At 34.4% G+C, this 72,089-nt stretch overlaps 2 protein-coding genes across 4 annotated transcripts; both read right to left on the bottom strand.

Moving 5' to 3' along the window:
- Positions 1 to 24,469: 24,469 nt before the first annotated feature.
- LOC131595118 (adagio protein 1-like) lies at positions 24,470 to 33,336 on the bottom strand. Of its 3 annotated transcripts, XR_009281713.1 has the most exons (4): positions 32,781 to 33,336; positions 28,756 to 28,812; positions 25,114 to 26,801; positions 24,470 to 24,655 (listed from the first exon to the last, which is right to left on the bottom strand). XR_009281713.1 is itself a non-coding variant. In XM_058867390.1 (3 exons), exons 1-3 carry the CDS (start codon positions 33,008 to 33,010, stop codon positions 25,193 to 25,195), a joined length of 1,896 nt encoding a protein of 631 aa, XP_058723373.1. In that variant the 5' UTR covers positions 33,011 to 33,336; the 3' UTR covers positions 24,470 to 25,192. The 3 variants fall into 3 exon arrangements, 2 of the variants coding, with proteins under 2 accessions (XP_058723373.1, XP_058723374.1); XM_058867390.1 differs by having other exon boundaries at positions 24,470 to 26,801; XM_058867391.1 differs by lacking the exon at positions 28,756 to 28,812 and having other exon boundaries at positions 24,470 to 26,801; positions 32,781 to 33,334.
- Positions 33,337 to 50,858: 17,522 nt separating this feature from the next.
- On the bottom strand, positions 50,859 to 53,597 carry LOC131595117 (pentatricopeptide repeat-containing protein At2g18940, chloroplastic). Its single transcript, XM_058867389.1, has one exon. It carries the CDS (start codon positions 53,585 to 53,587, stop codon positions 50,981 to 50,983), a length of 2,607 nt encoding a protein of 868 aa, XP_058723372.1. The 5' UTR covers positions 53,588 to 53,597; the 3' UTR covers positions 50,859 to 50,980.
- Between the last annotated feature and the right edge of the window lie 18,492 nt (positions 53,598 to 72,089).

The raw sequence follows: 72,089 nt of genomic DNA, 5'->3' as shown, positions 1-72,089 counted from the left end.
TTGAATTTTGTTATGCACAAATTACTTATAAAAGAATCTTACATCTCTTCTTAAAATCCGCAACAAAATAATGTAGCATGTGTAACTGTAGCATTTTTAACAATTGTCGCAATTAATTAGAAGATGTCAAAAAACCTACAATAATTTAAAAAATATTTCTTAAATATCAAATTTTAGGGATATAATATATTTAAAGTAATTTACTTTATATATTATATTTATAATAAGTATAATGAAATTTTTTATTTTATTTTATATAAAAAAAAGAGTGTTTAAAGACGGATCGCCTTAACCTTGTCTAAGGCCGGTCTCGGATAATATAATTTGATTTAGACTTTAAATAGAATAAAAATTTATTTTGTTCTCTTAAAATTTTTAAATAATAGAATAAAATTTGATTCATTCTAAGATACATAAAGTCTAAGAGAGAGAGAGAGAGTGTTTCTTTATGGACCCTCCAACCTTCTTGGAAACCTGCGGCGAAATTTCAAAAGTGCCCCTATATTTTGGAAGTGCATCTCCGAAGACCTAAAAATGGGTTATTTCGGAGATGCATTTTCAAAATACATTTTTTTTTTAAAAATGTGTTTTCGGAGATGCATCTCCGAAATGTTGATTTTCGAAATGCATTTCCGAAATAATCTGAGTTTAGTGTTTCCAACTTCCAACTTGCTCTACAACATCAAAGGCAACAAAAGCAACTCAAAGACTCATTCAAAGGAACCTAAAAACTTGAAAAAATTGTAAGTGTTGAAACACAAAACTCTATATTTGATAGTTTATTTAGTGTAGTTAGAAATTAGTAAAATGCAGTAAGTTGCAGTTACTGTAGGTCAATGGAAGAGTTTGATTGTTAAAAAATGAAACTTGAATGAGTTTAGGGCAAGAAGATGGGTTCTACAAAAATGGTCGAAACGCATGGGATTTCGTAAGTGCATTTCCGAAAACACCTCCATGACCAATTTCGAAAATGCACTTCCGAAATGAACTCAGAATTGTTTTGTTTTATTTTCTTGATTGTTTCTCCTTCTTACGGATTTCAATTTTTTCAGGAAAATGTCAGAAAACCCCGCACGACTTAGACAGGGTAGGGAGACCTAGACCGCATCGGCTCGACGCGAGCGTGCCTCAAAGTTGGCATCGACACGGGGACGGGGTCTAGTACCCGTCCAACTGGATGAGGCGCCTGTTGGCTCCTCATCTAGATCTAAGAGTCGGCTGGCTCGAACGTCTTCCTCTCGTGAGGTGGTACGTGAGGAGGAGGAGATCGAGGAGGAGGTGAGACACGAGGAGGAGGAGATACCTGATGTTAACCCTCCGCACGGGGAGGAGGAGGAGGAAGAGGACCTACGGACACTTCCGTGCTGATTTACTACCACGGCCACGTCGCTCAACGTGTATGGGAGGGAGAGGTATTTTTTTTAATTACACTTTATAATTTAACCATTTTTTATTTAAGTTTTTATTCCACTTTCTCCTAACGGTCTAACTAACAATCTTTTTTGTATTTGTTTTTATTGTAACAGGAAAGGCCGACGATAAAATCCGTGAACCACGCGCAGAAAATTTTTGATCTGTTTAAACCAAAGGACCAGTGGTTTAATAATGTTGTAGCTGGTTTCGAGCTTGGCGGGTTGTGCATGACCGGATATACCACAATCAGCGACGGCATGCAGGATGCTTTCATGGAGCGGTGGCACAAGAAAACGTCTTCTTTTCACTTTCCTGTTGGGGAGTTGACGATCACCTTGCACGATGTTCAATATCTTCTCCACCTTCCGATCAGAGGGAGGCTGCTGCACCATTCCCGGATACAGAGGGTCGAGGCAATTAAGTGGATGGTATACCTATATTAGAAGCAGGCTGAGCATGACCATGTCACTGATCTTGGAGAACCAGCAGGCCGAGGATGACCATGACACTGATCTTGGAGATCTTGGAGAACCAGCAGGCCGAGGATGATCATGTCACTGATCTCCTGCCGATATGCCAGTGGATAGAGATGCTTGGGCGGGACGCATTAGACCGAGGTATCGTTGAGCATGGCGGTCCAGTGGTAGTTGACATCGTGGAAAGGATGGTCGAGGACGCGGCCGGTGCGGAGGCATATACGAGGCAGAGGAGGTCCCAGGGAGTTTGGGTTAGGCATACTCAGTAGCAGTTGCCTATTTATTTTTTATTCTTGACTTTTTTGTATTCGGGTTGTATTATTTTGACATTTACATTCACTGTTTTTTGTATATATAATATTAGTATTTTATTCCAATTTGCGTGTTATATTTAGTTTATATTAAGCATTGTCGTATAATTTAAAATACAGGACTAACCATTGTTTAGAAAACAAGAAAATAACTTCCTGCATATTTCGGAGATGCATCTCCGAAAACACCCAAAAATGTGAAAATGGGTGTTTTCGGAGATGCATCTCCGAATTCTGAAAAAATCTGAAGAAAAAAAAGACTTCAGAGATGCATCTCCGAAGTTAGGGGTATTTTGAGATTTTCAGCAGGGGTTCTCCCCCAGTAGGGTCTATAAAGAAATTGTTCCTAAGAGAAATTTATCTATCCGACTAAAGTTGGGGCCTTAATTTTGGACCAAGCAAAAGAATGAGGTGTTGAAAGAACAATATGTGAGAAAAAATGTGTCTCTCCTAAAACTTAGAATGAATTTGAACATCATATCATATCATATTATGCCTACTTTGCTTATCCAACTCCAATTACAACAACACTTAAGCAGCGTACATCAACAATCTGCTCCATTCCACCATACAAATTTTCATTCTTAACTAATATCAATCAAAAATATGAAAAATCAAGTTTTTAAAAAATATGTAAAATCGAGTTTTTTGAAAAAACGAAAAAAATTGAGTTTTTTCAGAAAAATGATAAAAAAATCGAGTTTTCGGAAAAACAAAAAAAACAAATTTTATTCAAAAATATTAAAAATTGAGTTTTTCGGAAAAACAAAAAAATTCAAGTATTTCAGAAAATCCAAAAAAAAAAGTTTTTTGGAAAAACCAAATAAATCGATTTTAAAAAAAATACAAAAAAATCGAGTTTTTTTTCCCAAAATACAAAAAATCAATTTTTTTCGAAAAAAAAATGAAAAATCGAGTTTATTTTTTATACAAATAACATTTTTTCGAAGATACAAAAAATCTATTTTTTCCAAAAATAAGGAAAATTGAGTTTTTTTTCAAAAATACAAATTGTCATACTCCAAAATTTGCCCTCCATACTTCAAGGCTCAAGCTCAACTGATTTCCAAAAGCTCAAGACATCTCAAGGATTGGCTATGCATATCTCCTCCTAATCGAGGAGCCTCAAACTAGGGTTTTGGTTTTTTTAATAAGGATGGATGTATCAAGGTCTCAAATGGATTTAATATGGTCTCTTATGTTTCAAAGTACCTCCATGCCAAGTTTCAAGTCCTAGTTCACAAGTTTGTTCAGCCAAATGTCCAAATGGTCAACAGTCGACTAGTTTGACCTAAAAGTCAATTGTGGTCGACATACAGTCAAGAATCAAGATTTTTTGTCAATATCAAGTATATGAGGTCACATTCATCATTTGATCAAGGATTGATCATGATTCATCAAGGAAAGTTCAGAAATCAACAAAACTCAAAGTTTCTAAATTAGAGTTTTAAGACTAAAAGTCAACTAAATTTTGACCAGCCATAAATTTCACATGCTTTATAAAATATTTCCCAACCAAAGTTTATTTTGAAGGAAATTCAATTCTCTACAACTTTGTGTCACTAAAGATTTGGCCAAAATTGCATCATTTGGAAGATATGAGCTAAAACATTACAGGTCCTTTTGAAAATCTACAAAAAAACTATATTTTTTCAAGGCCAATATCATCAAGATAAAATCTTCAATTGCGAAAAAAGTTCCATAGTAAGTTGAAGAAGACATATTGGGCTTTCCAGAAAGTCCTAGAACACCTTCGTGTGATAAATATTGGAAAAGATGTGGATTGCTAAAGATGGGCAATTTTGGAGAAATGCACAAAAGCCAATATGAGTAAAATGGACTTTTTGAACCAATGGGCTTAGGGTATGGATTTCCAACGTGTCCATGGGTCATATGAAGACTATTAAACCAATTATTTTATTTTTATAACATTTATTTTATTTATTTGGATTTTTATTCATTTAAATATTAATAAATTAGATAAAATATAAAATAATTTGTTTTAAATCAAAGATTGGGTTTCAAATCAACTTTAATCATCCAATATATCAAATATTTGGTTCAATTTCGTGGCAAGAAAGATTGGAGAGAGATGAGTAAGATTTGAGCCAAATTTAGAAATATTCATTCAAAGATTCAATCAAATATCAATCTTTCAATCTATCAAGATTCAATCCAAATTTGATGACCTAAATCATTCCATTACATATACATAATGATCCCAGTTCTAGAGGAGACGGATTGCTGCTCCAGAAACCCTATTCCAAGCTTCAAAAATCCAAGCATAAGTCAAGAATCGGTTTCCAATTTGCAGGCCAATTCAAGGTGCTGGAAGAATCGAACTAGCTTCCCTTGTATTCTCTGAAGCTATTTGGATCATCTCCAAGGCCTCACGCTCCCAGAATCAGTACCTATACATCACGTTTTGCATACCTTTTATCAAGAATCGAATCCTATAATTTACGCAGCATTAACATGATTTGATTGCATATTTCTGTTTGTGTTGATGTTTCGATGCTTTCTGGATCGTTTAATTGGAGTTTGAGTGCAGGTATGGTGTTTCACCATAGTTAGGGTTCGTGACATTCAAATTGGGGAACCTTAGTTATGGGAAAAATTAGAGTAAATTGAGGCTACCATTGTGTTCAGAGGATGATTTGCGATCGAACCATATGGGTACAATTTATTGTTGGTATTTTATGATTTTGAATGTTACAGGCTTGTAGTGATGCGCAAAGACCGTCACTAAAACCTTTGGCTACGGGTGCGACCGTCGGTATAGAATCTTTGCAATTTCGGTGAAAAAGATGACCTCGTGGTGATCTCCCATTGGTCCGATTCAAATACGTTGTGTGCGTTCTCTCCCCAGATTTTGTACGTGGCGTTCATGTGCTTACGATGTGCCCTCAGTCCTCTAGTCGTCTGATCGTCCCCTCGCTTGATCCAAAGTTTCTGTAAGCGCAGGCGCACCATGGACTCTCCAGACCTTACCACACCTGATTATACGCTAAGTATTTTTTTCAATTTTTTCAATTTTTTTATATTTTCCTTTTAGTTGTTTATGTTTGTTTTCATCTTTTCTTTAAATTTTTTTTAATTGAAACTAAAATTAATATTTTCAACAAAACATAGTTTTTTATATAAAATTAACCTTTTTATTTGTTTTATAAAATATTAACAAATGTTTTTTTAATTGATAAATTAGGTTTTTGATTAATTAATTTAGGATTTAGGTTTAATATTTGATTTTTATTTTTTATTAAATACTTGATTTAATTTAATAATTAGTTTAATTTAGGCCTAATTTTCTTAATTAATTTAATAATTAGTTAGCAATTAGGCCAAAAATAGTTTTTAAATTCTGATTTTATTTCTAACCTTGATTTTATATTCTCTTCCTCTTATCTCCACTTCTCGACTTCCCGATTTTTTTTCTATTTAATTATTATTATGTATCTGCTTCTGGTTTGTAATAGTAATTAGGATTTTAATTTCCGTACCTTTATTTTTCCGCAATTTTTCCATATTATGTATCTGCTCTTGGGGTGTAATAGTAATTAGGACCTTTATTTTCTGCTTTTACTTTGCGCATTCCCCGTTTTTGGATATGTAACCCCCCATCCTGAAGTCTTGTAATAGCGTAGGATTTATTTTATGTTCTTTACTTTCTGCACCCTATAAACTGCTTAGATGAATGTTTAATAGGATTGTATGGCAAAATAACAACTGAACATAGCCACTAACTTCAAGACTAAAATAACTGAAAATAACACTCTTTTTACTTGATCACACACTCACCTTTAGGGTAACTCTCTCTTCATTGTCTTTCGATATAATGGTCAAGTCCCTCGAACGTAGGGATGTCTTAGCAAGGATGCCTCCAATTAATATCATCATAGTCCCTTCGAGTTTCCTACGATAAAATGATGATCGTCCCTTCGAATGCTAAGATGTCCTTTCAATGTTGCCTTCTATGACCATACGATGACCCTCGATGTCCCTTTACATCCAATGAAAGGACTTCCCACTAACTAATGGTATGGATAGTCTCTTTCCCTAAACGAAAGACTTTAAGAACAAGATAGACCTTACAAACTTAGGGTAGGTAGATCCTAATTGCTTGCTCACAACAAAACTTCAAATTACTTTTCACACCTCATATTTCAAAACTTTTTCAAAGACTACACTTTGTATACATTCACACGAGAATCATTACAAAGTTAAAGATCTTTTACAAAAAAATGTTTTTCTAAACACACACGACACTCTTCAAACAATTCAAACAAAAACAAGTGAGCTAAGCAATTAAGAGCCCATGGATAACCATGGAAGCAAAGGGTCCTTACACCTTCCCTTTGCAAAACCTACCCCCTGAACTCAATCTCTTTCAAAAAGGTCTTTCCTGTTCTTTTTACCTTTCCTAATTGGATAAAATAAAAGTCGATGGCGACTCTAGCTATTCGCACATTTAAAAAAGTCAGTTCTCCCATCGTATTACACAAATTATCGATTTTATTTCTGAAAACATAAAACAATTATATTTAAAACATTATTTAAAAAAATTAATACAGTTAAATTAATTTTTTTTATGGATAGATATCCATCCATTAAGATGACATTCATGGATGGATTTTATTCTTAATAGATGGATTGGATTGAATATTTTTAAAGAAAGTTTAGTGGATTGCTAATGGACTAATGGATTATTTTGATTCATCCATTAAAAATTCAATCCATATCCATCCAATCCATCCATTTTTCCACTAATAGGTTATAATTCCTTTGAGAACGTCGCCGACTAGGTGAAAATGTTGCATTCAAATATCCAAATTCTTCAAGATTTAATGAACTCTGAAAAGGCGTAATACCCTAATTTTCTAATGACCATAATAATTATCTTTATAATGGATTAGTTTCTTGTAAATGTAAAGGCATAATTAGAAAATTCATTATAAACGCCAAGGCAATTTGGTGACTCTGCTGCCACCTTTTATAAGGCCCAAATGTGAGAAAAGTATCATTTTTCTCATCTTTATTGTCTCACTTCAAGAATAAAAAATATGGAGAGAGAGAGAGAGAGTATTGAAGAAGAGGGAGAGGAAAACTTCTGATCAAGCTCCATTCTTCTTGCATATTGAACTCTTGAAATTATCTTGAAAAAGAAAACATCAAAGTAGCTTTTGATCATCATTTCTAAACGTTATTACCACCATTTTTCCATCCTTCAAGCTTCAAGTCAGAATATCCAAGTTGAGGTGGGTTCTAGTAGGCTTTAATTTAGGAAAATAGAACCACACTAGGAAATGCATGAGGGGTAGGGTTTGATTTTTGTGATGAACATCTTATTCTTGCATGGTGTGTGTGGTTTATGTTGCTTATGTCATTTGAATGAAACACTTGCTATAAATGTATTTGAATTCAATATTGACTATTATACTTGCATCATTGCATGTTGTGATTTTCTTATTTCATAAGAAATCAAGTTGAAATGCATGATCTTCATGTGATTGTTGATATGATTTCATGAAATTCTTGATATGGAATGATACTTGTTTTGCGTGTTCTATATTAATGGAGTTTTGATCCTCTTAAAATTGTAGAATATGATAGAACATGTTAGATTGTGTTTTGGTTGTTGGAAAACACAGTTAGAACATGACTTTTTGAAGAAAGTTGCAAGTGTAACCAATTCCACTTTTGGTGTAATCAGTTACCACTCCTAAAAAACGAAAAAATGCATGATAGAGGGTATTTAACCGATTACTTTTTTACTGTAACCGATTACACTCACTGTAACTTTGATATTTTCACTTGTTTGATTGTCCTGTGTGATGTAAGTGATGATACTTATAATTGTGACATCATATCATGATAATATGCTAAGGAACGTGATTGGTTATGATCAAATGTGTGGTTTAAGTGATGATACTTACAAATATGTGATTAGTATATGATACTCTAGTTGGTTTAATTAGTATAGTATCCCTATGGAAGAGTATGAGTGATCAAGTGAGGTCATCAAACCAGAAACTTTTGATACTCATATTCGTTAAGTAATAAGGATCACTATGAAGTTTTGTATATCATCTGATTGACGATGGAAATAGGGAAAGCCTATAGGTTAAGTCATTAAGGATAAAAATGTGAACCCCGAATGATGTGTGTGTGTGTATGCTTACCTAAATGAAAATATCTAGTTAGTGAGGAAACCCTAGGATCGATAAAGAATCTTATGGTGAGAAGTTTCAGAAGTATCATAACACTTCGTCCTTTGGTAGAAACCGATATAATGATTCTGAGAAAATGTGAACCAAATAATTGAATGCCTTGATTCCTATGGCTTATTATTAAGTGTAGTTCGAAACATAGAAGGGTAAGTCCCTGGTAGAAGGAAGGCGGGTAAATCCCATAAGCCTTGCCTTACTATTTAGTGGATTAATCGTTCGTCAAGGACGTTTGAAACACTAGTTGGGCTAGAAGTTAATCTAGGCTTCGACATGAAAATACGAGCTCCTATTGTTCTATAAGACTTGCGAAATTAGGACATCATATTTTACATAGCGTATCAAGTGGAAAGTGGATTGTTCTTCGTCGAATGACGTTCAAAATGCTACTGAGGGTAATTATTCGTCTAAAATGTTTAAAATGCAATCGGAGCTTCGATGTTCCTTAGTTATATAAAAAAGCATATGAGTGTGGTGCTTATAGAACGAGATTAATGATAGTAAACCCTGTAGAGCCGATGGGACTCAAGGTGTAGTATATAACTCACTGAGGTTAAGTATCTCACCCAATTCATGTTGTATATTTTTGTTAGCTCAAAGCAGGAAAAAGGTAAAGGCAAGATGGCTTAAAGACCGAAGATGTTGATGTTTCATATCTTGAATTTCGCTATGTTGTTCTTTTATGGTATTTTGTATCGACATCTGATGTACATCATCTACCTCCTTTTGTATATTGTGTATTGTACATGATTTCAAGATGTCATATAGATACTTATGGATGCATTAAGTACCATTTAATTCTTTATAAAATACTATTTTAGACATGTGTTAATGCCTTGATTTATGTGATTGGAATTTATGTTTGGCTAAAACATAGTAGCAGCAATATGTAATAGGATCTATAGAACTTGCAAATATAAACAAATACAAAACAGGTACAACAGCAAGAGGTTCTATGGAATCTTAAGACATGTTTTGTAACATCATGTCTTATGTGATATTGGGCCTGCTGAAGCTGGAATGTGAAGATTCAATATGTAATTAACAGATGCAGAATATTCTATGGAATATTATGCAATCCTATGTGGCGCAGATTTAAAGGTCAAAAGAATCAAGTCATAATATTGAAGATTATATAGTTTCTAATTATGGAGACAATTTAGGAAACTTGTGATTAAAGACGTTTCTTTTAGCAGAAGAATTCTTCTGATTTGTAACAGCAAATAAAGCTGTGGTTGTAGGCCCAAGTCCAGTTGGGAATAGGTTATAAATAGAAAGCTTTGTCACCTAGTTTTGCAGACAAGTCGTGTATTGAAAAGATGTAGTTTTTAGGGTTTGTCAAGGTAGACCATAAGAGTTAAATATTTTTGTTTCTTGATTAAAGCTTTTAAGCAAGATCAAGTAAGTCGTTTTTCTGTTGTTGTTTAAATAGTTGTTGCAGGGTTGTAATAGTTAGGCATCACTAGGGAGTGAGCAGAGGTTCTCTTGTCTTAAATGGAGTTCTAAGATAAAGGTTACATTGGGTGGTGAATAGGTAAACCAGAGGTTGTTTATTTGTAAACCAGAGGTTGTTCACATAAAATAGTACTACTGATAGTGGAATCTTCTTCCTGGCTTGGTAGCCCCCAGAGTAGGTAGTTAGATCGAACTGGGTTAACAATTCTATTGTGTTTTTTGTTGCTTTTTGGCACTGTTATTTGTACTCCTGCCTTGTCTGTTTTATAATGTCAGATCAGATGTCAAGACATCCTTATATGACATATGAGTCTGGTGTCACCAGAATTTCAACATGTGTTATATTGAAGTGTTACGGTTGGTATTAGAGCAGGTTGATTCTCGAAACAGCCATGAAACATATATGTATACACACACATAAAGGGCCCGGAAATTTAAGAATGACTCGTAACCATAATGTAGAGCTTAATCAAGAAATATGAGACAATGAAGGATGTTGGGTGCATTTGATGAAGTGTATCAAATGCAAAAGCAGAATCGTCAGCACCAGCTGTAAATGCAACAACTACAACATCAGTAGATAATGTAGCATCAGTAACATAAGTTCATGAGAGAGATTGTGCGACAAATGAAGTTGGAAAGAGAACATGCAGAAACTGAAGTGAAGAATTTGAAAATATCTAACCATTTGTTGAAATTGAAGAATTCTTCAGGAAAGAAGAAGCTGGATTAAGACTCGAGGTCTAGTCGGTAACTCCAGTGTGGAAATTGTACCAAGTTTCACTTTAGAGAATGGAGGATTAAATCGTGGAGGTGTTAACATTGTTTGGGATTATGTCATTTGAGTGTGAAGTAAGTTCCCTTGAGGAAAAATTTTATTATCTTCTTGATAGTAGTAGCCTAGCTCTAGTTAGTATGATGGAAATCGTTGAGCATGCAAAGGATTATTCGTTAAGAAATTAATAGTATTTTGGTTAAATTGATGTGGTTGTTCTCCAAAACGATAATCGTTGTGTGGAAGATGGCTTTAGATAACCCATCAAGTCCAGTAATTGTTGAGCCTAAAGGGGGAGATTGTGGTCATTCTTGTATTCGTAATGACCCGGCTGAAGAGATCCTTTTTCATTCTGTTAGTAGAAGAATTTATGTTGAGTGCTCGTAAATGTCATCTCCATCCCTATGGTGAAAAGGGGATCCCTCCATGGGACCGGACCAGTCTGTTCATACTGTTTTATTTACCTTCATATGTATACCTTATCTTGTGTGATTTAAGTGATTAATTAGTATCCCTACGGAAGAATATGAGTGATCAAGTGAGGTCACCAAACTGGAAACTCTTGATACTCGTATCCTTTAAGTGATAATTATCGTCCAATTGACAAGGGAAATAGAAAATGCCTATAGGTTAAGTCATTTAGGTGTGTGTATATATATATATATATATATGTGTGTGTGTGTGTGTGTGTGTGTGTGTGTGTGTGTGTGTGAACTTCTAATTATGTGTGTATGCGTATGTTTACCTAAAGAAAAATAGTTGGTTAGTGAAGAAACTTTAGGATCAATAAAGAATTCGACGGTCAAAAGTTTCTGAAGTACCATAACGCTTCGACCTTTGGTAGAAACCGATATAATGATTCTGAGAAAAAGTGAATCGAATCACTAGGAGCCTTGATTCCTATGGCTTGCTATTAAGTGTAGTTTGAAACGTATGAGGGTAAGTCCCCAATAGGAGGAAGGCGGGTGAATCCCATAAGCTCTAACTTCAGTGCATAATGGATTAGTCGTTCGTCAATGACATTCGAAACACCATATGGGCTAGAAGTTTTCTTGACTTCAACATGAAAATCCGAGCTCATATTCCTCAACATGGCTTGCGAAATTAGGACATCATTTTTCACGTAACATATATTTCAAAAAAATGGATTGTTGTTCATCAAATGATGTTGAAAATGCTTCTGAGGGTAGTTGTTCGTCCAAGACGTTCAAACACAATTCAAACTCTGATTTTCCTTAGTTTTATGAAATATCACGTGAGTATATTGATAGTAGGACGAGATTAAAGATAGTAAACTCTGTAGAACCGAGGGGACTCAAGGTATAGTCTAGAACTCATTGAGATTTAGTATAACATATCCATTCATGTTGTATATTTCAGGTAGCTCGAGGAAGGAAAAAGGTAAAGGCAAGATGGTTTGAAGACTGAAGATGTTGATGCTTCATTTCTTGATTCCCGTTATGTTGTTCTTTTATAGTATTTTGTATTGACATTTGACGTACATCATGTACCTCCTTTTGTATATTGTGTATTATACATGATTTCAAGATGTCAGTTAGATACGTATGGATGTATTAAGTACCATTTAACGCTTTATATAATGTTATTTTAAACATGTGTTATATTTGGGTAAGGACATTGGTATGCCTATCAATCCCTAAAGCAAACACACATTATCCTATACGCCTAGTTCTTGAGACTGTGTTTGGGGGACTGTGTTGCTAGGGTTTCTTACTTAAATAACTTCACTCCTACATGACACATTCTTGGGAAATTGTATACTGCCGGAATTTTTAGCTTAATCACTTCAGAATTTCTTACTTTAAGCATTTTGCACCTACTTGCGTCGTGTTTGGGGAACTATGTACCGATATATCTATAATAATATAAGTTCGCTCAACTTCAACTCTCTAAGTGGAGATTCACTAGAACCCTAGAAGTTACTCTAAAAGGGACGGGCAAGCTCAAACCCAACTCAAATGTGGTCAGGAGAGATCTCCACTTAGATTGAATGAGCAATCTTTCCTTAACCAATTGATTAGTTCGACATTAATTCGTTGATTCAGCGTCGAGTCAGAAAAGGGTTTAGGAACTAAACATTCATAGAAGACAATCCAAGACATTAATAGAATGTTGATCTCACCCAGCCAAAAGGACAAGGTCGTTAATAACCATAAAGTGGCCTTAATCATAGAATCTAGTAAAGAACAAAGAGGAGGACTAATTCATTCCCAAATCACATATAATTGAGGTTTCATTGATTTTACACAAGATTACATAAGTATTTATTTATAAAAGTAGCAAATCATAATTATGAGATGATATTGTTGTTTTCATTATCTTCTATGAGTCAACGAAGATAACAAACTTTATTATATAACAATACATATTTAAGATTGCCAAAGAAATTATAGACTCGAAGACACATAAATAAGAATACCAACACTATGATGTGAAATTACAAGTAATATAGAATTATTTTTTTCAACTTCATATTTCTAATGCAAGCAATCACATATACTCATAATGCACCTTGGTGTTTGAGGAGGATAGCACAAATGTTTTGGACAATCCATGGTTCTCCAACAGGGAATAGGATTGTTCGCATAAGTTGATAATTTTGTGAAAAATAACTTATTGTCATTGTTTATAGCAAAAGAAAGAGAACTAAAGATTATTAGAGTGTAAAACAAAGTTGTGATTAAATGCATTTTTTTATACAAGTGATAAATGGAAAAGTGTTAGGCTTTTTATAAGAAAAAATATATATGCATTGTCAATTTCCATTAAATAGTTTTTTAACACTTTGATATTGCGATAAACAATTGATAAAATTAAATTAGTGTTAAATGTCTCTTAAATACATTAGTATATTGTGTTTATCTCTTCATTTGCTCAATGGTCACTTAAAGTTTGTAAATACCTCATATAAAAATCTTGATGGTCAACAATTTTATTTTTTTATTTTTTTATTTAACTTTTAATATTTATTTTTTGGCCTTTCAATATAGACAATGGAAATATATAAAGAGAAGTAGTAGTAATAAATGATGAAAAAAACTAATTGTTGAACTAATACAACAAAGATGTGACAACAAATACAGCAATTGAAAGTACTATTCATCTAGAGGATATGATTATGAATCTATGGGAGAATACTCTCTCACAAGAAAAAGGTCAACAAAATCAAAAACATAAACAGCTCTCTAATAAGGACAACAACAATACTCTTCCACAAGAAAAAGGTCAAAACCTCTGAATCCACTACTAATTTAGAAAAAAAGGATGTGATTATTAAACTAGGAATAAAAGTATAGGAGTAGATCGCATACCTACCAACATATTATTTTTAAATAGAAAAATATTTAGATCTTCCAGATTTTTCACATTATTTATAATTTATCGAACCTAAAAAATAATATCAAAATTATAACAAACATCAATCAAAAATACGACACAGTATCAAAATATACAAATGAAATCACATTGTTATTAACGGGGACAATTTCCTTCTCTCTTTTTTTTTGTGTGTTAGACAAATTTGAGATATTTTTAAATAATTTGATTCTTCATTGAGAAGCGCACAAATAATTTAAGCTCTTGAGTTCTCAAGCTTCCCATGCATTCATTATTTAACGTGCGTAAAAATTCGACAGATATGTCATAAACCTCTCCCCTTTTTCACAAAATCAAAAAGAGGAGAGAAAAATAAGACTAAAAATGCACAATAATAAAAACCACGTCAGCATGTAATCACACTACTACTTGCCAAGTAATAAAAAATGCATAAATCATCACAATTACACAACTAAGTTAAACGCAAAAAATATACGCAATTTTAGGTGCGATATTATCATCACATACAGCAAAGATAAAGAAAACCGATAGGAAAATAATAATATAACGAATAAAAAATGGCAAAATGTAACAAAATTGATATATCAGCAAAAGGCTAACACATCATCGATTTGTAAACATGTTGATTTTGTGCCCTACATCCCTTGCCTTTTCTTTTGAATTTATATAACTCTTGCTTGCTTTTATACTTCGACAAACTTGAACAATCGTTTTTGTAATGACAATGTTTACCACATTCAAAGCATGTTGGTTGCTTTTCTTCCATCTAGTTGTCACCCTTTTTTCTTAAAGGATTGGATATTCTAAACTTTGCCAAAATTTTATCTGAATGTTTTAGACCATTTCTTTTCATATACTTGTTGTAGCGTTTAACAAACAAATTCATCTTATCATCTTTTGAAACTGAGACCATTCTACAGTCTTCTAATTTGCCATCATGGGTTCCAATAATTGTTTATGACAATTTTTCCACTCACGTATTCCACCTTGAAATTTATGGATTTTACAAGTAACTTACATCCTACTCTTATATTTTAGTTATGTGATACCGACGTAGTATAATAGTTAAAGTAGAAAACTTTTACATATGTGTGGTGTCGTTTTTTTTACCTCCCCGTTTCACTTGGGAGGACGGCATGCTAGACCCTTCACGCGAAATTTGGAAGGAGAATGCGCCCGTGGTGGGATGAATTTTATTTCAGTTCTTCCTACGATATCACACGAACTTTCTTATTTGTCCTACGAGTAGGAAAGGGGAAAAAAGATCTCAACTAAACCCTAGGAGTTTGCTAAGTGTGGGGATTCACCTAGACTAGAAATTCTGGAGTCCGGGAGGTCGGTTATACATAGGGAAGTGTTTAAACACCCTACATATTTGTAGTACTCTACAGGAACCTTCTCTGTGTCATTTGTGTTTGTGCTGCTAATGATTATTGGGAAAGTTTCTCCTTTGTATTAGGAGAAGGAATTGAATTGAATAAAAGAAAGAAAGACAGACAGACTGACTATTTTTGGTATTTTATTAGCTCGCTGAGATTCCTTGTGAACCTCATGCCTACATATCCCTAATGGAAGTCAGAGCTTAATGTAGTTCGGGGAACTAATTGATTATTAATTATTTTTGGGTGCCTTGCTTGAAGCTCAAGGTTGAAGCTTGAATTAAATCTCTGTTTATAGTAAAGAGACATGAAGTCATCTTTATAGAGAGGTATTTGTACTATTCTACCACAAACATTGTAAAGGAGTGACAGAATAACTGAATTCATTTCATTCAAGAGGGGGACCTTACTTGTGTATGTGCAAGAATACCAGTCAAATGCCTCTTAAATGAAAGAAAGATGCTCATCCAAATTAGGGAAAGTTACCACATGTCTGGGTTTTACTGCCAGCTCATGCCTTTCAAAATCCTAAATGGGAGACTTGATTAAAATGTAATGTTTGTTTGTTTGAATGTGGTAGAGTAGTAAAAATATCTCTCTATAGAGATAAGTTATGTCTATCTACTGTATAAAAGATTTGACTTTAGCTGGCTTGTATGAGGCCCAAGCTTGAGGCTTTTTGATTGATTTATTAATTATTATTGACTCTGGGAGATGACTCCACTGGGGATTAATTACAGGGTTTTTTTGTGTTCTGTACAAAGCCCAGAATTGAGGCTGACTCTATTTGGAGAGTGTTTATTTGATGGATTTTTATTTGGTGTTCTGTACAAAGCCCAGAATTGAGGCTGACTCTAGCTAGGGAAAACATTATTTTCTGCCTTGTACAAAGCCCAAGGTTGTGGCTGACTCTAAAATAAACTGAGTATGGATGACTCTATGGGGAAAAGATCCTAGGTGTTAGGAATCTTTGACTCATGAAATATGGTTTAATCTGCCTTGTACAAAGCCCAAGGTTGTGGCTACTGAATGATGAGGAACTCACTGGGGAGACTCTATTATCTGCCTTGTACAATGCCCAAGGTTGAGGCTGACTCTTGACAGGGGAGTTTTATTGTTTGGTGCCTTGTATGAAGCCCAAGGTTGACGCTAACTGTTTTTTGTTGATTTTGACTCTACTGGAGAGTTTATTTATTAAAAGACTGTTTTTTTCCTTTGGAAGCTAACCCTTTACAGGGATTTTGACTCAGCTGGTGAATTTGTCTGTTAAAAGACTGATTTTATCATGTTTTCTGGAGGCTGACCCTTTCCAGGGGTTTTAACTCTTTTGGGGAAATTATCTCCTAAGAGAATGAATCTTTGGTTTTGAAAGACTGATGTTGTTGAAATGAAAGAATGATGTTGGAGGCTAACCCTTTCCAGGGGTTTTTATTGAAAATGAAGGAATGATTTGGAGGCTAACCCTTTCCGGGGGTTTTTATTAAAAATGAAGGAATGATTTGGAGGCTAACCCTTTCCAGAGATTTTTATTGAAAATGACTGAATGTGTGGAGGCTAACCCTTTCCAGGGGTTTTTATTGAAAATGACTGAATGTTGGAGGCTAACCCTTTCTAGGGGTTTTTATTGAAAATGACTGGCAGAAAGATTATCTAGTGGAGACTTCTTGTTTAAAGCCCAAGATGAAGGCTGACACTTACTGAGGATAAGCAAATAAGGATCCTAGACTCTGCTAAGGAAGATTGATGAAGATAAGGGTGACAGAGACTGTCCATGTCTCTCATTCCAAAAATGTACTCAATGTGAAATTGAGACAAACTTAGCTTGTTTAAAGTCTGGTTTAAATTGGAAGAAACTCACCAAGGTAGGCTAAAAGGTGACTAAAGACCTGTTCCTATGTTTATAAGAAACCTGATGGGTCCTTGTATATAAGCTCAAGAGGAAGCTGGAAATGCTTTTAAGAAGCCTGTGGGTCCTTGTACAAAGCCCAAGAGGAGGCTAATCGAGGGTCCTTGTTATAGCACAAGAGAAAGCTATGTAGTTTTGAACTTATTTTGGCTTTAAGCAAATGGGTAAGAGGTTTCACCGGGAATAATTCCTCTTTGGGTGGATGTGTCCTATTTTTTTGGATTCTAAGGTTTTTGCCAAGATGTTTCACCGGGAATAATTCATCTTGGGGGTTTGAACTACAGATCTCTAATTAGGAAAGAGCCTTCACCGGGAAGACATTCTCAATCCTAGGTCATATTCCTATAATATATATATAGTTTAACTGTCCTAGGGTTTATACTCAAACGTAGTTCTAAACTAATATATATGCACAGTTTATATTTGACAGTAATTTAAATAAAGACTGTAAATTGAAAGCTTGTAAAGCCTAACCTGGATGGAGTGGAGGCCTTTGAAGAAGTATATACAGAGCTTCAACAGTAATTGGTGGATAACAGTTGAATATATATAATAAACAGTTAATGGTTTTGAAAACAGAAGAAGTGAAGATGGACAAAGGTCACATAGGTATCTGAAGAGTTTCACCGGGAATAATGCCCTTCAAATACCAGAAGAATGTTTTGAAAACAGAAAGAAGATTTTGAAAATACAGTTTTGAAAACAAGCTAAGAAGAGAAGGTGTTTGGGACTTACACTCTATTAGAGGCCCAGTACTTTACAGTACTGGCTATAGAAGCAAATTGAAAATGATTTGAAATGATATAAGGTTTTGTTGTTTGAAAACCTTAATCATCCGTTTAATCGGAGACTGATAACAGCTTTGAAAATTGACAAAAGTCAACTTAATTAAGGTAAAGATAAAGATCTATGCCTAATTAAGACCTAAACAATTAGGGTTTTATCATAAAATTATTCACAAAGGTAACAAGATAAAAATATATATTTTAAAGTTTTTAAGAAAAACATTTAAAACATACTATTTTAACCCTAATTAAAATACATGAAATAAATAATATTTTTTATGATTTTTTGATTATTCATAAAATAAGTATGTTAAATAACAAGTGTGTGAAAAATGGAGTGAAAATGATTTAATTTGATAGGTGAATTATTGGTGTGAAGTTGTGAGAAAAAAAAATGAAGGAAATTAGTGGTAAAAAAATGATTTTGTCTCCTCCAAGGTTTGAACACACGCCCTTTAGGTCACACACCCAAAACCAACACCACTGGGCCAGCGCGCGTATGGTGATAGTAGACTGACTCCTTTGCAACTTATGTGTTATTCAAGTGTATAGAAGCAAAAAAGAAAATAAAATCAAAAGGTCTGGGGCGAGGGGGATTCGAACCCCAGACCTTGGGCACGCGCAACACACAAACACTCCTTACCACTGGGCTATAACGATTTAGTCGTTAATGAAACAGGTATCAATCAAGATAAAATAAACTTAACCCTGAATTTGAAATTTGCGCGCCACCACCATTGTTATCTTCAACCTCTAGCTTTGAATTTTTGAAAATCTGAACTCTCCCAACTCTCAACCATTTGCAACGATGTAAACATGAAACTTGTTCTAAATTCACTCACGATTCTGAATATGTAACTAACATAAATTTATATTAACTACATCTAACTAATTTACTAAAAAACGTGAAGAACCCTAAAATTTGAAAATCAAATTAAATGACTATACTGAAAGATAAATGAATGATGATAGAGGGTTTTCAATCCTCTGATGATGCTGAACAAGATAAAATCGAGCTATATCATAAAGAGTGCTTAAATTAAAGAGGTGGAGTTCAGAAACTTACCTCTGAAAATGGAGGTCGTGAGGATGATAGAGAGCAACTGGGCTTGTATGAATGATCCCAAAAGCTTCCTTGGGACTCAGTGATGCTAACTGAATGTTTATTGTAACCTCAATCCTCCTGAATTGTTCTATGGACCTCCCTCGATTTGAGCTTCAAGTGAACATGGAGAGTGATGATTCTTGAGTTACAGATGAGCTGCAGCCATCTGAACAGCTTCACTACCTCCTATGGAACGTGCCTGGATGCTTGGCTTTGTTGGAAACCTTCTGAATTGCTCTATGGACCTCCAACTGCAACAGCTCCAAAGTGAGAGCAACAATGGCGTTCCTCCACTTACAGAAGTGATCCAGGTGCTTGGATCACCTCAAATGATCTCCCTTGAGATGTTAGAATGCTTACTTTCCAAAGATGAGCTCTGGTTTGAAGAAAATGATTCTTCTTGCCAAAGAACTTTGAAAAACAATAAGCATGAAAAGAGAAAGAGAAAGCAAGGAATATGGTTGCTTTGGTGTGTTTTCTGAATGAGAAAGAAGCCTCTATTTATAGGCAATTGATGCTGAACAATTGGAGATAGTAAGCTTGCTTAATGAAGTCACTTTGGTTTCTTAGCCAAGAAGAAAATTTGCAAATATCTCTTATGCAATGATGAGAATTTTGATTCCATTTGATCAATCCCCTAGCCCTCGATTTTGCTTGATCTTAGAGGACAATTCTGAGACAGAAATGAGCTCTAATTGGTTGGTGAGAATATTCCTTGGGTGATTCATCAATTTGCCATAAATTCACAAATGTAATCATTACATAATCACATGTTCTTGTTTTTAGAATCTTCTTCAATTCTCATGTCATGGTAAAAATGAATGCATGGCATGTTTTCAGATGTGGTATGGGTCGTGTGGCATCCATAAGAGAGGTCATTTGCACAAAATTGCAAAGTTTCAAATTGTACATGACCTATAATTTCACTTCATGAGGCCAACTTTGAACAAGCATAACTCTTAGCTCAAAATGAATTTGGAGAAGGTTGAACACAATTTGGAAAGCCCTAAACATCTACTTCAAATCATTAGTTTGGAGTTTCTTCAGAATCCTTTGGCAAATTTGTTAAAAATGAGGCCAAAGTTAGAAGAAAACTAGGTTAAAACACTTAGAAAATTTTCTAAGTGTTTATGACCTAAAACTTCAAAATTTCCAAAACTCTTAAATGATTGATCTTTTGAAAAAAGTTGCATTGTAAGACGTTATTTTATTTTGCAAGATCTACAACTTTCATGTTGGAAGTTTTTTGAGTTGTGTAGGTGAAATTTTGAGTTCTCATCATGCCTTCAAAAACCCTAATTCCCGACTTTTTGCTCCTTGAAGATTCTTTTTGAATTTCTTTGGTCAAATGACTTTAATGTCCATATATTGATGATATTGATCCTTGAAAGTCATGGTTTGACCAAAAATCTCAAAAGTCAAAGGTGAACTCATACAGTTGACTTTTTCCTGATAAAGTGAGAATTTGGTTTTGTGTAGAATCAAGATCTTCTCCTTAAATGAGTGATGTAAATGGATTATATTGAGGTAGTAGAGGTTCTTGAATCATGTCTTGAGTCTTGAATCCATGCCCTGATTAAAAGTCAACTATCTTGGTGAATTAGGTCAAAAACCCTAATTGTCGACCATATGAAAATAATGACTGTAGACTTTGAATTGAGGTGTAATGTCCAGTGGATCTTGTCATATGAGTTATTTGAAGATGATTGATGTCTTTGAATGATCCCCTGGGGCTTTTTAGGGTTTTCCAAAGGTGATCCCTGATTTTAGTCCTTGATAGGCTAAAAAAACCCTAGTCTGGTGACCTGAGTAAACCTGTACTCAGATGACTGGGTGTCTAATCAATCATAGGTGAAATAATGAAGCTCTTGAGTCTTATGATTGTATTAGAGACTAATCCTTCTATTGATTGATCCTTTGCCTAAGTTTTCTTGTCTTTGAACACCCTTGTTTGAATGCCAGACTGCTCTGGGTACTTGCTTTGACTTGATGAAAATCCTGAAGATATGTCATCTCAGGGGGGGGCAAAAATTAGGGTATGACAATATGTGATACCCACATAGTATAACAATTGAAGCAGAAAATTTTTACAATCGACTTCATCAATGAAATGTCACAATCAGTGAGAGTCACTTGTGATATGTTATCTAAATCTTTCAACAAATTGGAGCATATTTCTTGACCCAAAGTAATGTTATCCTCTCTTTCACATTCCACCAAAACAAACCCAAAAAAAATATGTCATATCCTTAAAGAGTAACACCGGAAAATTCAAACAAAAGTAGTTTGTATTTATTGGTCTTGTACGTTGAATCTATTAGTAATACGGTGAAAATGGTAAAGAACTTCATAGATTCTAGATGCACCTAAAATATATTGAACGAATTTTTCATCGCTAGACATTTTATACCTAGAGACATAATTATGTTCATTCAATTCTTTTAATAATTGTTGCATTTATGCACTTGGATCCCTTATAGATGATAAATTTACTTAATATTTGTTACACCGTTAGGCATCTTTATTTTTAAAGTCATGAGTATTTTTTTAGTAAAGTCATGTTCATTGTCATTTCAACAATATTTTTCTTCTTTTCAGCATGTAAACAACCAATATTATGACGATTTACTAACTTGCGATCAAAGTCAAGGTTGTATACACCATAGACCATAATAAGTTTCCAAGCATGTGAAGGCAGATAGTACCAATACAACATGAATGGACATCTACAGTTTTTTATTTAGTGTCATTAAATTTCAATTTTTTAGGCGTCACGCTAATTAAAGACATGTCGAAAACAATTTCCTTCTCGCCCGATTAAAGGCAGCTAGCTTGGATTGCAATGTGTGATTATGTACATCAGAAATCACATTGATTTCCATGTATGATCCGCTTTACAGTATCCGTGCAATTTAAACATGAACTCACATTTTCTTGATCTCATGTCATCACGTTTCAACCTCCAGATTGGTGGAACATACATACCACTTCTCTAGCATCTCATGGTAACAAATGCTTGCCTTCGGCTAAAACCATTGTCAAACATTTCAATTTAATATCGTCATTCACCTCATCCACATTGTCATTCATCTCATTGTGTTTAACGTCTTCCTTCACTACATTGCTATCTGTCTCTCGTTGTTCAGAAAATAAGTTGCGGACAGACCTGGAAAAGGCGCAGCAGCAGGTGGAGGAAGAGGATTTGAAGCAATTCTAGGTGTAGTCGGCTTGCTCCCCAGAGCACTGTATTTAAACACAAACAATATTAGAGGCAATAAGACCGATGCAAATTATATTCATGAATAATAAATAATTAGTAGAGATACAAACTAATTGCAATTCCTGTATATTTATTTAGCATAGGATGGGAATCAACAACACAGCCACCATGATAATGGCATATAGTACTAACAGTCCTTCTACAAAAATCAGCTATTGCAAGATAATCTGTTTGATCATTCAGCAAAGCAGGTCCAATAAACCTTGAAATCTTTAACCCCTAAACAATTCTTAAACTTGAAATCATTCATAGCTCTACTCCTAAGAACATCCCCTAGTTTTTTTGTCCCATTAACACATCTCTCAACATCAACCGCATTGTTAAAGTAATTAAACATAATTAACACAACCTTTGATATCCAATAGCTTACTCAATGCTTGTCTCCTCTTGTCATCTATTATTCTCTGCTTTAGCCTCAGTTCATCAACCTCTCCTGCAAAAAATAAAACAAAACCATCAACATTTATTTCAGTATAGTAGAGTAGAGGAACTGAAACCACAAATCTGAAACAACAAAGCTTTAATCTGAAACAAAAACAAAAAAACTAACCAAAACCTCATCTCAAACAAAAACGGAGAACAAAAACGTAACTGAAACTGAAGAAATCTTACCCGAATAGCAGAGAGAGGGTGAAAGGGAGATGAGGTGGTTGGGTTGTGGGGTTAGGGTTTTGAACATGAAGAGAGAGGATTTGGGTTTTGAAGGAGCAGAGAGAGAAAAACGAAAGAAAATGAGAAGTGAATAAGAAATTTTTTTGTTAAAATTGAGATAATAACATACAGCTAAACAAGAAAAGGGTATTATTTATTAAAAACCAAAAGACATTTTTTGCCCCAAAAATATTAGTTTAAACTAAGATAATCAAATGGTATTTTGGTGATATACAGAACAGTAAATTTTCTTATATTATAGATTGATTGATTTTGAGAGAGATAAATTAGTACTATTAATGAGTAATATTATTGCATTAAAAAGCTTGTGCAAGTGTTGAGGTGTAATGTACATATCAAAGTGGCTCTTTAGCCTCTTATTTGCAACTTACTAATGATATAAGTGTAGTAATTAACGGAGCAGCAACGTAAGTTAAAAAATATAGTTTGAGGCCCTAAGCAAAGACCTCACTTGCCTAGCCTATGGGCCGGGCCTACTTGAATAAATAAAAAGAAAAAAGACGAGTTTAGAAAAATACAACACGCTCCAGAATAATGCTTTTAGATTAGAGACGTTTGATGGTTTAGGATATGTGACTAGTATGAAAATTTTGAAGGGTTCTTAAGAAAATATGGAGTGGATCAATATGTTAAAGTATACATTTTCCTTATTTGATAAACATTTTAGTCCGTTTTAAATTAATCAAACTTCTAATTTTTTTTTTCACATTACGATTAACATATTACTTTAAACACTATCACAAGCTATATATAAAGCAATACAAAAATAAATTAAAAATCTTGAACAAATTACTAAAACAATAAAAAAAAATAATACTATTTTACATTAATTTTTATTAGAATTATAAAAATAAAGTATATATTCAAATTCAATTTATTAACATTACTTATGTTTTTTTTATTACTATCTCAATCTTGAGTAATTTTAGATATGATTTATATTTGTGCTTATACACTTCTATCTATGATAGAAATTTTAATTTTACTATATTTCTATTATTCAAATATTTTTGTTTTTGTAATTGTGCTTTTAATTCCAAAAAAATTAATCAAATTAAAATAAATTTGTATAACCAAAAATAAAATATTATAAGAAAAAAACTAATTTATTTAAACTGGTTATATAAAAAAATAAAAGAAATATAAAACAAAAATTCAATAAATTATATGACCTTCATTATTTTGTCTAAATAGTTTTTTTTAAATAATTCAAACATATTTTAAAAAATGGTATCAATTATTTCGGATAATTTCAAATCCTCTTGAATTTTAAACCAAACACAATCCAAAAGAATGTCATAAACCCACACAGCATCATGACACAATATATATAATCTAAAATACATTGACTTATCATGGCCACACAAGCAAATTACAGCAGTGACATAAACTAAACAACAGCATTACACAAGATAACCAGTAATAATGAACAATGCAGATTTTGACATACTCCATGTCATGTATTACATTATTTAAGGGAAATATGTACAAACCGCACCGTCCTCTACCTTGTACACCTGTTTGTAATGGGGCAAATCAGTACACCCAATTTATGACCATGTCAGTTGACTCGTGTTCAAAAGCACAAAATAGAAGTAAAGACTTCCATACATACAAATACAACAGACCTAATACATTACTATGTATGAACATGCATTTTTTTCAGTCCTTTGCCATGGTTCAAATTACACAATTAGAAAAGGACACACGTGAGGAAAACTATCCTCCTACTATATTCCCTACTTGTTATCAGACACTATTAATCTATTCAGGAAGAACAATTCATTGTGCATACAGAAGGGCAAAGTTTCACACAACCTCAAAAAACACCAAACATGGTATTGTGTCACTCATTGAAAAAGTTCTTCTCCAGCCAGAACCAATCATACCATAAAATCCACTGTCAAAACAACTTAATACACAAATGTTCTGACCAGAGCAATGTTTGTCAAGAATGTCAGTGATCAACACATACCTTTGCCGCCAATTCTGCTCAAAATGATTTTAAAACATGTGTTCCCGTCATTACAGCACATAATTTTTATCCGCAGGATCTAGATGACAGAATTTGCCAGGGAAAGTTCATGCAGTTCACTTAGCATCCATTCATCCCCGGTTTGACCACCCAGAACAATAGCTCTTGTCCCCCCAACAACACATGTACTATGTCCCCAAGCAAATCTTGGAGGGCGCCCAGGTACATTTAAGATTCTCCATGTAGGCTTCTCATCGGTTGGATCAAGTATGTAAAGCTGGGAGGCAGAATGAAGGCCTGCAACAGAACCCCCAAAAATCAAAATTCTACCACCTGGAAGGCTAACAGCCACGTGATCAAGTCTAGGAGGAGGAGCTATGCCTCCAGGATTGCCAGCACCAGGCATTCCACTCCCCGTTACACATCTCCAACATGGTTCATCCTCGCTTAAATCCATAGTAAACACATCGCTTGACCGGAAACGCAGGGGACCACTCTTGGCCAGACCCCCAAACATCAGAATTTTCCTACCACCATAAACAGATAGTGTATGGCCCAGACGCGAAGGTGGTGTCCATGTCACTGGTATCTCCCTCCAGATAGGGTTTTCCATTGACATATCAAGGAGAAAAGTATCACTCAAAAGTACTCCAGAATCAGCACAGCCACCAGAAACTATCAACTTAGTACCATCAAGAGTACAAGAGCTATGCCATGATCTTGGAAGTGGAGGTGCTAATCCCGAAATTTCACGCCAAGTTGGAGGGGTTGCATCCAAGTCCAGAACAAACACATCATTAAGCAAACCCTGTGTTCCACAGCCTCCAAATACAACTAAACGAGAACCATTAACACAAGAAAGTGTATGGCCCCACCGACCGGGGGGAGGAGAGCTAACCTGGACATGTTGCCATTCGGGATTATTAGAATTGAGATCCAATACAAAGGTGTCATTCATGGGTTGCATATTAACACCTTCACCACCAAATAGAACAACTCTATTCCCAACTGCACAAGCACTAAAATTGCAGCGTGACGGTTCAACACCACCTCCAACAGTCAGTTTCCTCCATGCTGCTGCTTCAAGAGTGGTCAGTTCCCTTGCTAGTCGACCCCATCCAAGCCTCCTTGCACCAGGAACAGTCTCCAAAACACGGGTAGTTTCACTACCCCATGCATTTTGGCATACCATCCTCCAAAGGTCTTCGTTTCTTGTTACTTCATATAATCGCGTACAAACAGAACTAACTGATGCAATATCTCTTGGAGTTAAGCGAGCAAGTATTTTGAGAGACAGTACCTCGTCACTTAATTGAAATAACCCACAAATTCCACGGGTCACATTCCGGTCCCCCACTGGAAGAGGTTGCAGTGAGGATAACACAGACTGAAACCGACCAGATGATTTAACAGATTCCTTAATTGTAGAACCGAGAACAGGACCAAGATCAATGTTTGCCTCTGTGAATAACTGAATTCCAATGACATGGGTTATTTCATCATCTTCTCCAAATATAGGTGTCAGACGGAGTCTGTTCATAAGTGGAGATCCATCTTTCCTGAAGTTCAGCAACTCACCTTGAAACTCTACCCCTTCGTCAATGCATTTTCTAATTTCTGAAATTACTGATGAGTCCACCAATGGATGCCTTCTCTTAGCGAATGGACCTCGACACTGCAAGAAACGGCTGCAAAATGATGGTAACTGATTAGAATAAACCCAAATCGGATAAAAATCAAACAATAGACTCAATCAAGTATAAAATGTTACAAAGGGACAACATATGATTTTCATTTTTCCAAATAGTGTTATTTTTCCTTCTTTTCTTATTATTCCTTGATGCAGAACAAAGATTATTCATTCAATTGCCTGAAGAACAATTACTTCAAAAATATAACATAGACTTCTGTCCGCATAAACTTCTAATGCACCCCAGTCCCAAATAACTATAAGCCCCGAGTTAATAAAGTAAATTTGGTTTTAAGACCCCAGCAACAGAAGCATGTAACTTTTTGCATCTTTATGTGCACACAAACAAACAAAAATTGTAGAAGAAATATTAGGGAGAAAATGACTTTACAGATAAATTACTGTCAAGAAACAATCTGCATTTCTTAGCTTTGAAATTCAAGTTTTACTTTTCAATCTTTAGCAAAAGACGAGATAATAGATACAATACGAAAAAAAGAAAAATTCACACTTCACAAAAATAACCACTAATTATCTTCTTACTTATCAATATTATAGTATGATACAACAGCCTAGCCCCGAATCGCATCATTATAAAAAATTCAGAAATAAAAACTTGTAATCACTTTTCCAGGTATTCGTCATAATAATAGCATTGTACTGTAATGATACTGGTAGTAGGCCATTTTGCATAAGCACGAGAACTGTTGTATTAATTGTGAGGTGTAGTAAAAAAAGGAAAATCTTGACATTGAAGTAAAGAGGGATAGGTAAATATATATCAAATCAGTAATACTAATTTTGAAACTTGGATGGTAAACATTAGTTCTAGGTTGGCAAAATAGCAAAAAATAAACTGAGGTCGTTCTTCTTACAACTTGCAATACATAATAGAAAAAGAAAGTTGTACTCCTAAAAGACTCTTAAGCTTATTGTCGATCAATAAAGAAAGAAAACATCAAATATTATTAGGGTGCATGAGATATATGTCAATAAGTAGCGCTGCAACTGGAAGAACAACAGAAGGCAAAATTATGGGAAGATTTGGAAAGCTTAGTTCAAAAAATACTTTCACAAGAAGAAAAATAATTCCTAGGAAGACATCCAAATGCATGTCATTAGGACGTCTAGCGGGTATGAGTGAGTATGGTCATGTCGGTGAGGCTCTCTAGAAAATCAAAGCAATCAAATACATTATTCACAATGGGATCACAACTGCTGTGGAAATCAAAATGGTTTCTCTTTCCTAAAGTTTTAGTCATTGCTATATATATCCAAACAAGTGGATGAAATGGAGGAATGTTCTAGGTGCGGTCTATGATAGGATGTATGTACCTCTATAGCTCGTAAAACATTTTTACACAACTATAATACCAAGATGAAAGAAATTGAGAAATGCTTTGAGTGTGATTTTTGATAGCATTGTACTTCTCTAGCTCAAAGGTTTTTTTACTACACCAATAAGATCTGCAGTGCTATACGGAACCAAATATTGAGCAATAAAGAATAACAAGTAAGCATAGTGTCTAAGATGAAAATATATATTGGATGAATGATTATACAAGCAACATATGATAAGGAATACAATAATTAGAAGAAAAAAAATTGGGGTAATACTCACTAGAAAAAAATGATATTGTCCATATTAAGTGAGTTAGCAATGTTTAGAGAAAACCGTTAAACAATAATGAGAACCACTAGATAGAAAATAGTCCAATAGTTAGTTAAAGAGGTGGAGGAATACTAACAAACACGATATATCAACAGGTTAAGATAAATTTGATAATAAATTATTGAGTTAACATTAATATCTGTGTTGCTAAACATGGTGGCCAGCCATTCTTCTGCATCACGCGAGAAAGTAGAGTAACTAAAGAAAACATAAAAATAAAAAATAAAAAATAAAATAAAAAAAAAAAACAAAAGATGAAGAACAGGATTTGAATGAAAACCTGCAAAATAATTCAGGAGAACAAAAAAAGTAACAGTGGATACAGATGGTCAGAGACCTGCACATTAAGAACAAAGGATGTGATTGAAAACTCGGAAAGGAGTGTGTAAAGCAAATCAGATAGCCTATCCAGAAATACAGGATTTGAACAGAAAACACCAAGCTTGGCCAAAATGATGAGAGCAAATCATATGTAGAAAGTTAACCGTGGTTTTCATACAAACCACGTGAGAGACAATAAACATCAGCATCAATTCTTTCGACCCCCTTTTTATGAATAAAAGAGGAATTGAGTACGAGTATTCTCCACAAAAATGTATCGTTGTTTTGATTATGAGCGAAAAGGTTTTGGGGGTGCTAGGAAGTCCTTTCACAACTGGTGGGATTTATCCCAGTTTCCAGCACTACAGTGGACATGACAGTGGCGACTCCATCATGAGACAGCCTAAAAAATATGATGCCATTGACAAGTATGACTCTAAATGACAAAGAAGCTATTGACAAATTTAAACACAACTATTAAGGCATGAAAATTCTCATTAGTGAAGTCACAACAATTATCCAACAAAACATTTATCGCACTCAACAGACACGAGAAATCTTGTCCAAAAAAATTAATATAACAATAACTTTTAACAGATATAACAGGTGCTCCTTTCTCCAGAAAGAAATATAAACAAAATTAACTTAGTTTTAGAAATGAACATATAGACAAATTTTAACAACTTCTTGCATACTTTAATGATAGTATCTCTTAAAAAACACCTCATTTAATTCATTTTTTTAATTTTCAATGATCAAATTTATTAGTCATATAGGGTAATAAAAAACACTTCGTAACAACTTTTCTCGTGATGGTTCTTTACCGCACAACATTTTGTCTCATATAACACTCAGTCTCACAATTATCCAATAAAATTTTCCCCTTAGTTTGAGCAGTACTTTTGTCACATAAAGCACATGAGATCCTCCTTCATTTCAACCATCCAAACAGAATCCGGTGGTTTACGACTCCTTCTATCTCTCCGGTATTTTGTACAATGGACCTAAGATATTTAAACTACGCAGCTTTGGATATGATATGATCTCCAACTTTCACCACTAAATTAGAAAAGCTTCTCTTATTGTTAAACTTACACTCCAAATACTATCTTACTTCAGCTTTGAAGTAAATAGTATCCAAGTTTGGTTCATCTGAGTTCCAGTGGCTAGCATGGATTGTGGAATAGTGATTACAAGGGAAGGCACATGTAGTCATGTAGGGTGTCCAAGATGGATGAACAGCAGAAGACTAACCGACAGACAGATGATAATCAGCAGTGATCGCCATTCTGTATGGAATGGATTAGGTGTTCTCGCAAATTTTGGTCCTGTTAATAGTTTCTGTTAGTAAGGGCCAAGAGGAATCACTGTGAGATTGAGAATGACTAAAAGCTTATTTGATATAATTTTTAAAAACTGTTTTTTAGTTTTTAAAATTTAAAAATAATAAAATTCGTTTGGTTACTTAATAGTATCACAAAACTATTTTTAAAAATTATATTCTATTTTTAAGTCCTGAAAACTAAAACACCAAAATAAATTTTAAGATTTTAATTTTTACTTATAGAAATTATGAAGAGAAAATAACAAGGAAAAGTGGTACAATTTTTTATTGAGAATCTCTTATTCCACCCCTTAGGGGTTCTTACGCACCATGTGTGTTTCCAAAAATACCCCTGTTTTCGGAGGTGTATCTCTAGAAGCACTTTTATTTTACTCAACGTTGATTTGTTCCGTAGGTGCATCTACGGAACCTTCTCTTAACTGAATTATTTTGAAGTTTTTCCCAACGTTTACCAGTTTAAACTAATTTCGTAGATGTAGCTCTCGAAAAACCCAAATTTGGGTTAAAAAAAGCGCTTCCTGATGTGTATCTCTGGAAGCGGAGGGCATAAATGAAATTTCACTAGGTGCCTAGGAGTATCAAGGGGTGGATTGAGATATTGTCATTTTATTAATGACATATTTGTAATATTATACAACTTCAAATGCAAAAGAATGTTGATTCACCATATTGCTTTATGAATGCAAACGTGTCAAAATCCCAAATAAAACCATAAATAATATTGAATACATTTTTTTCTTTTCAGGTTTTATTATCCTTATATTTTTATTAATTTTTGTAAAGAAAGAAATATTATTGTTATATTTTATTCTTACAATTTTATTAATTGTATTGGTTTTGTGTTATTCAACTTGAATTTTTTTAGAGAAATAAGAAGTATTTAAGATTTCAAAATAAAAATAATACAAGGAGTGTTATTTGAATGTTAAAAAACTAATATTGTACCGGAATTTCTATAAAATACACATTAAATAGATTTATTTCTAAACGAAATTGAGAGAAAATAATAGTAAAGAAATTCAACCTTGTCAAAATTTGTGTCTGTGAAACATTTATAAAATTGCAGAGTTGGTTGTGGGATTGGATGATTAGTTGAAGAGTGGTTTCATTATGTTTACAGTGAAGATTTGATAATTCACAATTTGTGACGGAGTTTGGAGTAACATGTTGGTCTATCAACATTGGAATCTTGACCAAACTTGACCGACACCAAAGACAATGGTTGATGATTGCTCAAGTCTTCAGTTAGAAGTAATTAGGATATACGTAGTCAGTCTACGATCTTAACACGTGTTCATCATGGCCAGAACAAGATATCTAGAGTGTGAAGTTTGTAACGCTAGACATTTACAGGTAACCTGCTATCAGATTTAGTAAGGTTTTGATATCATATAGAGTTTGGGCCTGATTCAATTCAAAAAGCTATCTCAAAGAATAAGGATTGCTCAGGCTCTTGCAAGAAATATTCTGGTCATATAACAAATTAGATGTGGGATCTAAACAACGATTTTGGGGTGAGGTTAGGAAGAACGCTGAGTTTTCATAGGTTGTTGGGTTTTCTAAGTGTACTCTTTGAGTCTCTTCAAATTCCAAGGACTTTTTGTAGAATAGGTTTATTTAATTCCTATGAGGGAACGGGTTTATGCATACATTTCTAGAAGTATATATCGTCAAGTTATTGAGTTATAAATCTACTGGAGACATTGAAGAAATCATCTCTAGTCCATCAAACTATTGAACTCAATTTTATTCCTTCTCCGATGACAGTGCTCCTACATGGAGAACTTCTAACAACTTCTATAATATACTACTGAAGCATGTGATACTTCTCATTTAATTTAAGACTAGTCCTAGAATTTTAATAATCTATTGCTTGAGCATATCAATCACCATGTTGCATATCTGCCCCCATGGTTTCAACTTCCAAAAGATTGTCAACATCTCAAACTTATTACTTCTTGCCATATTACTCCCAACACAAAATATATATACTATCGATTAACCATAGCACCAAACAAGCCTCGTATAATAACATTTCACAAAAGCAACTGACATTTCAACAGTCCATTTCAGTTTTCCAAAATAATCACACACACAAAAGTCAAGTAAGAATATGAATAAATTAGCATAACCATATTTCCTCTCAATACCCAGCACTCACTTGTAGATAACACATCCAAAAACTACCACAAACCATAACCAACGCAAAACAGAATTTAGAATTCCCACTAATCTATCTAGAACTTAAAATTCACTCTCATCTATCTATTATCACAAAATATTACACATAAAAACACACAACAAAATTTCCAGTTTTTATTAAGTAACACTGACGCTAGCATGTCCGGTTTCCGACACCAACCCATGTGTTTACTTTCATTCACTTCCATTTTTTCAGATTATTACAGTACCTAACCACGGAATCAAAATACTAATAGCAACACTTAAACAAATCAAACCATTTCTAAAATTCCAACAATTTCCACCACAGAAAAAGGGAAAAAACTAGGGTTTCAATCAATCATAGCTAAAAAAACCTAAAAACCAAACTCACATGGCTAAACCTAAACAACACCACTAAGATGGCAAAAAAATTCTAAAATTGAATAGATTAATAAATAACAAAAAAAAAAGCGTACCAGTTACGACCGAGAACTTCTTCAGCTCGATAACCAGTAAGCATCTCAAAAACAGCGTTGACATATATAATAGGATGATCCGGATCGATCGCGTCGGTGACAACAAACCCGCACGGCGCCGTTTGCAGAACCGGAAACGGAAGCGGTCCAACGTCATCGTTTAAAAGGAACGACGACGAAACGGCGTCGTCTTCATCACCGCTAAGATCAGAATTACTATCCCACTCCATTGAATTTCTCTCTCTCTCTCAACTCGAAACTGAATTTGTATTGTTCAGGTTCAGGTTCAGGCCATGGGAAAGAAAGGTGAAAAATGAAGAACGAAACGGTGCGTTTGGGATAATCGGAATGGAGAATGAGAATTGGGGTGGTGGAGTAAGGGTTAGTAGTTGAGGTGTGAGTGGAGAAGGGGATTAAGAAGAAAAATAAACGTGTGGCGAGGAATATAGGTGAGAATGAGAAAGGGGGTTAAGAGAGAGGGTGAGGGGAAATGGGAAATGGAAAATGGGGATGGTGTTTGGTTAATAATATGTGGGCTTCAGTATTGCGAAGACAGTGGGTAATCACCGCCTTTCTTTGCTTACAAATATCTCGACATTCTCTACAGTTGTTGTTGTTATTAAGATTAAGATATATTTTTGGTTAAATTATTTTAAAGCATTCTTATAAATATCAAATTTTATTGTTGGTCTTTATAAAAATAAAGAAAAGTATGTTTTGATCTATAAAATGAAGGTAATTTTATTATGAGTTTAAAGGTAGTGCACTGTCAGTGTAAATTTTTTTACACGATCAGTGCATAACTCTTAAAATTAAATACTTTATATTTAATTTAAAGAAAAATTAAATTTTTACAAAATTTAACGATTTCGATTTCACAAAACTGCTTTACACTATCGGTGTATTTTCACTAAATCCTTTTATTATCTATTGTTAAACTAAAATATATATAGCTTAAAGGTAGTGCACTGTCAGTATAAATTTTTTTACATAGTCAGTGCATCACAACCCTTAAAAATAAATACTTTAAATGTTATTTAAATAAAAAAATCAAATATTTATAAAAGTTAACGGTTTGAATTTCACTAACAGTGTAAAACTGCTTTACACTGTCGGTGTATTTCCATTAAATTCATATATATATAATTTAAAAGAAAATTCAAAAAATAATTTTTAAGTCTAAATTTTCATTACTATTATCCTATCTTTTATCTTTTGAAATTTAAAAATTTATATTTAATTTTTTTTATTTTAAAAAATTCTAAAATTTGATAAATAAATATTTTCAAAAATTTTAAAATTAAAATATAATTAAATAGTTTTCAAATTTTTTAAAAATAGCATCAACTAAAACTGTATACATAAAAAGATTTAAAGACTAAAATATATTATTTTTTAAATAAAATTTGAGATATTTATAAGCACCAAAAACATATTTAATCTTTTTTAATTTGTTTTAAAAAAATTTACTTTAATTATTTTCTTTTTGTAATATTGTTTCTAAAGTTATTTTTACATTTTATATTTGTGGTGATTGTTTATTTTTATTTTATTAAATATTTAATATTATATTTTTTATTATTTTAGATCTAATTACATTTAATTACGGTCTTAATATTTTTATTATATGTAATTAAAATAGTTAATCTCTTCATTTTAAATTTAAACAATTTTAAAATTGATAATCAACAATCTTAACGCGACACATCAATAAAATGGACATGTCAAGTATTAAATGTAGCAATAATCGTTATGACTTCAATATAGTGATCAAGACAAAAATGATGAAGCAAGATGTTAAGTATGTCTTGTATTTTGGAGATTACTATGGATATTATTTAATAAAATTCATACTGTGGAAATTATTATGGGTAGAGATAACTGTTTCTTATGGGTAAATGGGGTTATAGTTTAAGTAAATTAAGCCCTACATAGATATATGTGACTTGTAACACTGGAATCATAATTCATAAAACATGAATAAAGAGAACTAGTTGCTCTATAGCTGGTTGCGGAGGTAGGCATCATTGTCTCTTACTTTTGTTTATCTTTAACCTTTTATATTGGTTGTTGTTCTCACAATTGGTATATAAGAGCTTGGTTAACTTTGGTGCGAAATTCGAAGTAACGAGGTTTGACGGGACGAGTAGTTTTAGATTATGGAAAAGGAGGAATAAGGATCTATTAACTCAACAAAATTTACATAAGATGATACGTGAGACAAAACCAAACGACATTGAGGATATAGATTGGACAGAGATGGAGGAAAAGGAAGCATGATTGATTTGCCTATATGTTTATTGTAACACCCGTATAATTTTAATATTAATTTAATTTGGAATATTGAATTAATAATTAGAATTATTAAGAATTTTGTGAAAATAATAGAAAAATAATGGTTTATGGCAATTGGACCATGTGAGGAAATAGTAAAAGAAGGGGGTGTGATATAGTAATCCTTTTTACTAATTTTATTATTATTTTCATAAAACAATTGGAATTGGGAAGAAAGAAAGAACGTGCAAGAATAGAGGTTTTTGGAACACGGAGAACGTGAAGGAGAACTGTAGAGGGAGAGACCAAGGATCAAGAACTCTTGTCAAAGGTAAGAGGGACTCTCCATTTAATCTCTTTTATCGCGTTATGGATGATGATATTGATTAGGGATGTTGTTTAGATCAAGAGGTTCCATATTTTAATTTGTGTTACTGTGTTAATCTGTATATTGAAACCTAAGATCATGAATCCCTAATGAATTGAGTGGAATTATGTTTGGATCAAATGGAATAGCCATGGATTAATATACTATAGATGATAGATGATTACCATGTGTTTAGAAGTGCAGAAATTATGGTTTTTGATCCAAATTGCAGGTTGTACAGATGAATTCGCGAGGAAGACGAATAGGTAAGTTGCAGGTTTTGGTAAACTGCTGCCCATTTGCGTATGATACGTGTATGATACGCGTATGGAGGGGGTGATACGCGTATGATACGCTTCCCATGTGTGCATCAGGTTGCACCTTCTGCTCATACGCGTATGGTACCTGGCTGATACGCGTATGCCTAACTGGTACGCGTATGCATGTGTTTTGTGTGGAAAAATGGATCTGCTCATACGCGTATGGTGTGTGTTTTTGTGAAATTCTGGCCCTGTTGGTACGCGTATGGTACGCATATGGCCAACGTGACCTGCAAATTTTGCTGTTTTATGATTTTGAAAATTTGATGACGTATAACTTTTGGACTGACGAATCTGTATGCATTATTGCTATATAATTTTATTGAATGATGCAATTATATATATATATATATATATATATATATATATATATATATATATATATATGAACATATTTGTTAATGATGATGATTGATGATGAATGAGTATAAGATGATGATACTCATAGTATAATGAGGATGATAGTATGTTGTATATATGTTCGCATGCATTCATAATCATTTGATGAGGGTTGTATCCTAATGATGAGAGGATTCAGTGAAGGGCAAGATTCCCATTGTGTGGAATCTGTGTTGGCAGGGCCGTATCTGGATGATGATAGATCGGTCGGTGGGTTTTCCCATTGATGATGTTGGTACCACATGCATGGTGTCAGTTTCATACATATGCATAATTTTATAACATGATTTATATATGTTATGTGATGACTTGATGTTTCGTTGATGTGTGGTGATAATATGTCTGAATATGAAACAATTGGGTGAATGATATAACTATGATATATTTTTATTTACGATGCAATAACATTTGTTAACTGTGATGAGACTCACCCTTACTTGTTGTCATTTTCAGATTGAGGATAGGGGCGCGACTTGGTGAGGATTAGCTCATAAGTCGGTTTAGTTATTGTGTCGGTGTCATGCTCTGATAGATGTAACACTGGGAACGCGATGTTTTGAGTTTGATTATAACTTTATTTGTTTATTTTGTTGAAGTCTGATACATTAATGATGTAATGTTGACTTGATGATTTGATTCCGCTGTGTAAACATGATTTTTCTCTAATGAGTTATAATTCAGATGTTTTCAGTAAACGCATGACATATGTCGAACGTGTGTATTCTTTTATTTATGAATTGTGGCACCTCTTTACATGTTACTCTGATTAATAATTGTTTAATTGTCGCGGGGTATTAGAGGGGTGTTACAATAGTGGTATCAAAGCATAGTCGGTCGTTGTGACCATAGTCTTGGTGTCAGTCTTTCCTGTGTATGCGACTAATACGAGTTATTCGTCGATACTTTTGTTCTGACTGGTTGTTTAAGGTTAAGCAGAACAATGGCTGGAAGAGGAGGATGAAACGATGATGCTATCGCTGAGGCTCTGGGCATGATTGCTGGTGTGCTTGGAGGAAATGCTGTAGGAGCAGGGATTGGTGCTGAAAGGCAATTGGGGAATTTTCAGAGGAACAATCCTCCATTGTTCAAAGGCACGCATGATCCTGAAGGTTCTCAGAAATGGCTGAAGGAGACGAAAGGATTTTCAGAGTCATCGATTGTGCTGAGAACCTCAAGGTGAGGTATGGCACACATATGTTGTCTGAGGAAGCTGACGACTGGTGGTTAGCAACCAGAGCTGAACTGGATGCGGATGGTATCGAAATTAATTGGGCTATATTCAAAAGGGAATTTCTGAGAAGGTATTTTCCTGAGGATGTCAGGGGCAGAAAATAGATTGAATTTCTGGAACTGGTTCAAGGTAATATGGCGGTACCAGAGTATGCTGCAAAGTTTGTGGAGCTGGCAAAGTACTATGTGCATTACAACAATGATGAAGCTAGTGAATTCTCAAAATGTGTCAAATTTGAGAATGACCTTCGTGATGAGATCAAGCAGGGCAATATATACCAGAGGATTTAGAGGTTTGTTAACTTAGTGGATTGTAGCAGGATTTTTGAAGAGGAAAACATCAAACTGAAGTCATCTCACTCTCGCGAGTTGGTTGACAGAAAGGGAAAGAAACATATGGATAGAGGTAAGCCATATGGTAGAGGTAAACCTGTTGATTGGAAGAAACCTAGTGGGGGAGATTCAAGTGCTCGCATCAGATGTTATAATTGTGGTGAGATGGGACATCGTAGGAACGAGTGTAAGCTTGATCAGAAGAAGTGTTACACGTGTGACCAAGTGGGCCATATTGCTGCTGACTGTAAGAAGAAGGTTGTGACTTGTTACAACTATGGCGAAGAGGGTCACATTAGTCCAAATTGTACCAAGCCAAAGAAGAACCAAGCGGGAGGAAAGGTTTTTGCTTTAACAGGGTCAGAGAGTACTCCAAAAGACAGATTGATTAAAGGTACGTGTTTCATTCATGGCACACCTTTAGTTGCGATTATTGATATTGGAGCAACTCATTCTTTTATTTCTTTGGATTGTGCTGAGAGGTTAAATCTGGAGATATCTGACATAAATGGAAGTATGGTTATTGACATTCCTGCGTCGGGTTCAGTAACTACTTCGTCTGCATGCTTGAATTGTCCGGTTGACATTTTTGGTAGAGAATTCGGGATGGACTTAGTGTGCCTTCCGTTGAAACAACTCGATGTAATCCTGGGAAGGAACTGGTTGGAATTCAACCGTGTTCCTATTAACTATTTTGCGAAGACAGTAATTTTTCTTGAAGAGGTTAGTTCTGATAATCTGGAAATGACAGCTAGACAGGTGAATGAAGCTATCGGTGATGGTGCAATAGTGTTTATGTTGTTCGCATTGACGAATTTGAAAGAAAAAGTGGCGAGTAGCGAACTACCAGTGGTATGTGATTTTCCAGAAGTTTTTCCGGAAGATGTGAATGAATTGCCACCGGAAAGGGAAGTAGAGTTTTCTATTGATTTGGTTCCGGGAACTAGTCCGGTGTCGATGGCACCGTACCGTATGTCTCTGTCCGAGTTGGCTGAATTGAAGAAGCGGTTAGAAGAATTGCTTGAGAAGAAATTCATTCGTCCTAGTGTTTCTCCTTGGGGTGCGCTTGTATTGTTAGTAAAGAAGAAAGAAGGTTTGATGAGGCTGTGCGTGGATTACAGACAATTGAACAAAGTTACTATCAAGAATCGGTATCCATTGCCGAGGATTGATGATTTGATGGATCAGTTGGTTGGAGCGCGTGTTTTTAGTAAAATTGATCTGAGGTCTGGGTATCACCAAATTCGTGTGAAAGATGACGATATTCAGAAGACTGCTTTTAGAACAAGGTATGGACATTACGAGTATTCTCTAATGCCTTTTGGAGTTACTAATGCACCTGGTGTTTTTAGGGAGTATATGAACAAGATCTTTCATCCTTATCTCGACAAGTTCGTAGTAGTATTTATAGATGATATCCTGATATATTCTAAGAACGAAGAGGAGCATGTGGAACATCTTAGAACTGTGTTAGAGTTGTTAAAAGAGAAGCAACTTTTTGCCAAACTGTCGAAGTGTGAATTTTGGTTGGAAGAGGTCAGTTTTCTTGGACATGTGATTTCTAAGAATGGTATTGCGATCGATCCTACAAAGACAGAAGCTGTATCTCAGTGGGGAGCTCCGAAGTCAGTGTCAAAAATTCGTAGTTTTCTTGGTCTTGCAGGTTACTACCGAAAGTTCATTGAAGGCTTTTCAAAGTTAGAATTGTCGTTAACTAAATTAACCAGGAAGGGACAGGCTTTTATTTGGGATGCAAAGTGTGAAGAAGGATTCCAAGAGCTGAAGAGAAGGTTGACTAGTGCACCTATTTTGATTTTGCCGAATCCGACAGAATCGTTTGTGGTTTATTGTGATGCTTCGTTGATAGGTTTAGGTTGTGTACTGATGCAGAATCAACAAGTGGTCGCGTATGCGTCAAGACAACTCAAAGTGCATGAAAGGAATTATCCGACTCATGATCTAGAGTTGGCAGTTGTGGTTTTTGTTTTGAAGTTGTGGCGACACTATCTGTATGGTTCGAGATTTGAAGTGCTCAGTGATCAAAAGAGTCTGAAGTATCTCTTCGATCGGAATGAGCTGAATATGAGGCAAAGAAGGTGGTTATAATTCCTTAAAGATTATGATTTTGGTTTGAATTACCATCCGGGTAAGGCAAACGTTGTTGCTGGTGCATTGAGTAGGAAGACCTTGCATATGTCTATGCTAATGGTGAAGGAATTGGATTTGATTGAATAATTCATAGACTTGAGTTTGGTGTGTGAAGGTACTCCTACTAGTGTTAAATTGGGTATGCTAAAACTGACTAGTGGTATTCTTGAAGAAATCAGAGAAGGTCAGAAAGCTGATGTTGAATTGATCGATAAGTTGACTTTGATTAACCAAGGCAAGAGTCGTGAATTCAGAGTTGACGAGAATGGTATACTGAGGTTTGGTGACCGAATTTGTGTTCCTGATATTGCTGAACTCCGGAAGCGTATCCTGGAAGAAGGACACCGTAGTGGGTTAAGTATTCATCCTGGTGCTACCAAGATGTATCATGATTTGAAAAAGTTGTTTTGGTGGCCTGGAATGAAGAAAGAAATTGCTGAGTTTGTGTATTCTTGTTTGACGTGTCAGAAGTAAAAAATTGAGCATCAGAAACCATCTGGGTTTATGCAACCGATGTTTATTCCCGAGTGGAAGTGGGATAGCATATCGATGGATTTTGTTTCTGGTTTGCCGAGAACTGTCAAGAATTGTGAAGCTATATGGGTCGTGGTGGACAGGTTGACGAAGTCTGCACATTTTATACCGGTAAGAATGGACTATCCGATGGAGAAACTAGCTCAGTTGTATATTGAGAAGATAGTTAGTCTACATGGTATTCCTTCAAGTATCGTGTCAGACAAAGATCTGAGATTTACGTCTAAGTTCTGGGAAGGTTTGCAGAAAGCTTTGGGTACTAAGCTGAGGTTGAGTTCTGCTTATCATCTGCAGATGGATGGACAGACTGAGAGGATGATTCAGTCGTTAGAGGATTTGTTGAGGGCTTGTGTGTTGGAAAAAGGAGGTGCTTGGGATAGTTATCTGCCTTTGATTGAGTTTACCTACAACAATAGTTATCATTCGAGTATCGGTATGGCTCCATTTGAGGCTTTGTATGGTAGAAGATGTAGGACGCTGTTGTGTTGGTACGAATCTGGTGAGAGTGTTGTGATCGGACCAGAAATTGTACAACAGACTACGGAGAAAATTAAGATGATTCAAGAGAAGATGAAGGCTTCTCAGAGTCGTCAGAAGAGTTACCATGACAAGAGGAGGAAAACACTTGAGTTTCAAGAGGGAGACCATGTGTTTATGAGAGTTACTCCTATGACGGGGATTGGTCGGGCATTGAAGTCAAAGAAGTTGACTCCGCGTTTTATTGGCCCATTCCAAATTTCTGAAAGAGTGGGGGAAGTGGCATATCGTATCGCTTTACCGCCGATGCTTGCAAACTTGCATGATGTATTTCATGTGTCTCAGTTGAGTAAATACATTTCGGATCCGTCCCATGTGATCTAAGTAGATGATGTGCAGGTGAAAGACAACTTAACGGTTGAGACTTTACCTGTGAGGATTGAAGACCGAAGACTGAAGCAATTGTGTGGCAAGGAAATAGCTTTGGTCAGAGTAGCTTGGGGAGGACCTGCTGAAGGAAACGTTACCTGGGAGCTAGAGAGTTAGATGAAGGATTCTTATCCAGAACTCTTTACCCGAGGTATGTTTTCGAGGACGAAAACTCTTTTAGTGGGGGAGAGTTGTAACACCCGTATAATTTTAATATTAATTTAATTTGGAATATTGAATTAATAATTAGAATTATTAAGGATTTTGTGAAAATAATAGAAAAATAATGGTTTATGGCAATTGGGCCATGTGAGGAAATAGTAAAAGAAGGGGGTGTGATATAGTAATCCTTTTTACTAATTTTATTATTATTTTCATAAAACAATTGGAATTGGGAAGAAAGAAAGAACGTGCAAGAACAAAGGTTTTGGGAACACGAAGAACGTTAAGGAGAACTGTAGAGGGAGAGACCAAGGATCAAGAACTCTTGTCTAAGTTAAGGGGGGACTCTCCATTTTATCTCTTTTATTGCGTTATGGATGATGATATTGATTAGGGATGTTGTTTAGATCAAGAGGTTTCATATTTTGATTTGTGTTACTGTGTTATTCTGTATATTGAAACCTATGATCATGAATCCCTAATGAATTGAGTGGAATTATGTTTGGATCAAATGGAATAGCCATGGATTAATAGATTATAGATGATAGACGATTACCATGTGTTTAGAAGTGCAGAAATTCTGGTTTTTGATCCAAATTGCAGGTTGTACAGATGAATTCGCGAGGAAGACGAATGGGTAAGTTGCAGGTTTTAGTAAACTGCTGCCCATTTGTGTATGATACGCGTATGGTATGCGTATGGAGGGGGTGATATGCGTATGATACGCTCCCCATGTGTGCATCAGGTTTCACCTTCTGCTCATACGCGTATGGTACCTGGTTGATACGCGTATGCCTGGCTGGTACGCGTATGCATGTTTTTTGTGTGGAAAAATGGATCAGCTCATACGCGTATGGTGTGTGTTTTTGTGAAATGTTGGCCCTGTTGGTACGCGTATGGCCAGTGTGACCTACAATTTTTGCTGTTTTATGATTTTGAAAGTTTGATGACGTATAACTTTTGGACTGACGAATCTGTATGAATTATTGTTATATGATTTTATTGAATGGCGCAATTATATATATATATATATATATATATGAACATACTTGTTAATGATGATGATTGATGATGAATGATGATGATTGAGTATAAGATGATGCTACTCATAGTAAAATGAGGATGATAGTATGTTGTATATATGTTTGCATGCATTCATAATCATTTGATGAGGGTTGTATCCTAATGATGAGAGGATTCAGTGAAGGGCAAGATTCCCAACGTGACCTGCAAATTTTGCTGTTTTATGATTTTGAAAATTTGATGACGTATAACTTTTGGACTGACGAATCTGTATGCATTATTGCTATATAATTTTATTGAATGATGCAATTATATATATATATATATATATATATGAACATATTTGTTAATGATGATGATTGATGATGAATGAGTATAAGATGATGATACTCATAGTATAATGAGGATGATAGTATGTTGTATATATGTTCGCATGCATTCATAATCATTTGATGAGGGTTGTATCCTAATGATGAGAGGATTCAGTGAAGGGCAAGATTCCCATTGTGTGGAATCTGTGTTGGCAGGGCCGTATCTGGATGATGATAGATCGGTCGGTGGGTTTTCCCATTGATGATGTTGGTACCACATGCATGGTGTCAATTTCATACATATGCATAATTTTATAACATGATTTATATATGTTATATGATGACTTGATTTTTTGTGGATGTGTGGTGATAATGTGTCTGAATATGAAACAATTGGGTGAATGATATAACTATGATATATTTGTCAAGAGGCTTCATCAACGATTCAGCTGGGTGTAGAAGTTGAAGAACAAGGGTTCGATCAATTCACAACACTGCAAAAAGGGAATCAACGACAAGCTCTTGGAAGATACTTGATCTGACTCAAGATCAAGGGGAAGAAGATACAAAGAATCAACATATTTGGTTTATCGTTATTGTTTTGTTATCTTCTTGTATAAACTCTTTTCAATCATAATGAAAGACATCCCAATTCCCGTTTTGAATTGGGGGCAGATGTAGTCGTAGCGAGGACGGTCGACGAACTGTCTGAACAAATATCGTGTTCATTATCGCTTTTATCTTTTCGTTTACGTTGTGCTTATTTCTGGTTATAATCGCAAATTAACTAACGAATCAAAGTGTTAAACTTGTGTAATAAAATCTGCAAACACATCACAAGTCACCACACTTTGATCCCTAACTCAATTTGGTTATTATACACCACGTGTTTGATATATTGCTCACTTTAGAAATTATCCATACTGCATAGTATAGATCATTTCCTACTCCTTACCTTCATCAATCAAATTCATTGGAAACAAGCTTATCCAAGTTAAACATTTAAAGGATTTATCGTATCATAATTTGTTGATTCTCTGAAAGTATTTCTATCTTCACATTATAATTGGTTTGTGTGTTTAAAGCATATCCGATCCTTCCCGTAGCGGTTCGGAGTAGACTCAAGTCGATTCCTATATGCTTTCGCCTATATTTTTAAGAAAACCGCAATAAACTCTGAAGTATCTATTCACCCCCCCTCTAGATACGTAAGCCAAGCGTCTAACAAGTAGCATCAAGAGCTCTGGTTTATTCCTAGCTTCAAAAACACTTATCTGACAAATGGCTTCCGGATCTAAAGAGGCTCACAATAGAGCTTCAGTGTTCAACGGTGAAAACTACGGCTATTGGAAGGATTGTATGCGTGTTCATATCAATTCCATTGATAGGAACATTTAGACAGCCATCGCCAACGGTCCTTTTCAAATTACTATGACCAATGCGGCTGGCGCTGTCATTCCTAAACCCGAAGCTAATTGGGATGCTGAAGATGAAAAGAAATATGGATACGATTGGAAAGCGAGAAATATTCTGATCTCATCTCTGGGAGTTGATGAATATTATCGTGTTTCCCATTGTAATTCTGCAAAGGCTATGTGGGACACATTACAAATTGCACATGATGACACAAATGATGTCAAACTATCTAGAAGAAACACGTTAACTCAAGAGTTTGAACTCTTTCATATGGAAAGTGGTGAATCCATTGAAAATATGCAAAATAGATTCACACATCTTATAAATCGTTTAAATTCTCTTGATAAACCTGTTTCCAATGTAACTGCTACTAATAAAATTTTAAGATGTTTTAACAGGGAATGGCAACCCAAGGTTACAGCTATAAAAGAAGCAAATGATCTAAATACCTTAGACATCACCACACTCTTTGGTAAACTTGAAGAACATGAGCAACACCTTAAATGCCTTGATATGCATGACCAAAAGGTAAAGAAAAGAACATGGAGAAAGAGGTAGAGAAGAAGTCAATAGCTCTAAAGGCTTCAAGCTCCAAGGCCTCAAATAAAGAGCAAAAGGATAGTGATACAAGTGATGAGGAAGACTCGGGTGATGAGGGAATGGGACTGTTTGTTCGAAGATACAACAAGTACATAAGGAAAAATGGAGCAAAACATTCCGACAAAAGTTTGATCAACTATAGAAAGCAGTTCAACAAATCCAAACAATATGATAACAATAAAGGAAAATCCAAGGGTCCTTATTTCAATTGTGTCAAAGTTGGTCATTACAAACCGGATTGTCCATATCTCAAGAAGGATAAAGATAAGAATCAAGGCAAAACTCACAACAAACCTAGAAGAGCTTACATGGCATGGTAAAGTGAGTCCTCGAGTGAAGACTCATTAAGTAGTGAAGAAGAATATGCAAACTTATGTCTTATGGCTCATCAACACAAGAAAAAGAGACGTGTAAGTCATCTAAAACCTGAACTTGTAGATAAGGTATCTCATGCTTAATTAAAATTAGCTTTTGAAGAACTACATAGAGATGCAATTGAGGCTTTCAAACTTTTGGCCTCAAATAAGAAAAAAAATTCATATCTTGAATCAAAAATTGAGAAGACCGAAAAGAACATGGAAGCCTTAAAACAATCTATGCTAGACATTCAAAAGAATAAAGTTGTCTTGAACATCCACTATCAAGGAACCACAACCTTTCGGCAATGTCAAGACATTTTTCTTGCAAAATTAATTTAGAGTGGAAGGTCCCCAATTTTCATTGGGTCCTTGGTAGCGAGTACATAAATTGTTGCACTTTAGTAACCATTGAAATACTTCTTTAGAAACTAGAATTCTCCTAAATTTGCATTTTTCAATGGTGTGCCCCTTTTTGCAACAATAAAAGCAAGTAATATGATGAGAATGTGTTGGCTTGCTAGTTGATACTTTTGGAACAAAAGTGTATTTGCTATATAAAGGAATATTGAGCGCGCCTAAGAGGGGGTGAATTAGGCACTTCAAAAAATTTGGTTTTTATGAATATTGGTTATACCTTTTCTGGTTATGTTAGGCTATAAAAGCGTTAAAATGCGGAAAATAAAGAACAAGATGATGTATCCTGGTTCCCCTCACAATTTGAGAGAGTACATTCAGTCCCCTTATCACATGTAAGAAATTTTATTATTGTTAGATATTTAGACAAGACACATCTAGTCTTTCTATACAAGACTCTAACCAATCACTAAGGCAACAACACCTTATGATCAACCAAGTTGAAATGAGAACAATCCTCTCCAATTCAACTCTCTTGCTTTCAAAAATCCTGGACAAAAAGGTAACTATACCACCCAAGTAGAAAAAGAAAACAATCCTTTCTTTTCCACTCTCTTGTTTTCAACAATCTTGGACAACAAGGTACACACACAATTTTGAATAATTTGTATAAGAAGAAAGATTGTATAATGAACAAGACTTAATCAAATGACCAAAGTCTTCTTCTCTATCAAATATGAAATATCAATAACATAAACTCTCTAAGTGCTCAATGATGCTTTTTGAATGATATGAAAGTTTTCCCACAAAGCATCAAAATGTGAAAGTTCTGTTGAAAATAATAGAGAGATTTTATGAGAGTTTTGAAAGATGTGAATGAAAAATGAAACTTTAAATTCAATTTATTGCAGTGTTACCAACCCTTCAAAAACATGACAATGGTTGATAGAAAATAAAAAATTTTATCCTTGAAAAGATGTAATGTTTTCCATGAGAAGAAGTGATAAAAGGGTGCAATAAAACAAAGTATTTTTCTATTCTGATTCAGGTGCAATCGATTGCACTAAAACAACAATCAATTGCACATCATGTAACGGTTTAAAAACTTGAAAAATTATTTAATGGCAACCAGTTGCAATTAAAGTCTTTATTATCTCAAAGTCTTCAAAACACAGTCTAAGTATAAAATATGACCATGCAATGCTTCACATTTTTAATCAAGATTATCAACCAAATTTTGAAAAACATTTTTTAAATGTTGTATGCATGAATTAGAATGATTGAGCACTAAGATTGTATATGTCAAGAATTCCATATACCTTAAATGTTAATCATCATGCTAAGCTCTTGATTTCTTCTTCTTTGATAATGAGTGAGTTTGAACAAAGTCTTCATCATCTTAAAGTATTTCTCTTCGTCAAAATAATATAATTGAAACTTGTCTTCACAATATGGCGTGTCATCTTATCAACAGGCCACCACGAACAAAGACGCTTAACATAGTGTGTTATCTTTGTGTGTTAAATGTTTAATTGTCAAAAGTTTTACGGACAAAGATAATTAATATGGTGTATTATCTTATTAACACCCCAAAAATAATTAAAATATTATTTTATTAATATTTCAATTTTTAGTATGTTTACATAGTTTTTATTAATAATATTGTTATTATATATATATATATAATATGTTGTTATTATTATTATTAGTTGGAATTTATATAATTAATAGAATTTATTTTAATAAATTAGAAATAAAGTAGAGATAACAGGGGAAGGGAGTTGAAAAGATAAAAATCAGCGGGGAGTGAGTAAAAAGTAAAAAATTATTTTAATGATAGAAAAATTGAGAGAGAGAGAGAGAGAGAGAGAGAGAGAGAGAGAGATTGTCGACTGACCCCACAAACCAACATGGTTTTTTCAGCATGTTTTGTCCTCACTCGCGCGCTTTCCAGAAGGTCACCCGTCCAAATACTACTACAAGATAGACTACCAAAAAGAAGATGCGTCTTGTTGGTATAAGTAGTATCAATCAATCCTTATAAGGCTTCCTTCAACTATGCAAACTCATACCTGCACAATTTCAGGATCTCTCTCATTCTGATGTGAATTCGGCGACCACTCCTCACGCTCTTCAGCCTTAAGAATATCTTAATGTCATGTTGCCTCATGCACCAACAACCAGTCACCACCCTCGTTGGCCTCAAGTGTTACAATTTGTCTTGAATCCTATATTAGAGTTTGGGTACTTAGATTATATGATTCTTGTGTTACATGTTTGATATATAATTGTTGTGTTTCAATGTTTAATTGTTGTGATTTCATGTTTGTTTGATGTTGTGATTGATCATTCAAATGTCTCCATTGTAAGTTAATATGTGCGCCTAAGAGAGGGGTGAATTAGGTGATGGTAGATTTTTGTCTTTTATTCTTTTACGATCTTGTTGAGTGTGATGAAAGCAATAAAAGCGGAAAATAAATGAACACACGATGTATACTGTTTCCCTTCACAGGTCGAGAGTACTCCAGTCCCCTTGCCAACTAACAAGAGATTGTACTATAATGTTAAGACTTTTACAAGACTCTTCCTAGTCCTTCTAAAGAGACAACAACCAAGAACACCTTTCTTGGATTTCAATAAGTCCTTAAGAGAACACCCTCCCTAAGGATACCTCTTGTTTCCAAAACTATGGACAACAAGGTTACAACCTTACAATCTTATATCCACACTTGGAACAATAAGATGTAATCAATACAAACATAAATAATTACAAGTGATTGAATATTTTTGGTAATAAGTAAAGTTTTCTCACAATAGGTTCTTATGTATTCAATGGAAATGATGAAGAAAATTTTCTAAGTACATGAAAGTGTATGCTGAAAATTTTCTTTCTCAAAAGAGAAGTTTGAACACAATGAAAATATGAAAGCAAGAGCACAACAAAAGATTATTAAAATTGATGGTTGGTATATATTTTCAAAAAGAAAAAAGAAGCCTTTATATAGTGTTAAACACCCTTCCAAAAGGCTGCAAAAACATTTTCAAAAAGATGCAAACACATGGCTTAAAACCAATTTCGTATGGCTGAAGAAACAATGAAAAGATGTAATGTTTCAGTGGTAATCGGTTACCAAAAGCAGGGTAACCGGTTACCCACTCCCAACGTTCATATTTTTTGAAATCTATAACACAGTAACTGATTACTGAAACAAGGGTAATCAGTTACCCATACAAAAAACAGTGGGAGATTCTTTCAGAGTTTCAGTAACCAGTTACCATATATCTAGTAACCGATTACTTCATCAAAAAAGCCAAAAACCATTTTGAAAAAGACTTTTATGCTTAAATGTGTTTTAATCAAAAACATTTTAAAGGTAATGCATGATATGAGTGAATTTTCCATTGATTACACAATTAGATCTAAGTGAGCTTTTCTTTAACTTATTTACCTTACATTTGATCAAGATGATTTAACTTGTATATTGAGAAATGTCTTGATCCAAGTCCTTTGCCAAAAGCCATGGTGGTGTTTTGTCTTCATCAAAAACTCTTGAAGAAGCTTGTCTTCACATTCTCCCCCTTTTTGATGATGACAAACCAATCTTAGATGAAAATTTTGAGTAATGTTGCTTTTGCCTTATGATTGCCTTTTGCTCCCCCTAACACCAATACTCCCCCTTCATATGGTTAGTAAAAGCAATCATATAGTTTTGAGATCTTTCTCCCCCTTTGTCATTAACAAAAAGGAATGAAAGACTAATAAAAATTATAATATGTAAATGGTAAAAAGCATATGGAAGATATATTTAATCCAAATATAATTCAAATAGAATAATTCAAACACAATAACATAATGCAAACATTAAACACACAACATAGAACACACAACATAGAAGAAAATAACATAAAAACTTGAACATAGAAATAGGATGAAACTTAAACTAAATGATAATGAGACTAAATGACTATTCTTGCTCATCCATGACTAAAAACTTGAACATATGTTGGGTATTGTATTTGGTGATGGGGAACCCTGAAGACTAATATGAATGCAGAAAAATCAACATTTTTATTTTGGGGATGTCTTAATAGATTATGGATGCTTCGTAATCGATTACTGGTGGTTAGTAATCGATTACGGGTGATAAAAATGAGTTTTTAGGGTTCTGGTTGAAGTTGTAATAGATTATAACTAATTTGTCATCTATTGCAGATATTACAAATGTTATTTTTGAGTTTTGGGCGTGATGTAATCGATTATAGGTAAATCGTAATCAATTACATGTATGAGAAAATGTGAGGTAGATTTGAAAATAGCATATTTTAAGTTTAGTAACTCCAATTGAGAAGCGATCAGTTGCATCTGAAAGCTAATCCAAGAGTTATCATGTAGTAAGTTTAATAGGACTTATTTGAATGTCAGTTGCATCGGAAAGCTAATCCAAGAGTTATCATGTAGTAAGTTTAATAGGACTTATTTGAATGTTGGTTGCTGGTTATTTACTAATGATTGTGAGGTGAAGTAGGACTCGAGTTCAACTTTTGATAAAACTAATGTGAAGCCCTATTGCAACGATTAAATCCCAAAATGATATATTTTAGGAAAAATATCATTTTTAATCTCTTAACTTTATCTCAAAATGATATATTTTAGGAAAAATATCATTTTTAATCTCTTAACTTTATCTCAGTGTCCAATTTGATCCCTTAATTTTTAAAAGGTTCAAATTGATCCTTTAACTAATAAAATAGAGGCATATGAGTCCTTATACCAACCAATTTACGATAGATATAATAGGTAGAGTTTGTTTCCTGTTACATTCTTCAATAATAGTTACAAATAAGAAGATAAACAGGACTTGAAATTAAATCACCATTCAGAGAAAGAAACTACTAATTTCGGTTCTTGCTTAAATCCATTACCACCTCCCACCTTAATCATCTCCATCACTTCAACCAAATTTAGCAGAGACCAATGAAACCCAATTCTGTGCATTTGTGCACATCCACCTTGTGATGGTAAGCGATACAAGTTTCCAAATTTCCTTGAACTCCTTTTTCTGAGTCATTCTCAAATTCAGCCAGAAAATAGCTTTACCACATTTTGACAAAACAGCTTTGCCAGATGAGAGGTGAAACACTGCAAGAGAAGAAAAAGTGATCTGTTATCTCTTTTTCACATTATCAAAAGACACATAGTCTATACCATACCATAATGTAACAGAACAATGAATGTAATACCATACTATCGATTTTGATGGGACACTTCTCGATATAAATTTGTCTTTAACAGTACAGTTAGTGCAGTAATTTTCTGAGGAGCAACTCTGGACCAGAGGCAATTGAAGAACTTGCTAAAGAATGATACAGTTATTAAGATTTATAGTACAAATGGAACTATAGTTGGACATGATATTTAAGGGTAAAAAAAGAAATAGAAAGAAACTCTCCCTATTTAACAAAGTTAAGACCCCAAACTCTCCCTAATACAAGAAGCTAGCTTTTTCAAAGATTGCTCATCAAAAGAGATATCAATCTCTTTGATCCTAGACACAAAATCCATTGCTTCCTTATGCTTTTTCTCTCTAATATAACCATCAATTACAATCTTGTAAGTTAACTCATTAGGCTTGCAACAATGTTTGATCATATATCTAATTACTTCATCTGCTTCAGCAAACAGTCCCCTCCCTGCATAACATGACAAGAAAGTATTGAATGTAAAAGGACATGGTTGAATTCCGTTATTGGTCATCTCAGAAAGAGTTCTTATCGCTTCTTGTACGAGCCCTTTTTTACAAAAGCCCTTGATGACGGTGTTATAAGACACAACGTCTGGATTTATACCGGAGTTTTTAATTTCCTTGAGCATTTCTTCTGCTTTCCAACAATCACCGACTCGGGCATACAAGTCTATCAAGCTGTTATAGGTCACAAGATTCGGCTGCAACCCGCTTTCGCGAATGATGTCTAGCATTTCGTGTGCCTTCTCGAGTCTCTTGTTTCGGACAAACATTGAGAGCATAGAGTTTATTACAACCATATCGAGTTTGTATCCATTCTCTAGCAACTGATAAAATGCCCTTTCCATTGCTCGAAGCTGTTTACATTTGTAGTTTGACAGGACAAGGGCTCTCAAAAGCATCCAACTAGGAAAGACATGACCGTCGTAGATTTCCTTCTCGACCTTCTCTAATCCCCTGACATTCCCAGCGTTAGAGTAACAATGAAGCAAAAGCGAGTACGAAGTTTTGTTCGGCTTAAAGCCCTTATTCTGCATGTCAGAAATGATAGACTCTGCCGCTTTCCAATCACCCCGCCTAGCAAGTGCGTTAAGAAGAGCATTGTATGTGGTTAGGCATGGAGTAAAGCCTGCCGTAATCATTTCGCCGTACATTTTGGCAACATCAACTTCAGATCCACACCGTCCATAGGTACTAATTAATGTATTGAACGTGTCTTTGTTAGGCTCAAATCCAGAAATTTTCATTTCCCTTAAAACCTGGTTAACATATTTTTGCTTACCCTTCGCACCACATACAGCAAGCATCGTGTTCCACGTTATACGATCAGGAGGACATCCATTCAATTTCATTTCACGGAGAAGATTAATCATGTCTTCTGGTCTCGACATTTTGCCTAGCATTGCAAGAACAGAATTGTATGTGCTTATGTTCGGAACACAGCCCAACTCCTTCATTCGACCAAACACCTTTAAAGCCTTGTCCTCGTTTCCCAATTTACGGTAGCCGTTTATTATAGTGGTGTAAGTTATAGCATCCGGCATAACTCCTCTGCTTGCCATTGTATCAATGACAGCAGCACCCTCGTCATGAAACCCGGCTCTTACATAGGTTGCCACAAGCTCGTTATAAGTAATGGCATCTAGCACACAGTGATTATCCTCCATTTCTTTCAAGATGTTCAAAGCCTCTACATAAACTCCAGCCTTCCCGAAAACCTGCAGCATAGCGTTATACACAACGGTTCCAGGTTTATATCCACTCGATTTCAAATCAGCAAAAAACTTCCTTGCTTCATCAAGCATACCCTCTCTCCCACAAGCCGATATCACAGTGCTACACGTAAACTCATCAAACTCAAGCCCTTTACTCTTCATCTCATCCAACAACTCCAAAATTACATTCCAAGACCGCCCCATTTTTCCATATACATAAAGCATAACATTGTAAGTAACCAAAGTTGGATCAAAACCAGTCTGCTTCATCTTCTCAAAGATCTCAATAGCCCGTTTATACTTCCCGGTTCGAGCATAAGCATGAAGAACAGTAGTGCAAGCCTTAACATCAAGTGAATATTCCTCAACAGGAATTATATCAAACAGCTTAGATGCAATTGAATACTGTGACTCCCTACCCAATAGCTTAACTATAAGTTCAACAGATTGATTATCCACTTTCACATTTTCAGACCCAAAATTCAACCAAACCCACTCAAACAACAAAAACGCTCTTTCCCAATTCCCAGAAAGGTCCAAACCCCTCAACAAACTAGTAACATCAGATTCAAGCAACTCAGGTTTCACAAAGTTGAAAAACTCAATCAAGTCATTCAAACTCGACCCAACAATTGAATTGAGCATATTCTTACCTTTCTCCGATAAAAATCCAAACTTTGCATTGTCAAACCGGTTAATCTCAACAGAAGCCGAAGTGGGTCGCTTTCCATTACCCTGTTGAAGATTCTCCTCGTTTTCATCAGTAGAAAATTCAAGAGAAGAGAATTGGGTATTGTTGTTGGGATTGTTTAAAGGGACAAGTGTTTGTGTGTGAGTGGTGATAGGGGTTGAAGAGAGGTGTTTGAGATGGTGAAGAAGAGAATCTAAATGGGAGGAAATAGGTGTTGGTGGTGTTGGTGTTGGTGAGTTAGAAAATGTAGTTGGTTTGAATTTCAATGGATGGGTTGGTTTTTTTGTGGGGGGTGGAAGAACGGGTCTATTGGGGAAGAGGGTACCTTCCATTGATGAATGGGGGTTAGAGATGAGAAGTGAGAGTGAGGATGAGAATGAAAGGTTTTGGATATGAGAGTTTGTGAAGAAGATAGAGATCATCCATTCCAAGGTGAAAGGAGTGACTTGTATTGAAACTAGTCTTTTATAATCAATCTCATATTACGGTTTACTTTTTTTTTTTTTTTTTAATGTTTTTGTTATAATAAATTAAAAAACTTTTTATTATTTAAAAATATCTATATAAAATGTCAACTTTTAAAATAGTTATGTGAATTACGAACAGTTATAGGGCATGTTTGTTTCAGCTTTAAAAAAATGGATTTTTTTTTTTTGTATTTTTGAAAATAGATTTTTCGAAACGGTTTTTTAAAATATTACAAGTTTTTTTATATTTGTTTTTTCTAAAATGAAACACTAATTTTGACATCATAGAATATAAACATAAGATTATTGAAGCTCAAAACTTTGTCAAAATTGTAATTTTTTTAAAAAGTTGTATTTCAAAAATGATTTTTATGAAAATCTATTTAAAATTTTGATATCTAAATTTTTTTTCCCATAAATAGATGAAACACCTAAAATCACGAATAACTATTCAAACAAAATTTTCATTTGAAACTTTTATAAAAAAAATTTTTGTAATTTTTTTTTTCACAAAATTTTGTAACACTATAAAAATCATTTTTAAAAAAAGCCAAAACAAACGGGCCTATAATGGGTTAGTCCAAATGAGTCGGTCGTCATACCCGAAAAATTATAGGGTTTGGGTTATAAAATTAGAGTTCCTATTTTTAAGAATTTTTTAGCTGAGCCTGAAAAACCCGCTATCCATTAGAGCTAGCTCATATGGCCGTTGATAGACTATTAGGTCCGCATAATTATAAATTTTAAAAATATATAGTAATTATATTATCTTACTCCAAAATAGCATATTGATTTTTTCTCACTTCACTAAATTTTATCTCTATTTACTCTATCTTTCTCTTTTAAATATTATATATTAATATAATCAACATTTTTTCATCGTATTATATTAATTTTTCTCTTATAATAAATATTCAAGTATTATTTTATGCAATTTAGACATATATTGTATTTAGAAACACATTATAGTATTTATAGGAGAGAATATAATACTTAAAAATGTATTATGTTTAAAATAAAATAATTTTTAATTTTATTTATAATAAATATTATGAAATTTTTATTTTAATTTTTTTAAATAAAAAAATTCATTTAGGACTGGATAGTCTGAAGTTCATATAGGGTCGGACTCAGGTAGCAAATCTCGAGTCAATATTACATATGACCTTTTTGACCCAGCTCTAAAAAACCTATAGCCCGCCAGGACCAACCCTTTTAAGGTCGAATAATCCATTAAGACTGCTCTAATTACATATCAAAGTACCAATTTAGAATAATAATAATATTCTATTTGCAATGTCAATTTAGAATAGTAATTACATTCATGTATTAAGTGTAATTTTAATAGTATAAATACTCTTCTTTCAGAAATCTAAGAGATATTATTCTATTTTTTTCTCTCTTTATTTTCTTATATCTTATTTTTTAACATGTTATTAGCACAATCGTTTTTATTAAAGGTGTTTCCTACTATATATATATAATCATGAATTTGGATTCTCGACAGCTAGAATATATGCAGTCATTTTTGCAGCTAGAATATATGCAGCTATTTTTACAGCAACATAATAACCAATGGATCGATTAAAATGATTGAATTTGAAATCCAATATTTATATTCTAAAGTTATTTTTTATTTCTTTAATTATTATTATCTATTATGAATTAATTAAATATTATTGATTCACAATGCAATTTTTTATTTTACAAATTTATTCATAACTAGTTTTGTAAAATTAAAATTATTGATTTTTTACTAAAATATTCTTTCCAATTTATTTATTCATTTTTCTTCTCATCTTTTTATTATTTATTTAATATTTATTTAAAATGTAATTGGTTAAATATTATTTATTTATAATGTTATTTACTTTTTATTACAAATTTACTCAAAATAAACTTTATAGAAAAAATAAATTCCTGATTAATATATTATAGCTATCCAATTTTATTTAATATCTTTTTATTAAAATATTTTTTCTAATTTTTTAATTTTTTCTCATTCATATTATTTACTTAATATTTATTGAAAATGCATGAGACCATAAAATACTAATATGTGTCGAGTATCAGCGAAACACATTTTTGATAAAAAAAAAATACTATTGTTTTTTACGTAATAGATTTAATTATTTTAAAATTAATATTTCATTTTGAATTCTAGTAGAAATATTTTGAAATTTAAATATATTAATCAATAATTAATTTTCTATAAAATTAGTTATGGATAAATTTGTAAAATAAAATATTGTATTATAAATAAGAAATATTTAATTAATTCATAATAACAACTTATAACAAACAATTAAATAAATAAAAGATAGCTTTGAAATATAAATGATTGAATTTTAAATTCATTAATTTTAATCAATCCAATGGTTATTATGCTGCTGCAAAATTGGCTACTACTATTCTTGCTGCCAAGAATCCAAATCCATATAATCATCTCTAGGGTTATTTTTAGACCTATAGAACCGAAACCCCATCTAAGAACCTAACCATTGGACCGCCGAAATGTCTTTTGGTCTGGTAATGGATATTATTTTAATATGTATCTAAAATGAAAAATCAGACCATTTAATCCAACGGATACCCGTAAGCATTGATATAAATTCTAAATTTTTTTCATTTCCTTATTTTTTTTCTTTCTCCTTTCAGTCTCTCACACTTTTCCTCTTCAGTTTCGTCTCTCTCTCTCTCTCTCTCTCTCTCTCTCTCTCTCTCTCTCTCTCTCTCTCTCTCTCTCTCTCTCTCTCTCTCTCTCTCTCTCTCTCTCTCTCTCTCTCTCTCTCTCTCTCTCTCTCTCTTTCTCTCCCCCCTAGGGCTTCGTATTCATTTCGATCAAGCCATATTGTTTATTTTTCATGAGTGTTATCTGTTTGAATCATTTCTGTTAGAGGCTTAGTGTGAATTGTTCAAACCTACAACAATCGTGTAATGTAGCCAAACTTTATGTTAGAACATAGTTTGGTTCTAATCATATCTTAGAGTTTTGATGATAACAATTAAATAAATTTTGTATAAGTAAATGTGGTACTCTAATTATATGTTTCTTATTTCAAAAGAAGTTCTAACTCAAGTACCATCAGAACATGGACTTTATGTGAAGCTGAACAAACAAAGAAAGAAAAGTCACACTGAAGTTCAAGAAGTTCTAATGCATGAAGACTTCTGAATGCACCAACCGCTGTATACAAATTCTAATAGAAGTTATATTTACAAAGTCAAGACAGAAGTTGTGAAGAAAAGGAAAATCAAAATGCAAAGTTCTGATACAAGATAAAATACCGTTAGAGACATAATGATTAAAAGGCGGGTGAAGCATTTATGAAGAACAAATATTAAGAAGCATGCAAAGTACAAATAACCAAGATGACACACAACATTTATTGCAAAACACCTTACGAGGAAGCAACGAATAACATTTTCCAAAGGCTATAAATAAAAGATCAATTTGAAAAAGCTACAACACGCTCACTTACAATATAGCACGTGAAAGAAAAACGTGAACTCTTATGGTGAAAGAAAATACTTCGTTCATGTTATCATACTAAAGTCATATCCATTGTACTTAAACATAGTGAAAAATCACAGTTGTGATATAGCTTAGATTAAGAAGCATTAAGTTCACTAGTTAGAAGTTACTGTTGTATCGTTTCTTGAGTAACCAAGTTATGGTTAAGATTCTCAAGAAGACGTTGTATATTGTTCCATGAGTAACCAAGTAGTGGTTAAGATTCTCAAGAAGACGTTGGCAGTTGTCTTTGTGAACCAATTGTAATCGAGTTTTGATTAGTGGATTAAGTCCTCGACGGAGAGAGGAGAAATCACCTTTACGGGTGGACTGGAGTAGTTTGAGTTCAAACGAACCAGGATAAAAATATCGTGTGAATTTTTATTTGTGAAAGAAAACCCCTTATTCAACCCCCCCTTCTAAGTGTTTTCAAACCCTTTAATTGGCATCAGAGCTCTTGGTTCTGGGTGCAAACACTTAACAGTTTCAGTAAAAGATCCAGAAAGAAAACACTATGGCAAATGAGCAAAACAACAATGGTTTTACGAGACTCCCTATGTTTGATGGAGAAAATTTTGAGTACTAGAAAGATAGACTGAAAAGTTTCTTTCTAGGACAAGATGCTAAACTATGGGACGTTGTGTTAGATGGTTACACACATCCTGTAGATGCTGGTAAAAGGATTGATAGGAAAAACATGAGTGAGAAATAAAAGAAAGAGTTCAAAAATCATCACAAGGCTATAATTGTCTTGTTGAATGCTATCTCACATGCAGAATATGAAAAAATCACTAACAGAGATACTGCACATGATATGTTTGAGTCTCTCAAAATGACTCATAAAGGAAATGCTCAAGTTAAAGAGACGAAAGCTCTGGCCCTCATCCAGAAGTACGAGGCATTTAGAATGGAAGAAGATGAGTCCTTTGAAACCATGTTCTCAAGATTTCAAACTCTGACTGCTGCTTTGAGAGTTTTGAACAAAGGAACACCAAAGCAGATCATGTCAAGAAGATAATCAGAAATTTACCCAGAAGATGGGGACCAATGGTTACTGCGTTCAAAGTTGCAAAGAATCTATATGATGTATCTCTTGAAGAACTTATCAGTGCATTGAGAAGCCACGAAACATAACTTGATGAAAATGAGCCTCGGAAGAAAGGTAAGTTTGTTGCCCTTAAATCTCTTAGAAAATTTGAAACTAACACTTTTCAGGCTGAAGAGGAAAGCTCCAGTGACTCCGAATCAGAAGAAGAAGAAGAAGATGAGTTATCTTTTATCTCCAAAAGAGTCAATCAATTATGGAAGCATAAACAAAGGAAGTTCAGAAACTACAAGAGATCAGAAATTAAAGCAGAATCTTTTGGACATAAGAAGCCTAGAAGAAAAAGCATTGTCTACTATGAATGTAAAGAACCAGAACACTTTAAGAATGACTGTCCCAAGCTGCAGATAGAAAGGCCAAAGAAAACATTTGAAGAGAAGAAAAGTCTGATGGCCACATGGGGTGATTCAGAATCTTCTGAAGCTGAATCTGACTTAAATGATGAACATGCCAACTTAGCATTAATGGCTACCATAGGAGATGACTCTGGCTCTGAATCAGAAACTAATAAGGTATTCTCTGAACTTACTAGAGATGAGCTTGTAGAAAGCTTATCAGAACTTTTGGAAAACCATAGTAAACTCAAAATCAAATACAATAAACTTAAAAATAGTTTTGTAGTTAAAACGGAGAAACTTAAAGCAGAAAATTATGAACTTAAATAAATTAATCTTAAACTCATAGAGAAATTAAAAATTCAAAAAATCTCTAATTCAGATACTGATTCAAATTCGAAAGATATTCTAAAAGAATATGACTCTGGCTTTCAAAAATTTCTTGTTAGAAGCATATACAGAAGCAAAATGGCTTCAATGATATATGGTGTTAGCAGAAACAACAGAAAAGGAATTGGTTATGAAACACCCAAAGGGAAAGAACAATATCAAACTAAACTTGTTGATTATATGGTTATTACTTATAAACCTTTACACACCCAATTTGAATTTGGTCACACACATGACATTAAATACACTTCTTATTATGAAAACTTTCAGGCTAGACCTAAGTTCAAACAGAACTTTAGGCACAATAACACCAAAGGACCCAAAAAGATATGGGTACCTAAGGAGAAAATAATATATGTTGCAGATATCCTTAGCAGCACAGTTGAAATACCAGTCATGGTACCTGGACTCTGGATGCTCGCGACACATGGCGGAAAGAAAGTCTATGTTTTAAAGCCTGAAGCATAAATCTGGTGGAGACGTTAGATTTGGAGGAAATCAAAAAGGAAAGATTATCGGTTTGGGAACTATTGAAAACGGTAATTCTCCCTCCATAACTAATGTTCTATTAGTAGAAGGATTAGCACATAACTTGTTGTCCATAAGTTAATTAAGTGACAACGGCTATGACATAATCTTTAATCAAAAGTCCTGTAAAGCTGTCAGTCAGAAAGATGGGTCAATCCTTTTCACTGGCAAGAGAAAGAACAACATCTATAAAATTGATTTTTCTGATCTTAAAACTCAGAAAGTAACTTGTCTACTATCTGTTAACAATGAGCAATGGGTCTGACACAGAAGATTGTGACAGATTAGCTTGAGAAAAATATCTCAAATTAACAAACCCAATCTGGTCAGAGGACTTCCCAATCTAAAGTTCAACTCAGAAGCTCTGTGTGAAGCATGTCAAAAGGGAAAGTATTCTAAACCATCTTTTAAATAAAAGAATGTTGTCTTTTCCTCTAGGCCATTAGAACTTCTGCATATTGATCTATTTGGACCAGTAAAAACTATATCAATCAGATGCAAGAAGTATGGATTGGTAATTGTTGATGACTATAGCAGATGGACATGGGTTAAGTTCTTAAAACACAAGGATGAGTCACATTCTTTGTTCTTTGATTTCTGTAACCAAGTTCAAAATGAAAAAGAGTTTAGAATCATAAAGGTTAGAAATGATCATGGAGGAGAATTCGAGAACATTCTCTTTGAAAAGTTCTTTAAAGAAAATGGCATTTCTCATGATTTCTCTTGTCCTAGAACTCTCCAACAAAATGGAGTTATAGAACGAAAGAATAGAACATTGCAAGAAATGGCCAGAACCATGATTAACGAAACTAATATGGCTAAACATTTCTGGGCAAAAGCAGTGAACACAGCGTGTTATATTCAAAATAGAATCTCTATAAGACCTATTCTTGAAAAGACTCCTTATGAATTGTGGAAGAACAGAAAACCCAACATTTCATATTTCCATCCTTTTGGATGTACTTGTTATATATTGAACACTAAAAAACATCAGAACAAGTTTGATTCTAAGGCACAAAAGTGCTTTCTGCTTGGATACTCTGAATGTTCAAAAGGTTATAGAGTATACAATATAGAAACTCTAATTGTTGAAGAATACATCAATGTCGGATTTGATGACAAGCTTGGCCATCAAAAGCCAAAGCAAGATGAAAATTTTGCATATATGGAAGTTCAACTTACAAACATTGAAGACCCAGAAGCAAAAGACAATTTAGAAGATCCTCAAATTACATCATCTATGGAAAACTTGAGAATTGTTGATGCTCTGTCTGTTATGTATTATTGTCTAATGTTTGGCTAAAACATATAGTAGCAGCAAATGGTCAAAATGTGAATATTGCAAAAAGAACAAAATAGGTATAAGCAAGATGTTAGATGGAATGTCATCACATAAACTCATGACATCGCGCCTGCAGAACTGGAAGGAATATTCAGTTTGTACTTAACAGATACAGGATATTCGCAGAATATTTTGTAATCCTATGTGGCACATATTTAAAGGTCAAAAGAATAATTGAAGAATCATACCAGAAGATTGAAGATTCAGGAAGAATCAGATCAGAAGATTGAAGATTCAGCAGTTTCTAATTTAGGAGATAAATTAGGAAACTCATGATTAAAAGACCTTATTTGTAGCAGAATAATTATGCATATTTGTAACAACAAGTAGTGCTGCGATTTGTAAGCCCAAATCCAATTGGGATCAGGTTATAAATAGGAGACTTTGTAACCTAGTTTGATATAGAAAATCTTATTTTAAACGATGTAGTCATTAGGGTTTCTATAGGTAGACCATCCAGGTTGTGGGATGGCTGTCATGTCCTTCTCGAAACCTATAGGTTAGAGAAGTGATTGTCCTCACTCGAAACCTGTAGGTAAGAGTTGAGTATTATAATCTTGATTGAAGATGTGAAGCAAGATCAAGTATTTGTTCATTGTGTAATACCCTAATTTTTGACCCCCCTGAGATGTTATACTTTCAGGCTTTTCATCAGAATCAAAGCAGTTGCTCAAGAACAGTCACTTGTTCATTTGATGTTTAATCAAGGGTGTTCAAGAACAAAGAGCTCAGGCAAAGGATCAGTCAATAAAAGGGATGGTCTCCAATACAAAAATAGAATTCAAAAAACTTCATTCTATTCACCTATGATTGATTAAGACACCCATTACCTGAACCAAATTTTGCTTACTTCACCAGTCTAGGGTTTTGAGCCCCATCAAGGACTGAAATCAGGGATCACATTTGGGAAACCCTAGAAAGCTCCAGGGCATCACTCAAAGGCATCAATCATCTTCAAATAGCTCATATGACAATATCCATAAGACATTACACTTCAATTCAAGATCTACAGTCATCAATTTCATCTGGTCGACAATTAGGGTTTTTGACCTAATTCACCAAGATAGTTGACTTTTAATCAGGACATAGTACCAAAACTCAAAGCATAGCTCAATATCCTCCAACAATTCAATATGATCCATTCATATCATTCATTTGATGAGGATAGCTTAATTCACTTGAAATCTCCCGAAACGTGATTCACCTGAAAAAGTCAACTGTACAAGATCACCTTTGACTTTTTGGAAAATTTGGTCAACCATGACTTTTGAAGTTTCAAATTATCAATATATGATATTTGAAGTCATTTGATCAAGAAAAATCAAGAAAATCAATCAAGAATCAAAAAGTCAAAGTTTGACTTTTCACACTTAGAAAATTTTCTAAGTGTTTTCAAGTGGTTTTTACCAAACTTTGGAGGGGAATATCTCAAAATTTCACCTACAAACTGTAAAAAACTTCCAACATGAAAGTTGTAGATTTTGATCCAATGAACAACTTTGTCAGATATAATGTTTTGGCTAAAAATTAATCATTGAAGAGATATGGAGCATCAAAGTGACTGCCTTCACAAAACTTGCAAGAAAATCCTAGTTTTCTTCAAACTTTATGGGACATTTTCACTAATTTCGCTAAAGATTTTGGGCAAACACCAAACTAATGAATTGAAGTAAATGTTAAGGGCTTTCCAAATTGTACTCAACCTTATCCAAATTCATTTTGACCTAAGAGATATGATTGATCAAAGTTAGGCATTTGAAGTAAAATTATAGGTCATGCCTAAGTGTGAAATTTGCAATTTTGTACAAATGCTTACACTAAGTGATGCCTCTAAACTTCAGAAACATTGCAAGGATAGGAGAGAATCATTTGCATCATTGCACAAATTTTTGAAGGGAATATTCCAAAACCAAAACATGTGATTATGTAATGATTGCATTTTGAGAATTTATGGCCAAGTGGTGATTCATCAAATGAATCTTCTCCCAGCCAATTGGAGCTCATTTCTGCAGCAAATTTGTCCCCTAAGATCAAGAAAAATGGATGGCTAGGGAGTGGTATCAAATAACTCATCATTGCATATGGATCTTACTCATATTTCTTCATGGCCAAGGAAACCAAACTCACTTCACTAAGCAAGCTTACTATCTCCAATTGCTCTGCATCATTTGCCTATAAATTAGAGAGCATACCTCAGTAATTAAACACACCAAAGCAACAGAATTCTTGCTTTCTCTCTTCTTTCTTCATACTTAAGTTTTTCAAAGGTTCTTTGGCAAGAAGACTCGGATTCTTCAAACCAAAGCTCTTCCTTTGGGATTAAGTATTCAAACACCTTAGGGGAGTCATTTAGAGGTGATCCAAACCTCTGAAACACTTCTGTACGTGGAGAATCATCATCTTCACCTCTCATTTGGAGCTGTTGCAGTTGGGGTCGAGCAAGAGGTTCTGGCCACTTTCAATCCAAGTTAAGCATCTCAACACCTTCCAGGAGGATCATTGAAGCTATCTGGATCGTTGCAACAACTCTGCAACACACTTTGATCAGAACCAGATCTTCATTTTTAAGGTAAGTTTCAAAAGCTTTAAACTCTATGATTCACGCATGATAAATCTAAAATGAAGTTACCAGTTGGTTTCTGCACCTTCATAGATCATTAACCCTCAATCAATTGCATCAAATCATGCATATAGAGTATTTCATGTTTAATTTCAGTTTTAGGGTTCTTAGTGTTCATGCTTGCGAATTTTAAGTTACACTTAGAATAAATGAAATTAAAGGATACTATCATGATCCTCGTCCAAAAACGAGCAAAATCCATCTTTACATCTTTGAATTTGGTTGAGAATTGAGGGAGATAGGATTTCCAGAAATTGAAATCGTGAGGTTGAAGATGAAGTTGCTTTGCGCGCGTTTTTTTTGAATTTCAGAGGCAAGTTTAAAATATAATCATATGGAAGTGTGTTTTGAACGACTAAATCGTTCAGCTCACTTGGTTACATGCGCCTCTCACACTCTCATGCCTTAGGTCTGGGGTTCGATCCCCCCCTCAGACCTTTTGTTTTGCTTGTTTTATTTTTAGTTCATTTATGCACTTGTTTTCAAATAAAGTAAACTGAAGGTGTTTGTCTAACAAGCTGCGCGCGTAGCCCAGATGGTGAGAGTTTTGGGTAGTGACTTAGAGGGCGTGAGTTCAAGCCCTTTAGGTAACAAAACCTTATTTTTTTATCACTTTTTCATTTCAATTTCTTTATAACTTTAACTAATTATTTCACATATCAAATTAAATCATTTTCACTTCATTTTTCACACACTTATCATTTAATATATCTATTTTATGAATAATAAAAAAAATCACAAAAATATTATTTATTTCATGTATTTTTATTAGGTTTAAAATGGTATATTTTTAAGTATTTCTAAATACTTTTAAATACATTTTCATTTGATTTTAAACCTAATCATTTTTGTGAATAATTTTATGATAAAACCCTAATCATTTAGGTCTTAATTAGGTATAGATTTTGTCTTTACCTTAATAAGGTTGACTTTTGTCAATTTTCAAAACTGTTTTTCAAATCTCCGATTAAACAGACGATCAAGGTTTTCAGACGACAAAACCTTGTATCATTTCATTTTATTTTCAACTGTTTTTTTCATAAATAGTAAATCAATTTCAATGGGCCTCTAATAGATTGTAAGTCCCAGCACCTTTTTCTTTTCTTAGTTTGTTTTCAAAAATTGTATTTTCAAAATCTTCTTTCTGTTTTCAAAACATTCTTCTGGTATTTGAAGGGCATTATTCCCGGTGAAACTCTTCAGATACCTATGTGACCTTTGTCCATCTTCACTTCTTCTATTTTCAAAAAAAAACCTTTAACTGTTTATAATAAGTATTCAACTGTTATCAACAAAAAAACTGCTGGTAAGGCTTTGTACATACTTCTTCAAAGGCCTCCACTCGATCCAGGTTAGGCTTTACAAGCTCTCAATTTACAGTCTTTATTTAAATTACTGTCAAATATATAACTGTTTATATATTGTTTAGAACTACGTCTGAGTGTAAACCCTAGGACAGTTAAACTATATATAAATTATAGGAATATGGCCTAGGATTGAGAATTGTTAGAACAAGATTTGTTCTGATCAATTTTCTTAGTTTTGATGATAACAAGCATATGAATTTTGTATGAGATAATGTGGTACTCTAATACTATGCAATTTCCATTTCAGGAATTATATAAAGAGTATGCACAAAATCAGCGCAAGAAGCACTGACTCAGAAGGTTCAGCATGCAACATCAGAACATGGTCTGGCAAGACATCATAAGATGGTCAAGCAGAATCAGAACATGGGTCTATGGAAGCATCAGAAGAACTTGAGATCAGAAGCAGAAGCACTGAAGTTCTCATGGTATCACGCTCAGAAGCACTTCAAGGTCAGAAGACAAGAAGATGCTCTGCACCAAGCTGTTTGACTCTGATGACATTCAAACATTGTTTACACAAACATCAGATCAGAAGCAAGTACTAGACTGGCAGGCTACGCTGACTGACAAAAGGAACGTTAGAAGCTATTAACGGCAACGTCAGTAGACACAGCGAAAACAAGGCTCGAGGTAGTTGACAAAAGAGTGAAACATTAAATGCAATGCTGTACGGATTACGCATAGCATTAAATGCTCCCAACGGTCATCTTCTCAAGCGCCTATAAATATGAAGTTCTGATGAGAAGCTATGTTAACGAACTTTGAACCAACTTGCACATACGCTGTCAAATTCAAAATCTCTCAAACTTCATCAAACTCACTACATTGCTGTTGTAATATCTTAGTGAGATTTAAGCTTAAACTTAAGAGAAAATCACAGTTGTGATAATAGCTTTATAAGAAGCATTGTAACTCTTAAAAGAATTTGTTTACATTAAGTTGTAAGAACTAGAGTGATCAGGTTGTTGATCAGTATACTCTAGAAAGTCTTAGAAGGTGTCTAAGCAGATTGTTCCTAGAGTGATCAAGTTGTGATCAGTATACTCTAGAAGACTTAGCAGTTGTCTAAGTGGAAAACCATTGTAATCTCGTGCGATTGGTGGAATAAATCCTCAGGTGAGGTAAATCACTCCAAGGGGGTGGACTGGAGTAGTTTAGTTAACCACGAACCAGGATAAAAATCATTGTGCAAATAGTTTTTATCTTACAAGTTTTAAAGCTACACTTATTCAACCCCCCCCCCCCCTTTCTAAGTGTTTTTCTATCCTTCAATTGACATCAGAGCGCCGGTTCTAAGGTGAAAGCACTTAACCGTGTTTAGAAAAGATTCGGGAAGAGAAAAACGCTTCAGTAAAAGATGGCTGGTGAAGATCCAATAAACACATCTACATCTGGCTCTACTGAGCAGTACAATGGAAATGGTAACAATGGTTATACTAGACCACCAGTATTTGATGGTGAAAACTTTGAATACTGGAAAGATAAACTTGAAAGTTACTTCCTTGGTCTAGATGGTGAACTATGGGATCTTCTGATGGATGGTTACAAACATCCAGTGAAAGCTACTGGCGTAAGGCTTACTAGACAAGAAATGAATGATGATCAAAAGAAGCTTTTCAAGAATCATCATAAATGTAGGACTGTTTTTCTGAATGCTATCTCTCATGCTGAGCATGAGAAGATATGTAACAGGGAAACTGCCTATGATATATATGAGTCATTAAAAATGACCCATGAAGGAAATGCTCAAGTCAATGAGACTAAAGCTCTTGCTCTAATCCAGAAATATGAAGCCTTCAAGATGGAGGACGATGAAAACATTGAGAAGATGTTCTCAAGATTTCAAACGCTAACTGCTGGATTAAGAGTTCTAGACAAAGGCTACACCAAGGCTGATCATGTAAAGAAAATCATCAGAAGCTTGCCCAGAAGATGGGGTCCAATGGTGACTGCATTCAAGATTGCAAAGAATTTGAATGAGGTTTCTTTGGAAGAGCTAATCAGTGCCTTAAGAAGCCATGAAATAGAGCTGGATGCAAATGAGTCTCAGAAGAAAGGTAAGTCTATTGCATTAAAATCTAATTTTAAAAAATGCACTAACGCTTTTCAGGCTGAAGAAGTAGATTCTGAAGAATCAGAATCAGAAGAAGAAGATGAACTGTCCATGATCTCCAGAAGGGTAAACCAACCTTGGAAGAGGAAGCAAAGGAAGTTCAAGAGCTTCAGAAGTTCAAAGAAGTTTGAACAAGGAGAATCTCTTGGTGGCAGAAGATCTGACAAGAAGAAGGTCGTCTGCTATGAGTGCAATGAGCCTGGACACTTCAAGAGTGAATGTCCAAAACTTCAGAAGGAGAATCCCAAGAAGAAGTTTCATAAGAAGAAAGGTCTTATGGCAACATGGGATGATTCTGAATCAGAATCAGACGTTGAAGGCGAGCAAGCTAACTTTGCACTGATGGCTACAGCGGATGATGGATCAGAATCTACATCTGAATTAGATTCTGAAGAGGTATTTTCTGAACTATCTAGAGATGAGTTAGTTTCCAGTTTAACTGAACTTCTGGAACTCAAGGCTCATCTTAGTATCAAATACAAAAAGCTGAAAAAGCAATTTGAATTTGAAACTAAGAAGTTGGAATTGGAAAATTCTGAACTGAAGGAAAAAGTTTTAAAATTATCCAAAGATAGTGGATCTCCTTCTGAATCAGAAAAATCCATTCCTAGTCTCAATCATATTCTGAAGGAATATGACTCGAGCTTCAGAAAGTTCCTATCTAGAAGTATTGGCAGGAGTCATCTTGCTTCTATGATATATGGTGTTTCTGGAAACAAAAGGTTTGGTTTTGGCTATGAGGGTGATACCTCACATAAATTTGAACTTGTTGATGATTTGAAAATCACATACAAGCCATTGTATAATCATTTCAAATATGGCCACGCACATGATATTAGGCTCACTTCACATGCACAGAGTTTTAACACTACACACACCAAGAAGCATGTGACACAAACTAAAAAATATCATGCTGCCAAACCTAAAGAATATCATGTTGTTCCTCCTGTTAACTATTATGCTAAACCCAAGTTCAATCAGAACTTGAGGAAGACTAACAAGAAAGGACCCAAGAAATTGTGGGTACCTAAGGAGAAGATAATTTCTGTTGCAGATATCCTTAGCAGCAAAGAAGTCAAAGCACAAAATGTCATGGTACCTGGAATCTGGGTGCTCGCGACACATGACGGGAAGAAGGTCTATGTTCCAAGACCTGGTGCTTAAATCTGGTGGAGAAGTCAAGTTTGGAGGAGATCAGAAGGGCAAGATTATTGGCTCTGGAACCATAAGTATTGGTAACTCTCCTTCCATAACTAATGTACTTCTTGTAGAAGGATTAACGCATAACTTATTGTCCATAAGTCAATTAAGTGACAATGGTTATGATATAATATTCAATCAAAAGTCTTGCAAGGCTGTAAGTCAGAAGGATGGCTCAATCCTATTTACAGGCTAGAGAAAGAACAACATTTATAAGATTGATCTTTCTGATCTTGAGAAGCAGAAGGTGACTTGCCTTATGTCTGTTTCTGAAGAGCAATGGGTCTGGCACAGAAGATTAGGACATGCTAGTTTGAGAAAGATTTCTCAGATTAACAAACTAAATCTGGTCAGAGGACTCCCAAATCTGAAATACAAATCAGATGCTCTTTGTGAAGCATGTCAGAAGGGCAAGTTCTCCAAACCTACATTCAAATCTAAGAATGTTGTCTCTTCCTCAAGGCCGTTAGAACTTCTGCATATTGATCTGTTTGGACCAGTCAAAACAGCATCTATCAGAGGGAAGAAATATGGATTAGTCATCGTAGATGATTATAGCTGCTGGACATGGGTAAAGTTCTTAAAACACAAGGATGAGTCTCATTCAGTGTTCTTTGAATTCTGCACTCAGATCCAATCTGAGAAGGAGTGCAAAATCATAAAGGTCAGAGGTGATCATGGTGGCGAATTTGAGAATAGATTCTTTGAGGAGTTCTTCAAAGAAAATGGTATTGCCCATGATTTCTCTTGCCCTAGAACTCCACAGCAAAATGGAGTTGTAGAGCAAAAGAATAGGACTCTGCAAGAAATGGCCAGAACCATGATCAATGAGACCAATATGGCTAAGCACTTTTGGGCAGAAGCAATAAATACTGCATGCTATATTCAGAATAGAATCTCTATAAGACCTATTCTAAATAAGACTCCTTATGAATTGTGGAAGAACAGAAAGCCCAACATTTCATATTTTCATCCTTTTGGATGTGTGTGTTTTATTCTGAATACTAAAGATCATCTTGGTAAGTTTGATTCTAAGGCACAAAAATGTTTTCTTCTTGGATATTCTGAACGCTCTAAAGGCTACAGAGTATACAATACTGAAACATTGGTTGTAGAAGAATCAATCAATATCAGATTTGATGATAAGCTTGGTCTTGAAAAGCCAAAGCAGTTTGAGAATTTTGCAGATATAGATATTGACATATCAGAAGTTGTAGAACCAAGAAGCAAAGTTCCAGAAGCTGAAAGTCTCAGAAGAAATGGATCAGAAGATCAAGTTGCTGCTTCTTTAGAGAATCTCAGAATTTCTGAAGAGCCAACAGTCAGAAGATCTTCTAGACTCACCTAAGCTCATTCAGAAGATGTGATCCTTGGAAAGAAAGACGATCCTATCAGAACAAGAGCATTCCTTAAGAACAATGCAGAATGTCAATTAGGTCTTGTTTCTTTGATCGAGCCAACTTCTGTTGATCAAGCTCTAGAAGATTCAGACTGGATAATTTCCATGCAAGAAGAACTAAATCAGTTTACAAGGAATGATGTATGGGATTTGGTTCCTAGACCAAAAGGATTCAACATCATTGGTACTAAGTGGGTGTTCAGAAACAAGCTTAGTGAGAAGGGAGAAGTGGTAAGAAACAAAGCCAGACTGGTGGCTCAGGGATATAGTCTGCAAGAAGGGATTGACTATACAGAAACCTTTGCACCACTGGCCAGGTTAGAATCTTTTCGCTTATTAATTTCTTTTGCCACTCAGCATAACATCACTCTGTATCAGATGGATGTTAAGAGTGCCTTCTTAAATGGTTATATAGATGAGGAAGTCTATGTCCACCAACCTCCTGGTTTTGAAGACTTTAAGTCTCCAGAACATGTTTTCAAACTTAAGAAATCATAGTATGGATTGAAGCAAGCTCCCAGAGCTTGGTATGAAAGATTAAGTTCTTTCCTTCTGGACAATGGTTTCACTAGAGGACAAGTGGACACGACTCTTTTCTGTAAAACGTCTAAGAAGGACATGTTAATTTGTCAAATTTATGTTGATGATATTATCTTTGGAACATCTAATGTTTCACTTGGAAAGGAGTTTGCTAAGTCTATGCAGGCTGAATTTGAAATGAGTATGATGGGTGAACTCAAGTATTTCCTTGGGATTCAAATCAACCAAACTTCTGATGGAACTTATATTCATCAAACGAAGTATGTGAAAGAACTTCTGAAGAATTTTAATCTTTCTGAAAGCAAAGAAGCCAAAACTCCTATGCATCCAACGTGTGTTCTAGGTAAGGATGAGGTAAGTAAGAAGGTAGATCAGAAGTTGTACAGAGGTATGATTGGATCTCTTCTATACTTAACTGCTTCTAGACCTGACATTCTATTCAGTGTTTATTTGTGTGCTAGATTCCAATCAGATCCTAGAGAATCTCACTTAACTGTTGTTAAGAGAATTCCGAGGTATCTAAAAGGTACTACTAATGTTGGTTTAGTCTACAGAAGATCTAAAGAATACAACTTAGTAGGATTCTATGATGCTGACTATGCTGGAGATAGAATTGAAAGGAAGAGTACTTCTGGAAGTTGTCAATTTCTTGGAAGTCATCTGATCTCCTGGTATAAAAAGAAGCAAGCTACCATAACCCTCTCAACAACAGAAGCATAATATGTTGCTGCTGCTGGGTGTAGCACACAAATGCTCTTGATGAAGAGTCAGCTAGAAGATTATCAAATATATGAGAGTAACATTCCTATTTTCTATGATAATACTTCAGCTATATGTTTATCCAAGAACCCTATCTTACATTCCAAAGCTAAACATATTGAGATTAAACATCATTTTATGAGGGACTATGTTCAGAAGGGTGTTCTCTCTTTGAACTTTGTGGATACAGACCATCAATGGGCTGATATCTTCACAAAACCCCTTGCTGGAGATAGGTTTAAGTTCATTCTGAAGAATATCAGTATGGACTTATGCCCAGAATGAGAAGATGAGGAGATCTTTGTATGAATAACTTCTGAAATGTGTTAGGACTAAGTGGTTATAAGAAGTTCTGATAATGATCAATTAGATGTTCTGATTCTGTTATTACTAACGTTTCATTATCTAAGTTGATTCAGAAGCTCTTTTAAAGCAAAACAGATGTCACCAGTCTTTCCAGAAAATGAACACGTGTTCACTATTTTTGGACAAGCATGCGTGCACTTGAGGAGACGCCACCCTAGGTAACTGTGCAAATCATTTCATTTTGTCACTTTATCTCTCCTAACATCATTTCTCATTAAATGCATATTGATGTCGTGTTTTTCTTTAATCATTTCATTTAAACATTTTTTTATTTTCTTTTATTCAAACCGTTTAAATAATCCGCTTCATCTTCATTTCATCTTTTTCGCTCTCTCTCTCTATTCGTTTGTCTCTCTCTTTGCATTCCTCTCTCAAACCCTAGATTTGATCTGTAACCAAGCAAATCATCATGTATTCTTCATCAAGTTCCTCTAACCCAGCAGAAAGACTCTCTTCCACTCAAATACTTCTAAGAAAGCATGGGTATGCTCCATTGAAGACATGCACAATACCCACTGAAGATTTGGAAGTTCTGCGTGAGTCCGCTGTGGACTTTGAAAACCTAAGAGCAAATGGTTTCCATCCTGATGCAAGAATCTTGGTACAAGGATGGTCAAACTATCTTGATAGATTGGTTTGACCAATTTATCCTGATCTGGTGAAGGACTTCCGGGTTCATGCAACGGTTACTCCAACTGCAATCATCTCCTTCGTGTTAGGGCATGAAGTTGTAGTTACTGAAAAGATGATAAGGAAGTTATACAACCTGGATGATGAAGAAGGATGCACTGGTCCTCTTCCTGGAAGAGTTAACTGGTTTCAGGTTGAACAACAAATCTCTTTTGCTATTGGTATTGAATCTCATAAAACTGGTAC

Source organism: Vicia villosa, linkage group LG4, assembly GCF_029867415.1.
Source record: "Vicia villosa cultivar HV-30 ecotype Madison, WI linkage group LG4, Vvil1.0, whole genome shotgun sequence".
Taxonomy (NCBI): Eukaryota; Viridiplantae; Streptophyta; class Magnoliopsida; order Fabales; family Fabaceae; genus Vicia; species Vicia villosa.
The sequence above is the reverse complement of the archived record's forward strand: the minus strand, read 5'-3'. Positions and strand labels throughout refer to the sequence as shown.

What these genes read in the sequence shown, in the direction of transcription:
- LOC131595118 (XM_058867390.1), bottom strand. Translation starts at nt 33,010, where the DNA reads ATGGAGTGGGATAGTAATTCTGATCTTAGCGGTGATGAAGACGACGCC. An exon ending in GAAGTTCTCGGTCGTAACTG is followed by an intron (nt 28,813 to 32,780) that starts GTACGCTTTTTT and finishes CTTAATGTGCAG; the next exon opens with GTCTCTGACCATCTGTATCC. An exon ending in TCTCCTGAATTATTTTGCAG is followed by an intron (nt 26,802 to 28,755) that starts GTTTTCATTCAA and finishes ATCATTTTGCAG; the next exon opens with CCGTTTCTTGCAGTGTCGAG.
- LOC131595117 (XM_058867389.1), bottom strand. Translation starts at nt 53,587, where the DNA reads ATGATCTCTATCTTCTTCACAAACTCTCATATCCAAAACCTTTCATTC.